We start from the raw sequence: 72,089 nt of genomic DNA, 5'->3' as shown, positions 1-72,089 counted from the left end.
CAGGCACTGAAGACGCAAGTAGAATGAATAAATCAATGCACATATACATGTATATGTAGATAAATAATATACATACATATAATTATATTACATATTATACATGTATAAAATATGTACCATAATATATATAAAAGAGCTAACATTTATATAATGCTTATTATATTCTAGGAACTATGCTAAGCACTTTATAATAATTATTTCATTTGATCCTTACAAGCCCCCTGGAAGGTAGGTGTTATTATTATCCCAATTTTATGGAGAAGGAAACTGAGACAAACAGTGACTTTGTGTGTGTGTGTGTATTTACAACATATATACATGGCTATATACATACATATATACATACACATATATGCAGTTAGATAGAATGGATGGAATGCTGGATTTGGAGTCAGGATCCAAGTTTGTGTCCTATCTCATATGTTTACTAGTTTTGTTACTCTAGACATGTCACTTTACTTCTCAGTGTCACAGTTTCCTGAAACGCAAAATAGGCACAATAATAATGTCTACCTCTCAGGGTTGTTGTTATCAAATAAGATGATGATGATAAAGACATTAGCATCTAACATTTAGGTAATGCTTACTATGTACCAGGCCTTGTGCTAAGTGCTCCACAATTTTTATTTCACTTGATCCTCACAACAACCTTGGGATCTAGGTGCTATTATTTTCCCAAATGGAGGGGGTGGCACTTGCATTTGGAAGGATTGAGAAAGGCCTCATGTACAGGGCATTTCAGCTGAGCTTTGAATGAAGCCAGAGATTCTAAGAGGCAGAAGCTATGGGTAAATTTATTCCAGGCATGACAGAGAGCCTGTACAAAGATACAGATAAAGGAGATATGTGGTTATTAAGAAGAAACAATGAATGGGCCAGTTGAATGGAATGTCAAACGCATAAAGAGGTATCGGTATGCAACGTACATAATGTTTCTTAGAAAAAAAAACACGAAAATGAATCATGGAAAGATGAGGAAAGGTAGGGGACCTCATGAACCTCATTATCATCTAGATTTGGACTAGGGAGAGTTAAGGGGGAGAGAGACTAGAGTATAGTAGAAATAGGTTAAATAGAGCAGGAACATGGTCTGGATAAGACAGAGAAGTACAATCGTGGCTTAAGAATGGGATCAATTTAAGCAAAACAAACTGCTATGATTTGTTCTCTTCTGTGACCAAAAACAGAATAAAATAAATTTTAAAAAGAGAAAATATGGACAATCTGGATGCTTTAAGATTAAGAAGCTTTTAAATAAATAAAACCAATGAAGATAGAATCAGAAAAAAATATGCATTAGGAAAAATATTTACATTAGATGCTTCTAATAAAATTCTGATATCCATTATCTATAAAGAATTGACACATATGTTTAAGGTTGATATCTGTTTTCTTATGGTCAAGTGTTCAGAGAAACTCTTGTTTGGAACACAGTGTATGAAGGTGTGATTTGCAAAATAAGATTGAGAATCGAATTGAGAACACACTTCAGTAGTAAACTAATGACTCTGCATTTTATCTTAATGACAATAGAGAGCCACTCAAGGATTATGAGCAGGAAAGGGAAATAATCAGACCTGTGCCTAAGGAAGAGTACTTTGGCAACTATGTGGGATATAAATTGGAGACTGATGCAAATGAAATCGAAGAGATGCATTAAAAGACTATTAAAGTATTCCAGATCAGAGGCAATGTGATTCTAAACTAGAATTTGTGACCACTGGATGGAGAAATAGGAGATAACTATAATTAATTAGAGAATTAATTAATTATAATTAATAAGAAAGTCCAAAGATTCAAAGAATTCTTCTATAGATTCTAGGTTATTAGGGCTAATGAAGGATACCTTAAAGTTGTGGCTCCAAGAAGCAGCATGCACAGGGGACATGCACTAGTAAAACAATCTGGACAGATGGGCTAGACCAGGTTAAGTGTAATCAAAAGGCCCCAAACCTATGGGTGAGTTAGGAGGATGTCTACCCCAAGCATGTGAAGGCTTTCCCCAATGGAATGGGCAGATGAGAACAATTGTTCCATAAGCCATAAAGGCAGCTGGAGCAGGCACTGTGAAGCACTTACAGCTTGGTCAGACACCAAAAATGCTAAGGGCGTCCACTGCATCCCTGGCCATCTTGAATTTTGTCCTGCCACTAGACTTAGATAGTGACGGAGATGATTCTGTGCAACTTTACCTTACTTAAATCCAATTCACACACACGTGCAGACCTTATCCACCATCCGTTATTTTACCTCAACATCCTGATGCCAATTGGGCCTATTCAAAAGCAAAGGAAGAACAACAAGAAAGGGAAAAGAAGCAATACTCTAATGGAGGAAAAAGGTAATGGGAAAGAGTGGACACAACCCTTTTGAGGAAATTGGAGAGTAGAAGAGGAGAGAGAGAGAGAAGGAAAAGGAAGGCTATAAAATAGAAACAGATTTGAGGCTCTTTTTGAAGAGGAGAAATTTGGATGCTACAAAGAGGAAGAAGCTCTTTGTCTGACCAAGAACAGTAGAAGCACAGATCCTATCCAATGAAAGGTCATTCAGGAAGGGGGGGGGGGTTGCCATTTCCTTCTCCAGATCATTTTTCAGATGAGGAAATTAAGGCAAACAGGATGAAGTGACTTGCCCAGGGCCACACAGCTGGTAAGTGTCTGAGACCAGATTTGAACTCAGGAAGATGAATCTTCCTGACTCCAGGCCTAGCACTCTATGTACTGCCGCTTAGCTGTTCATCATATGGAACTTGACATCCACCAAAACCCTCATATTTTTTTTCTGAACAACCACTGTCTAACCATACCTTCACTACCATATACTCCAGTATCTTTGCCAAGAAAACCCCAAACGGGATCACAAAGAGTCAGACACAACTTAACAGTCACAAACTCAACAAAGCTAACATGATCTTGGGCTGTACTGAGAGCCATAACTTCTAGTTACAGGGAGGTGATAGTTCCTACCCTCAAGGAACTTTTTTTTTGGGGTGGGGGTGAGGCAACTGGGGCTTAAGTGACTTGCCTCCAATTGCACAGCTAGTAAGTATCATATGTCTGAGACTGGATTTGAACTCAGGTCCTCCTGACTCCAGGGCTGGTGCTGTACCCGCTGCGCCACCTAGCTGCCCCCAGGAAATTTTGTAAGTTCCCTGTATCATGAGTAAGTGTGTGTGTGTATGTGTATATGGGTGTGTGTGTCTGTGTGTGCTCGTGCACACATCTACATCTCACAATTTTTGCTTCTATTGTTTGAACTTAACAATCACAAAAGCAAGGACATGGACTTCATTCAAGAGATAGTTTTTTATTTTCTGCTTTACTGAAAGTGCTGTACTTTTGGGGGAAACAAAGATAAAATAAATGTTTTCCCTCTCCTCAGTGACTTTAAAATCTAGTGATGACATAGTTCTTCTCTGAAACAGTCAATCAAGCAGCATTTATTATTCTACTTGCTGACTGCTGACTGAATAACTAATGAACTTTTTACACTGATGTTTTGCCCTATAGGATTAGAAGTAGTTGGGAGGCCATCAGAGGACTGCATGATTTTTAAAACATCTGAGTTAGCATTTACTGAAACATACCTCCAGAAATATACTGGCAAATATTTTACAACTGGCTTTCTGAAAACTCAGGACACACTTCTAAGTTTAATACATATTATTAACATTTTCCTATCACTTTCCTTAGCCTAGATGATCATCAAAACAATAAACCAAGCCCCTATCTTTTTCCTTTCAAAATAGAGGTATTGGACTTCTATTGCAGAATAATGTATACATTGTCAGATGCGGTCACTATATGGAGTGTTTTTGCTTAATTGATTTTCATTGGAAAAGACCTTAACGCAAAAGCAAAAGGAATTAATTTTTAAAATTAAAATGAGATAAGATAATAATGAAAATTTAAAATGAAATTAAAAAAACATTTCAGAGTTTTAAGAGACATCAGAGCCCATCAACTGACAAAAAAATCCTATTTTAAATATCTTTGGTAAGTAGTAGTCATACTGCCTTTGCTTGAAGATGCCAAGTGAAGGGGAACATATTAGTGATAATTGTCACATATAATCCTTCCTGATTAGTAGGGTACTTTACATAGACTACCTTATTTAGTCTTCACAATAACCCTGGTGAAGTAGGTACTAGAGATAGATTATCCTCCTTTTACAGTTGAGAAAACTAAGGTTCAAAGAGGTTATAACTCGCCCATGGTTACACAGGATTGGGACCTAGATCCTTCTGACTTTTCTCACACAACCAATAACTTTTAAGGTAACTCATTCCACTTACAGATGGTTTTGATTGTTAAGATTTCCAACCCTCATATCAAGTTTATAAATTTTCATTTCTCCTACCCTTTTCTCCCAATTCTGCCCTCTGAGGATAAGGAGAACCAATCTAATCATTCTGCTCCATGACAGCTCTTCAAATACCTGAAGAGACATGTCATGTGCTCCCTACCCCGTCTTCCCTTCTCCAAATGAAACATGCCTTCTCCTTCAAGTAACCTTCAAATGGAAGGATCTTGAGGGCCTTCACTGTCCTTGTCAAAAAGTACCATCGAAGATGTGCTTCCCAGAATTATTTTAAATAGCAATAAATTAATCACTCAATCAAAAAGCTCTATCAGACGTCTAATGTGCACCAGGCACTCTGCTAAGGTGCTTGGGATATAAAAGGGAGAGGAGAGAGAGGGAGGGAAGGAGAGAGAGAAAGAAGAGAGAGAGAGAAGAGAGAGAGAGAGAGAGAGAGAGAGAGAGAGAGAGAGAGAGAGAGAGAGAGTGAGAGTTTCCACTGTCATAAAGCTTACATTCTATCAGGGAAGACATACACATTAATTAAAACATACATCCAGCACAGTTGCTAGCAAGGCACCATTAGGCTGAGGTCATTGGACTGGTGACCTTCAGTAATCCCTGTCCTTTAACTGCCATTAAGGTTTGCCCTCAGGTCATGGCTCTGGGTTTACCAGTTTCCTCAGCGAGGAATTTGGCTTCCAGTGCTATTGATTTCACCCCCAACACAGATACCTGAGGTACAATTCTATTTTTTTTCTTGTCTGTTGTTTAAGAGGTCCTCCCCTTAGGGGGACTCTAAAGGGGTAAGGAATAAAATGGTACCCATAATATAAATACAGATCATGCATGGAACAGGTAGTTTTATTCCACCACAGAAAGGGAACACTAAATATTTTCTAAAGATCCTAAAATGATTACAACCGGTTGAGAAGTTAATATCCAAATTTCCTTGGGACAATTTGAACAAGGCTACTCATTAGCTACTTTTGCATTTCACTTCCAGCTACTAATTAATCAATTGACATTAAGTGCCTACTATCTGCCAGTCACTGTGCTAAGCATTGATACAAAAAAAGGCAAAAGAAACAAGTTTGCAATTTAATGGGGAGATGACATGCAAACTAGTACATGAAAAACAAGTTATATACAGAATATAGGACATAGTTAATTGAGAAAGCACTGGAATTAAGAGGGGTTGGGAAAGGCTTCCAGTAGAAGAAGGGATTTTAGTTGAAACTTAGGGAAGCCAGGGGTGGAAGGAGGCAGAACAGAGGAGGGGGAACATTCCAGGCATGGGGGACAGCCAGGGAAAATGCCTGGAGCCCAATCAACACCCAATGAGATTTTCCCTTTTGATAGGTCTGCTGCCGCCTGTGATACTACTTCGCTTTTGCTGTTATGACTGCTCTGGTGAGTTATATCCCCACCCTTGAGAGTGCCCAGGAAGAGGGAATGAGGGCTGCTGCTTTTTGCGATCTCACAAAGTTCTGTACCAAAGGCAAGAAGACACAAATGGGAGGTAGCCCCATCCCAGCCACATACTCCCCTGTGAGGGCATACACAGATAGGTCTAGACTCAGTGAGGAGAAGGGCATCCGTCTTTTACTTCCTCAGGGGTCTGAGAGGTGTCTTTATACTTTGAGGCCAGCAGGAAGGACAGTACTGAGGAGCTGGGAGTTGTTCATCCTTCATTCTTGAAGAAGACCAACGATATCACAAGGGTCATCTCTTGACCTGTACATGAATTGGATTTAAGTGAGGCAGAGTTATCAGCCTCACTCTGGTCTTCAGTCAGACTTGCTCTAAGTCCAGTGGCAAGACAAAAGTCAAGATGACTGGAAATGGCCTGCGATGCAGTGGGTAGCCTTGGCCTTTTTAAATTACAGTTTTTCTCAAGTGTCAGTTTCTGAGGCAAGGACCATTCAATAACTAAGGGCTAAGCAAGAATTGAAACAAAACATGGCCTAGCTTACTATCACAAAAGAATCAATATGGGAGGGGAAGACCTTCAGAGTTTCTGGCCAGAACAGAAAACAATTGCTATTTATTCATTCTAAGCCCTCAGAACCCAAACAATGAGCAACAGAGGCTCAGGTTAGGGCCTATGATTGGTTGTTCAATGTAAGTCAAAGTGATTTAGGTTTAAAGTCATAGTCAAGTAGCTCCATTTGATTCACAATGGGCTTTTTTTTAAAGCTTATTTTTTTCAGAGCTATATTTCAAGAAATTGCAAATGAAAACTGCATAGGGAAAAGAGTAAATTGTCCCAGGAGCTAGGAGTACTCCTTTAGTGTATCCACTGCATTCTGGCTCAGTAGCCAAATAAAAGTGTCATCGTAACAGATTAGAGGGAGTCAGAGGATAGCGTTGCCTGATCTGAAGTGTGTGGGGGGCAAAGCAGGGGAGAGAAGGGCACATCCATCACACATCTGGGGGTAGGGGTGCATTACACTCAGAAGAAATAACAAATAGTTAAATGCCAGGCAGTTTGGGAGGAAGGGCACTAAAAGTTGGGGGTGGGGGAGGATCAGGAGAAGCTTCATATAGAAAGTGGTGCTTTAGCTTTGTATTAAAAGAAGAGAGACATAATACAAGGAGGAGTTGAAGAGAGGTGCAGTCCACTCAAAGGAGACTGCCTGAACAAAGGCACAGAAAAAGGAGAGATGGAGTGCCATTTGTGAGGAACCGAGAAAAGGGTGGATTGGAGTGTTTGTAGAATAAAGGAAGGAGAGGCTGGAATAATGAGGCTGGAAAGATAAATCATGGCCAGATTGTAAAATGTTTTAAAAGCTAAAAAAAGGGGGATTTAGATTTTATCCTAGAAGCAGTGGGGTGCTATTGTAATTTATTGAGCTGGGGAATAACAGTAATATCTGTGCTTAATTAAAATCACTTTGGCAGCTGTGTAGGTGAAAGTCTGGAAGAGTCATTGATGCTTCTTGTTTTTCAATCTTAGCCTTTTCCAGATGTATGCCTCCTCCCTCACCAAATGAGTCCTCCCTTTGTAAGAATGAAAATCAGTTAAGTAAATTCAATCAATGTAAAAATCACCATATGCAGTATTTTGAATGTGTAGCCTTCCTATCTCTCTAGTGAAGGAAGGGAAGTGATTCCTCAACTCTTCTCTAGGACCAAGATTGGTCATTATAATTACTCAGTGCTTAATTTCATTTTTGAGATCTTTTAATTTCCCTTATTATAATCACTTTGAATATTCTCTTGGGTCTACTTATTTCAGTCTGTGTTATTTCATGCTGGTCAGCTAGAGAAGTAGTCAATTATCCAGGCTCTGCATGATCATTATTCTTGTGGAGCAATAATATTCCATTACATTCTTTGTGTTTATTTATTTTTATTTTGGTTTTGGTGTGGATATATCTGGACCTATGATTTCACTGGTGTATTGGAAGGGGCTGTGACTTCTGTAGATCAATAAGTACTTCACGATTTGTAGTCCTAGGGAATTGCCTGGAGACAGTAAGATCATAAGTGACTTACTCTGGGTCACAAAACCACCATGTGACAGAAACTGGACCTGAGGCAGGTCTTCTATCCACTATACCATGCTATGTCTCACATTTATAAGCAAGAAGTTATTTAGTCATCCCCTTATCTACTTTTTTGTTGCTATTGTTGTTAATACTGGTGCATTTCAATAAAGTTTGTTTTCTAAATTTAATTGAATCTCTCTCTGTTGTCCATATTGCTGGGAGTGTGGAAAGTTATGTTGACTCAGTTGCACATAGTTCCCAGCCCTGCTTATCAACTGGTATTGGGGAAGGATCTGGTGGGGAAGGAGACACCAAGTCTATCACCTTTCTCTATCACCTGCTCTTTGTCATGTACCCCTGCCTGTAAACTGTCACACTCTTACTAGCTTGGGGAGGAACTGAGATTCAAGGGCCCCACATCTTTCGCTGAGGTGGACCTATATGGATTATTTTCAAATTAGCTATGATAGTTTTCTCCACCTGGAAGCCATTGCTGATCTCGACAAGCTTATAATAAAATCCTTTTAATTCTCTGTCCTGAGTTTTGTCTCCTTAATCAGGGTGAAAACTCAAATGAAGATTGTTCCTTTCAACCAAAGCTCTAAAACTTGATTAGAAATTTATCAAGCCACCAACAGCATTTGGTAGTAGCTTTCCCAAACTGCCATGCTACACTCAAATGGCCAAGAACCACCCATTAAAGGGGGATACTTGAAAGAGTTGATCCTTTTCAGCAATTTAAGTGTCACACAATGCAAAGACCAGTTTGAAAGAGTGTCATGGAAAAGAAAAAAAAAGTGTAATTAAGAAAGTTATTGAAGAAATGAAAATAATCTTGATAAACATGAAAGATAAAGGAAAAAAAAAGACCAGTTCTTCCCCAATGTTATTTAGGTACTTTAGGAAATAATAATGATCATAGCATGAGCCTAGTTATGCCAAGTTTCATACTCTGTGAGATGCTCCTCTCAGGCCTTCACTCAAGTTTGCCAAAAGTTTAGCAAATTGCCAAAAAAAAAAAAAGAAAAAAGAAAAAAAAACCTTAAGAGGCCCCTGGTCTAAAATGTATTTTCCTGATAATATAAATAGATGAAAGGTTTCATTGGTTTTTACCCTGATGCAGATCCTCTGAATAATTAAATTTCCTCCAAACAAAACTTACAACTTAAGAGATATTTTAAGTCAGCAAATTAAATTCAAGAAAATGTATTAAGCACTTGCTTCATAAAAGACACACTTGAATGCTGCATTGCTGTGGTTCTGTGTAGTGCAATGGAAACAATCCCTTTAATAAAAACACCCAACAACCCCAGGTAAAGAAAATCCACAAGGCTGTAAAAAAAAAAAGTCCAAGAAAGTAAAAGGTAGAGAAAACCTTCTGGCAAGGAAATTAAAAACAGTCAGCAAGGAGGTTCCCTGAAGTCTCAGCAGCTCCTCTGCCAAAGTCCTAAAACTGTTTTTATATTTTTCTTGCCCAAAGCGGCCACAGCTGGGTCTCAGATCATCTGTGGGCAAAGTTAATAGTGCAAGTTCTCTCCATAGTATTTCAGCTTATAATAGCCTTGGGTGAAGTTGTAGAGTGTTAGATTGTTAACTCAGGACTCTCTAGGTCTTCTAGTGTCCTGGACCACAACAGATGTTTCATCAGAATGTGGAGGCAATCTACCAATCGATTAATGATCATTTGTTAAGCCTCAGCAGGCACTATGCTAGGCACTGGAGATAACATTTTTTTTGATGGCATAGTTTCTGCAATCAAGGCCAACCTACCTAATTTCAGAGAGGCTCATCATCACAAAGTTGATTGCACAATGATCATTTTTTCAGGTATTTTAACTTACAAATGTCACTAACTAAAGCATAAAAGGTTTGTGATCTTTATCAGCCTAGGGAAGGAAGGATGGATATGGCAGACCATGGGTCTTCAGGATTCCAGGCTTGGAGTGCAGCTCCTGAAGGAAGAAAATAAGCATCTATTAAGCACCTCCTATGTGACAGGCACTGTCAAGGGCTTTATAAATATCTCATTTTATCTTCACAACAACCTTGAAAGGTAGGTGCTATTATTATCCCCATTATTATTCCCATTTTAAAGAGGTTAAGTGACTTTACCATGGTCATACAACTACTAAATGTCAGAGGTCAGATTTTAACTCAGATTTTCCTGACTTTTATTTTTATTTATGAATTTTATCCACTATGACACCTATCTACCTCTTGGGGAGTAGGCACACCAATAAAATCATGGGTCCTTGAAAGACAACTCAAAAGTTAAAAGAAGAAAATTAAAGTCATGTGACAATATAGCAGGTCTGAGATATTGTCAAAATGGGTCTTTCATGGAGAGTTTTGTATATAGCAAGTGCTTAATACATTTTATTTATCCTTAGATACTCTCTATGCCAAGCTTGGTACCCAGCTGCACCATGTGGTAGAGAAGAGTTGAGGTGTATCCCACTTCTGCTATTTCCTGCCTGGGCTGGGCATAGAGGTGGAAAGCTAATCTTTAAGTTAATTATAAATGCATCATATCTTCAATAGAGAGACAACCTGGAACAGTGCCAGGTTTGGATTCAGGAAAAGCAGGGCTCATATCCCACCTTTGGACGTTCACTGGGTGACTTTAAGCCCAATACTTAACTTCTATGTTGTTCAGGCAACTCCATAGGGATTGCATACCAAATCATCTATGACTGACTATGACTCAGTTGCCCCACACTGATGAAATCAAAGACTTGTTAAAATCTTCTGTCTTTTACGAATAATGGCTGACATATAGTAACTGAAAGTTTACAAAGTACTTTGTTTACACTATCGCTTCACAATGTCATGAGATAGTGCATATAATTGTTCCTATTTTTCAGATGAGGAAACTACACAAGAAAGAATTTAAGTGACATATGTAGTCAAACAATGAATATCATCATGGGGTATACACCCAACCCCAGATCTATTTTACCTCATTGCATTTCATTATAACTTTAATTATGGATTTTATAGGTGATTCAATGCATTGCCTTCAAGATAGAATAATAGTCTGAACAGGTAGGTTAGATTGCTTTACTTAGACTAGCAGGTCTAAAACTTTTTGACCTCAGGAGCCCTTTATACTCTAAACAATTATTGAAGAGCCTCCAAAGAGCTTGTGATTATGTAGGTTATATCAATCAACATTCATTATATTAGAAATGAAAATGACAGTATTATTATCCAAATAGCTTTGAGCTCATAGACTTGAGGATCCCCAGGCCACTAGGTGGCACTGTGGTAGAACACTGGGCCTGGAGTCAGGAGGACCTGAGGTCAAATCCAGCCTTAGACACTTACTCTTGGTGTCCCTGATTAGGTCACTTAACTTGTCTGAATCAGTTTCCTCAACTATAAAAAAAAGATGATAATAATAGCACCTACCTCCTACTGTTATTGTGAGGATTAAATGAAATAATATTTGTAAAGCATTCAGCACAGACTTACAGAATAGTAGGTACTTAATAAATATTTTTCTATATTTACTTTTTTTCTTTACTGCACTTTGAGAACCACTGACGTCGCCTTTAGAAAGCAACAGCATAGCAGGTAGAGTTTTGAACTGAGAGTCGTACAAACCTAGATTTAATAATACTCAGACATTTAGTAGGTGTAATATACTGGGTGTGTCATTTAACCTTACTCAGTCTCAGTTTTCTCATCTGTAAATTGGAGATAAAAAGAGCTCCTGGTTCATAAGGTTTTTATGAGGATCGAAAGAGATAAAGTACATAAATCATTTTTCAAAATTTGAAGTGCAATATAAATATGACATTATTATTTTCTCATAGGTTCCATCTTAGTCTAACAGAGTTCTGATAGAACTCATGGGATAGGTCACTATCATGTTATTATTCTTTCAGATGAGTTAATATATTGACTCCTTTTTATAACTAAATAAAAAAATGGAGTGTAAGCTCATCGCTTGTAGACTCACTGAAATCATGTTTGGGATAATTCCAAGACCGGACAGAATAATGAGACTGATATGTATTTCATCTTGTTCTCATATGGTTTTGATTTCTCCTGTTAGGTCTTTATATTTTTAAAGCTTTCCCTTCCTCATAGTTTGGAGAATGTGGATATTCAATATAGTGACATAGTAAAATGTTATGGATCACTCTAAATGTTATATCCGGGAAATTGTGGGTAATAGTTTTGGCTGTGATAGTACTCTAGTTTGTTTTTTTTTTTGTAATTGTTAAGTATATGCTATGATCATTATTGTTGACTGAGAACATTATTATTATTATCATTATTATTATTGTAGTTATTATTATTAGTACACAATACCTAAAGTATTTTCAAGATCTGATGTCCTTTTATTTTATGATATAGTATATTTACCAAAGGACATATACAAATATGTTGTCCAACGAGTAAAAATAACTGCTTGAGGCACAAGTGATTGAAGGATCAGTCTCAGAAAGGGAATATCATCAATGGTTCAGTGTCAGGGGGATACAAGTATTATTCCCTAGGGGTTGCTCCCAAGCTTAATGCTTACATTTTTATCAATAACATTCTTGGTAGTACACATATAAATCTTTCAGAGTTGATGGGGAATGAATGAATGGCAGAAGGTTGGATCAAAATTCAAAGGGATTCCAGGAAATTGGAGAAGAGGGTCATAAGTAAACTAAATGAAATTGAATTAGGACACATGTGGAGGTGGGACGCTTGGGAGGAAAGATGAGCTGTACTGATGTAGGATAGGAAATGACTGACCAAGTGTTGCTGGAGAAGATCTAAGGATAATAGATTATAAATTAACCATTAGTCAGACACGTGATATCTCTGTTTTGTTGGGATAGTTGCAAAATGCTGTTAGTTAAATTGTGGCAAACACAAATAAAATATAAAGACAAGGCCCTTGAGAAAACATCCCTATTATCCACATGACGAGATTTTTCTACATTGGACTTCACAACTCAGGAGCCACAAGTGTTTGGAGGGAAGCTCAAAAACCAATCACACACACAGACACACACACAGAGATAAGAAAAGCTGGAATCTAAAATGTTAAAGTAAAAGTGGAAGGAAGTGAGCTAAGTGAGTGATTTAATAATGGTCTTTAAAATAGGTCACAGGGCCTGGTAGAAAAAGCTGTAATAGTTTGGGAGGTGGAAGACTTCATTCTTAGCCTGCCATCAACCACCTCACTATGCAATTAGAGCCATGTTTTATTTAATTGCTTTAGGTGTTGGGCTCCACAGCTGTAAGATAAATAGGTACTTAAAATTATTCTTATTCCATTCTATGAGTGTAGGAAGCCAAAGGATTTTAACACGGTAGAAGGTAGTTATTTTCCCTCAAAATGCCTATATATTTGCATATATACATGCATATATACATATTCATGTATCACTTGGGATTTTCTGGTATGGGAAAGTCTCTCTACCTGTGCAGATTGGCACTTTCTCTGAAACTCATTATACAATGGCTAGGTCACCCCACAAATGTTTCAGAGGTGGGATTTTAATCTAGGTCTTTCTGACACTGAAGTTATCTCTCTATTTATTCATTAATCCAGGCTGCCTCTCTAGATACAAGGATAGGTACAAAGAAGAATCATTACATAGTAGAATATATTAAGAGATATTAATTTTTTTTTCATGACAGGTATTTTAAAATTGTAAGGGATGGGTTAAGGTGGAGGGTTTAAGATACAGACATGGAACAGAAAATCTCTTGAGGTCCTTTTCTGCACTAGGTTTTTATTAAACATACACACACACACAAATGCATTTTCAAGGAGCATTACTTTTAAGACAGATTAGCCTTTTAAAAAACATTTTAGTTTTACATATCTATCAGGAAGACTCTCCATGGTTTTGAATCATTTTACAACTTAATTCTGTGATCAGGTCATTGAAATAGGATTTGTGGGGATGGTTAACAAGCCACCAGGGAGTTGGTGGATGAAGAAAAGCATAACCCTAACAACAAGCCTGTGTTTTCATAAAGCATGCTTGCTGTCTGAAGGTCATAGTCTGTGAAATTGTGGTTAGCAAAAGAAATTAGTCATGAAAACAGAGCAGAGACCAGCAGGGACTTATAATGTGGGAATTAATTCCATTTTCTTTTGTTGTTTATTTAAAGAGAATTGGGTTGTGAAAGGGCAGAAGTTGCCTAGTGGCTGAGGATTTTGGGGGAGTATCCCTGACAAACATTTCCTGATAATGATGAAGTTTATTTGGAAGAGATGACAGTTTTTATTATCATTTTAATGCATGCAGATTTCAACACACTGGGCATCACAAATATGCAAACAAAAGTTGCCACACCCAGTCAACTTGTTTTCCTACAGGAGGAAAAAAGCTCCCAATATAAACCATCTAAAATTGAGGATTATGTTAGATAAGGTCCTTGTCTCTTTCTTCTTTCTGATCTCTGGTATGTGCATATCTATGATTTATTTTTTTGCGTTATGGAACTCGGTATAAAAACTTCCATCTCATACATGTGGGAACACTTGTCTATAATTTGCCATATTAAGGTTGCCTGGGGCACTGAAAGGTCAAGTGGCTTGCCACTGGTCACAGAGAAGTAAAGACTTGAACCCAGGTATGCCTTACTTCAAGTATACACTGTGCCTTTCATTCTATCTCTCTTAAATAGGAAGGAAAGGAAATGTATGTGTCAGCCTGCCAGGTTTAGAATGACAAAATTCCACATGAAGCAACTTAGCCAAGATGATGACTGTTCTTCTAGTAAATATTTCTGAAGTTCCTGTCCTTGTCACCCTATCAAATTTAGGGGAAATGCAATTAAAAGGCACAAGAATATTGAGTGACAAACTTCAAGTACTCTCTTGAAATCTGCAGTTATTTTACTTGCTCTTCTCCTTTACAAAGTATACTCAGCCTGTCTTGACAAGTGGACACTAGGTTTCCTTGCAAGATAATGCATTGAAATATTATACTATCATATGTTGTCAATATATTAATAACATATGGAAACACAGAAGCACAGAATTTTCGAAGAGTCCTCAGCTCTCATCCCCAAAAAGAATTCCCATTATGACATATCCAACAAGTAGTTGGATATACAACATCTTCTGCTCAAAGAACTTCCACTATTTCCTAAGGGAGCTTATACCACTAATGTGTATTTTTTTTTTGTTATGAAGTTTTTGTTGTTGGTAGAGGCCAAAATTTGTCTATTTGCAACCTGTGGGAAAAAATAAAAATGGGAATTGCTTCTAAGTGCCAGTTAATTCAGGAGAAATAAATTCATTTTTCTTTGCCATCCTTAGAGGATTGGTCTCTGGTCCTGTCTAGATAAACTAGCAACACTTAAAGGAGCCTGTAGACCTACACATCTGATAGCAAAGCCACATCCTACTTTCTGCTTGGCTCAGATAATTTGTTGGAGCTGGCCTGGCCACTAGAAATACTGTCATCCATAGTGGCCCAGGGAGTAGCTAGGGCACTGGATCTGGAGTCAAGAAGATTCTTTTTCCTGAGTTCAAATCTAGCCTCAGACACTTACTAGGTTTGTGACCCTGGGCAAGTCACCCTGCTTGCCTCAGTTTCCTAATCTGTAGAATGAGCTGGAGAAGGAAATGGCAAACCACTTCAGTATCTTTGCCAAGAAAACCCCAAATATGGTCATGAAGAGTTGGTAATGACTGAAACAACTGAACAATAACAAACACTGGCATAATAACTTTGAACCCTTCTCACACACGTGTCTAATTTGTCATCTTCTCTGCAAATCCAGTGCACCTTCAATCAGTACATTTTCCTTGGCTCCTCTTCAGTCACACTGACCAAGGATAAGGCACAAGCTTCTTCTCACAACCCTTCTGCCTTTCCTTCTGCAAATCACCCTATGATGGCATGGATTGGTGTTCTCTATTACAGTCTAGACTCTAGGACAGTAGACTATGTTTCTCTGTGTCACCATTCTGAACTTTTTTATGAGAAAGTGTCATGTTTCTAGGTGTGGGCCAATCAATCAATTGCCATTTATTAAGCACCTACTATGTGCTAGGCATTGTCTTCCGGTCATTGTTGTTTAGTCACTTTCTAGTCATGCTCAACTCTTCATGACTCCATGTCAGGTTTTCTTGGCAAAGATATTGGAGTGATTTGCCAGTTCCTTCTCCAGCTCATTTTACAGATGAGGAAACTGAGGCAAACAGGGTGACATGACTTGCTCAGGATCACACAGCTAAAAAGTATCTGAGGCCAGATTTGAACTCAGGAAGATGAGTCTTCTGACTCCAGGCCAGGTACTCTATCCACTATGTCACCTAGCTGCCTCCAGGCACTGTCTCAGGTGACAGCAATACAGAAAAAGAATTAAACAATGTTTTCTCTAAAGGAGCTTACATTCTAAATCCATGTGCCTCCCAAGGGAAAAGATTTGGCTCTATCCTACTTTTCTAGGCTTATTACATCTTACTCCCCTTCACTCACACTAAATCCTAGGCGGACTAGCCTGTTTGCTTCTCCCTCAATACAACACTTCACCTATTGTTTCTGTGCCTTAGCACAGGCCACTCTTTTCCCTTAAATACATCATCTCTTCAACTGTGCTTCACAGAATCCTCAATCTTTCTATGAGGTTTCACTTGTGTGTTGCCATCATCTATATAAGACATATGCTGATCCTCTAGCACTTCCCTGGAGATTATTTTGTATTTAATGTACATTCATTTTTTAATTTTAAAAATGCCATTGTATTGATGTTTTTTCTCTCCAATATAAAATGAACTCCTTGAGGGGAGAATCTGTTTTATTTTTATACTTATCAGCACCAGGGTTAATGATAGGAGCTTAATAAATACTTATTCAATGAATGAATTATGGCAAAGTAAGGCTTGTCATCATGTCTGAAACAGATAATTTCATCTTTCACCAAGAGCATCTGCTAATAAATAGGCAGGAGCTAATTGCAGAAGAAAAAAATGGCATAAACTGTTGTGGCAAGTGGCTCTCTTGTGGGAGGATGGGAAAGCTGTGCATAATCTGTTTACTCTATATTAGGGGAGAGCAGGTTTAAATAAAGAATAGGTAGGATGCATTGGTCTAGTATTTTAAAGGGCAACTGAACTGCTAAGGGGGGAAGTGTGAAACAAAAACTGACTAGAGAGAATGAGGGCATAACTTTTATAAACTCAGATTTCAAAAAAAATCAGTACTGAGAAAACAGAACTAAGGAGAATTAACCTTTTCTTTAGGCATACTCCAACTCTCCCCAACACATTATGAGTCTCCAGAAAAGTATTCCCCATTCTTTTCCACGTGGGAGATTGCACCAGCAATTCTGCACTTTGTATGTGTTCATAAGGATTGTGCTCATTGGTCAATCCCCATTTCCACTTGCCATATGCCCTTAGCTTTGTTCAGGCTCAGGCTGAAAGAAGGCTCCATCATACCTGATAACTTTTTATTTTATATGATGATATAATCAACTGTCTTCCATTTTTCTAGAACTTAAAACATCTTCTGATGAAATAATAGAATACAGATATTCTTCAATATAAATTTCCTGAAAAATTAAAACTTTTTTGAAGAAATGTTTTCCCTCTCACCCACTTTTACATCTTTATATCACTTGACACTATGGCCAACCTTTTAGCCATCTATATTGTACATTAGGGGTGTTAGCACATTTTGGGGCATATTCCCATTCCCGTCAAACTTTGATCAAAGGATTTTCAGAATTCTACAGATATGAAGGACAACATACCATGTACAATACAAATTGTCCTAGTATCACAGAATCTATGAGCTTCCATAGGCTAGATGATAGACAAGTTAGATGGATTTGTAATTAAATGAATGACAATATCCTAGTGATAAATGGGTTGGTGTAAACTTGTAGAAAGGTCTATAGTAAAGTGAGTTAATAATTTGTCCTTATCCCTGGGCACAAGAGGCTTAAAAAAGGGAAGAGCTACTATAAATGCTCCCCCAGAGTGTGCTAGCACACATTACCTATATTATATGTACACCTATCCCTAGGAATATTTCCCAGATTCCTTTTTCCTCATTGGGTTTCGTGACCTGGCTCTCTGGTTCTACTATCTTTCTAGCTTCTCTTTTTCCCTCCCTTCTTTCTCTTCAAATCTCTGTTCCTGTGTTTCTTCTTTTTCTATTTTCTCTGATTTGGAGCTCATATCTACTCCCTAGCTTTAATAATCACATCTATCTAGATAGGGCCTGAGTCTATATCTCTATCCCTGATCTCTCCATAAAATGCCATTATCATTTTTTTCAAACATTGGCTGGAAATTTACACCTGGGTCTCCTATTAGCTTCAGTAGCAACACTCTTCTCCCTGTCATTGAAGCTTGAAATCTTACTAATCTTTGACTCTTTCCTCTTTCTTATCTTTCTTCTTCAGCATTTAGCTACTGCCTATTTATTAGCAGACTCTCTTACTGAAAGATGAAATTATCTGTATATGTTTTGTGTATAAAATATACATGTTCTCTGTCACCCACTGGAATGTAAGTTTCTTAATGGTAGGCTCTGCCTTGCTTTTGTCTTTGTAATCTTGGTACTTTGCACAATGTCTGTCACATAATATTCAGTCAACCAATGATTTAGGACCGACTGATTTATAGTTAAGTTTTCTCTCTTCTCCAATCACAATATCTCTTGCATGGACACTCTCCTTTCTACTTCCACTACAACAGTCCTAACTTAGGATTTATCCTGAATACACAAAAGGAGATATATAACTGGTCTTCTCACCTCCAATCTTTACCCTCTTGACTTTGTTCTTTAATCAACCTTGACCTCAAAACTCAATGAGTTTTATTCAAAAGACCCTCAGTGGTTCTATATAACTTTTTGAATAACAAAATTTCTCCTTGCATTCAAAGCCTTTTATAATCTGACTCAACTTTCCTTTCTAGCCTTACCTCACATTGTTGTTGTTGAGTCATTTCAGTAGTGTTTGCATCTTTGTGACACCATTTGGGATATTCTTGGCAAAGATATTAGAGTTATTTTGCTGTTTCCTTCTCTACCTCATTTTACAGATGAAGAAACGGAGGCAAATAGGGTTAAGTGATTTGCCCAGGGTCACATAGCTAGTGTTTGAGGCCAGATTTGGACTCATGAGGATATGTTCCTATTTCCAAGCCCAGTATTCTATAACCACTGTGCTAACTAGTTGCCCTGCCACTTTTATTATTATTATTATGGCCTTTTAATAGATGGCATAATGGATAGAGGGATGGTGTGAGGCTTAGGAAGAACTGAATTCAAATTCTGCCTCAGATATTTATTACCTATATGATCTTAAGCAAGTCACTCTATTTCCACCTCCATTTCCTCATCTGTAAAATGGAGACAATAATAGCATCTTTCTCACAGGGTCATTGTGAGGATCAAAGGATATGATATCTATAAAGGGCTTTGTAGAACTTAAAGTATTGTTTAATTTAGTAACTAAATTAAGTTAATTTAATAATAAATTTTGTTTAATTGAACATTTCAGAACGTATAGGTCCTGGAACAAAACTAAATGAGGAGTATAGCTAGTTCTGGTCTTTCTCTTACAGCTCTACAGCATCTACTTGTTTCATTCAATTATGCATCAATTCAAGGAAAAATGAGTACTAAAGATAGTTTCATTACATTACAGAGATTAAAAAAAAAGCTGTTCTGTTGCAATTTTTACCTTTCAACCAGCTGTTATAGCATTATATAGACAGTTTGATGGTAAGTAGTTTCTTTACTTTGGTTTGCTCCGACTGTATAGTAATGCTTTACATAAAAAAATCTTCCATCATGGAAACATAGATCACTGAAAGAATTTGTTGCAGCATTTATAGTGTTGCTGCTATACTAAAGGATACAATTACTATTTATATTATTCATTCTCTGCAAATATGATATTCAAGAGGCTCAATTAAGCCATAAGAATGCATTTCTGTATGTGAAATGGGATTTGTGATTCATATAAGAAATGAAGCAGTGTACTTTACAAAAATGAAGCTTGGAGACCATACTTTGAGAGATACTGTCTGAATGTATGGCTGTTAATAATGACAAAGCCTTACTGAGCTGTCATGAATCGAATGAATAAAGGTCAACTATGACCAGGGCTGTCATCAAGAGTCAGTCTCACTGTAAGAATTTCCAGGGTAATGACACTTAAGGGAGAAAGGAAGACAATATAATGAGCTCTCCAAACAGTAATTCTTAGACAGGAAATATCATCCTTTACTGTAAGACTTATTATGAAAGATTAAGTCAGTTACTTCATCAGGGCTACTCCCTTTAAAAGAAATCCTGCCTTTTTAATTTGATTAAACATCAAGACTTTAATAATGTAGATGTCACATATGGCATATACATGGAAAGATTATAGCATAATGAAACCATAAGTTTTGTGCATGGTAAATTAGGAGTAACTATTTCAGAAAAGCAATGTGGACTCAAGAACAATGAGTAATACTACCAACTGTTCTTTCCTCCTGGGGATATTAGCTGGTGCTAAGTCTTCAGCTGTAACTTATAATTGATTTTAACACCAAGAAGCACCAGATTCAAGAGCAGTGGAGGTGATCTGATATTTTGGAGTTAGATGTTCCCTGGCTAGCTGCAATCTCATAACAGAAATCCAATGCCATTATATTGTTGAAATTTCAGGGGCATATCAGTCCCATAAAGCTACGATTCCTATAGGCCTGTGAACATGTCTGGAATCCTCACCATTGGAGCTTTGATCTTTGGATAAATAGATCATGCCTCCAGATTACCCTTACTCACTTATACTTATGATCCCTGAGAGAGGTACCACATCAGCACCCACACATCCATTCATATGGATTATTTATCAGACGTTGTCACTGGATACAGAACATAATAATCCTCACTTTTTCAAAGTATAGTAAAGTTTGCAAAGCACTTTCCCCACAACAACCCTGAAAGGTAAGTAATGCAAGCAGCACTAATAACAATTATTGGTGAGTCATTTTTCAGTCATGTCCAACTTCACAACTCCATTTGTGGTTTTCTTGGCAAAGGTACTGGAATAGTTGGCCATTTCCTTCTCCAACTCATTTTACAGATGAGGAAACTGATGCAAACAGGGTTAAGTGACTTGCCCAGGAGCTACTAAGTATCTCAAGCTAGATTTGAACTCAGGAAGATGAGTCTTTCTGACTCCAGGCCCTCTATCTGTTGTACCACCTAGCTGTGGCTCTGTTCACAATCACGATCAAAAGAGGATTCATTTCCAAAGCAGGGAGAGAAGTAGAAAACATTCTTAAAAGCTTACAATGTAGAGGTTTGTCTATATAGTAAGTGAGATGATTTCACAGGGGGCTGATTAGGGGAGACCCTGATCAATTTAGCAAGTCCCCTCCAAACGCCCACTTATAGAAATATTGGAGTTAATTGCCTGAAATATTATTAAATGGGGGGGGGGAATCTTTAAACGTCTTTGCAAAAGCATAAACCAATCCTGTCTATTCTTGGATATGTAAGTAGTATTACACTACCTAATATTTATAATGAGTTGTGGAAAGAAAATCATTTTTTTCCTACTGGAGTAAAGTAGAAAAATCCAGTGCACAAGTCTATGACTTAAGAACCAGTATCTTTTCCAAAGTGCCATATATTCATGTATACTATGATAGGAGGTATCTTAAAAAGTGAATCTGACCCCTACCTTCAAGTGGACCACATCTTTAATCATTCCACATAGATGAGTGTCTCTTCTTAATGATCTCAAGAAAAGATTTCCCATAAGTGCAAGAAAGTTCTTATAGCATGCATTTCTACTGCCATAAGAAAGATGAATTCATCATTATTCTTGCAACACTATGCGTCAAATTTATATTACTTGATGATATCCATGAAGCTGCCTCTTAATTCTCTCCTCCAGACAAAGTTCTCTATTAATTATAAGTGCTTTAATCATTTCCCAGATGTCAAATAGGTCACTTAAAAAAATACCAATCATTTTTGTAACTCTTTACTGGATCCTATCCAATTACTCTACATCTTTCATGAAATGAAGAGTCCCAGAAAAGATTCAGTATTAATATTTTGTATGGAAGGAGCTTCTGAATTTCATTACAACTGTTAATATAGTCCATAATCCTATGGTCTTTAATAATAAAATCACTAGCATATGTCTAATGAGCCATTATTTTTTTCCATTGCTATTTGCTTCCCAAGGAGTTAATTTCCTTAAGTGTTCTTGTCTTTCTCAAGCTTCCTCCTGTTTTTGAAAGAACAATTACTAATGTGGCAAGGTCACTTTGAATTCTATGCCCATATTCCTGGTCATACTAAATCCAGTTTAAAGTCATTAACAAACTTTTTATCTCATCAAAGCAATTCAGACAACAATAGTAATTAACACAAATCCAAGAACTCAATATTTAGGATTTTGGTGGCCTTCAAAAGTAACTTCATGGAACCATAGATTTAGAGCAGGAAAGGAAACTGAAGGTCATCTAGTCCAATCCCTCCATTTTGTTGATTGGGAAACTGAGACCCAGAAAATTTAAGCAATTTGCCTAAGTTCATATGGCCAATAAATGGTAGAGCTGGGATTTGAATCCAATCCTGTTTCCAAATCTGCAATCCTCTTCAAAGAATTTGATTGTTTCATAGATTGGAAGATTATAGATTTATAGCTGGAAGGGAATTCAGAGCCAATTTTCCTCCTCATTTTATACATGAGGAAACATACCCATAGAATTTCAATGACTTTCACAAGATCACACAGGTAGTAAGTAGCACCTGGGATTTAAACCCAGATGGCTCCAAATCCAGCACTGTTTCTTTTGCACCATGCTGCCTCCCATATTTTTGGGAAATATATTTCAATATTTTCAATTTTGAATGTTGTAAGTATACATTAAAATATAGGTAGATGATATAGATACATGTAATGAAAGATCTATCCATTAAATAACCAATTACTTTTTATAAGTCAACTAGAAAGTGATAGGAATAAATTTATGTTATAGTGATCAGAACAATAATACATGATGGAACAATGACTACAAGCATTTCTAGTGAATACAGAAGTATCTTTTTTTCAAAGGGGAAAAATGATAATAACACCAAAGATAAAAGTGAAATTTAACAAATACTCTTAAGAACAAAATAAAATTTTTTAAATAATGTAATTCATGGCAAAAGTGTATCTAAGCCAAAGGAATGAAAGTTAGTAATTCAGGAATGTATAAGATACGCAGGATAAGGTTACAATATGGTGTGATGGCAAAAAGCCCATGCTGATATACAATTCATAAGCATGAATTTCATTGAGTACAGCTATCAACTATACTCACAGCTAATGCTGGAATATTACAAAATGAATTCTGTTGAAATCACTGCTTGTAAGATGTATCCCAATTGAAGAGAACTGAGAAACATAATTAAGGTCAAAAAGCTAAAGAAAATATAAGAACTAGATGTAAAGATTTTGAAGCTTTTGTACTTTCTAAGTTTTTCAGAGGGTGTTAGCTGAATGCCCCAGGTGAAGCCTGGGCAGTCAAACCAGGGAGTTATAGTTCAAGCTAGACTCAGTTAGGATTAGCAACTGGCATAAATAGAAGATTACTAGTAGCTTAAAAATTATTTCATTCATTCTCAAACCAGGTCTTTCTCTGTAAATATATGGAATGACAATTCAGTGAGAAAATAGTTGCTCTTGAATTCTTGGTACATTCCCTTCACTGCATTTATCCACAGGTTGTTAAGTAAAAGAGAAAGTCAGGAGGGAAATTAACTTTTGTTGCCAGTGGAGGCAAGGACCAGGCTTAATATTTCTGCCATATTTGTATAACTCCTGTCCCACAGCCCACTGATATGGGACTCTCTCTTTATTGGCGGAGATGAAGGCCCTGAACTGCTTGAGGGGTGCCATGGAGTTGGTGAGAAGTGACTCCCTTTGGGAGAGGCATTCTTCAGGATATTCCAAGTAAGAGACTTGAGCTGGCATCCAGGTTCAAGAGAGAAGATGAAAGAGGCCAACCCCATTTCAGGTTATCAAAGGAAAAGATGCTGGGAAAACAGGAGTAGAACTGGCAGTCTCCATCATATCTCTATTCCCAGATTGCTACTTTGGAAATTTTGGAGAGTTTTCCCTTAGTTGAGATCCAGGACCCTCTATCTTTGTTGAGCCAAGTTACTTCACTCTCAATGGGAGAGCTCCTTCATTCTCTTATCGTCTGGTACATACTGTCCTGTGTATACCTTCTTTGGTTTAAATGAGCTCCTTTGCTATTCTCTATGTTTGTTCATTGTGGAATTGCCATTAGGTGAGAAAAGGGTCAAGCTTTGGGTATATATAGTTTGGAGTCTTCCTCATCCCAAAATGATAAAGTGATCAAAAGTTAACTCAAAACCTAATTATATTTCCTAGATGAATAATTAAGGAAGCAGATAAATATACTGATACCCCCTTCTCTCTGAAGAAAGCAGAGTGGTGGTTTTTGGCCTCAACTTCCTGCAGTAATGTAAATCCCTTTTGGAAAAAGGTGGAGGAAGAAGAATTAGTGGAGAGTGAACAGTAAAGGAAGACTGTGCATATTAAGTTGAACAACTGAAATCAATCAATAAGTCATGCATTTGTATCATACCTATCAAGCATGTATTTGTGCAAAAAAAACCCCAATGAAATAATTGCTACTTTCAAGGATCTTATATTCTAGTTGAAGGATGGTAGAGAGAAACAGGAAGTTGGAAAGAGGGATGTTTCTTTGGGGAGAGATAACAAATTCTGATTTGGGCATGTTTTTGAGATTCTTATGGTACACCCAAGAGGAAATGATTAAGAAGGTGGTGATGGGAACAACTGGAACTCATGAGAAAAATTATTATTGAGCCCATGGTAAGTGTTGAGCTTACCAAGAGAGAAAGTGCAGTGAGAAAAGACAAGAGGGTCCAGGTCAGAGAACTATGCATAGTGGGTAGAAGAGCATAGATGGATGATGATCAGCAAAGGAGAATAAAGGGGAGTGTTGAGACAGAAGAGAACTAAGAGAAAGTCATATTGTGAATACAGAGAGAGGAGAGACTATCCAGGAGAAAGAGTAGTTAAAGGTGTCAAATGCAGCCGAGAGGTCGAGAAGAATGAGGCTTGAGAAAACACCTTTGGATTTAGCAATTAAGAAAACATTATTTCAAGATGTTGAAAAATGAAAGAGACATGAAGAAGCAGAGACAGCCATTAAACTGGCTTTTCAAGATTTTGGCAGGGAGAGGGAGGAGTGATATGGGATAATGGCTTGAGGGGATGCCAGGGTCAAATGAAGATTATTTTTTAAAGGATAGATGTGATCTGGGATATTTGTAGTCAGTAAGGAATAAGCTTGTAGATAAAGGGAGATTATGGGAAAACTATATGATTTTACTTTTCAAATTTATTTTCCAAATTTGACCTCTGACTGAAATTTTCATATCATTTTTCTTTGTAATAGTTTCTAATGAATTTGGTACCTAAAGTTTAAAAAATTCCTATTATTCTAAAATATTCTGATGATCTAGTGATATGAATTCACTCTTACATTAGAATAGACTGTCATTACCTAGGTGAAATGGATTTCCCAAATTATTTATTTATATTTCTTAACTATCAACATCTTTTATGGATAAACAATAACTGTTGTTATGATGCTATAAAAATTTTTAAAAATTAGAATGTCACAATTATATATATATATACACATATATATGCATACACACACACACACATATATATACATATATATATACATACACACACACACATATATATACACATATATATATACACACACACACACACACACACACACACACACACACACACACACACACACACACACACATATATATATACTCATTTCATCTTTCCAACTATCCTGAGGACAGTATTCTTATTTGATTCATTGAAAACAAAAACAAACAAAAAAAACAAGAGTGAGGCAGTGAGAAGTTAAGTGATTTACCAACGGTCAAACAGCAATGAAGTTTCTGAGCCAAGAGTCAGACTCAGGTGTGTAGACTCCAAAATCCAGTGATTTTTTTTCCCATGCTGTTTTCTCAAATACATGATGCCACCACAGTTATGACCAAGGTAATTATAATTGAAAAAACAAATATTTGCAAAGTAATTCATAACAACCCTATGAGGGAGATAGTGAAAGTATAATCCACATTTCATAACTGAGGAAGCTTCACAATACTATTCTCCCCATTTTATGGTTGAGAACAATGAATTTCAGAAAGAATAAGTGATTTGGCTAGAGCCACACAGCTTGGTAAGAATGAGAACCACTAGACAAACCTTTCTGGTTTAAGACTAGACTCTTTCCTCAATACAAATCTCTCATTTCATATGATACCACCCATGGTTGAGGTTCTGAACAAAGTACTAGGCTTGCATGATAAACTTCAGAACATATTAATATTTTTTGGAAAAAAATCATTCAGTATTGACATCAGCATTCTAGTGTTGCATATCAAAGGACTGAGGCATTAACTGCCAAAGGGCAGTTAAATACCTAACCACATATCAAAAGTTATAAGATTTATCCACATGTTGCATTCCATTGACTTTTGGCTCTTCCTATTGCTGAAATGCCTTCCAGATGTCATCATTCCTGTTATATAACATACGTATATACATACATATGTGTGTGTGTGTATATATATATATGTACATATATATATATATATATATATATAGAGAGAGAGAGAGAGAGAGAGAGAGATCTATATCTATATGTATATACAATGTTTAGTGTTTAAGCTAATCCTTCAAGATGAAAGTTTAAGATTTTGCCCTACATTTATTTTGAGCTTCATACTAAGGAATATAAAAGCAAAGAATTTGCTTTCCTGAATTTTTATGATACCTTGATGTGTTTTCACTCTTTTATGATTGCAAAGGTTACATAGAAACCCAGAAATTCTATAATTCTACTTTATTTCAGCTATACCAATAGAAAGCAATAAAAAATCATGTTCATATAAAATGGGAAATAAAATAGAGAGAACATTAAAAATTGGTGTTATACAAAATAAAAAGTCAAAGCATTACTATTCATTCACCTTATGCACTATAAACCACAGCTTCGGTTTACTATCATTTAATCACAGTAATATTTTATGATCTGGTACCCAGAGCCCAGTGTTAGATAAAAAAACAAATAGGTTGCCCTGATTATATATTTACACTGCCTGTATCTACTCTTCCCAAAGGTGATGTGAGCATTTGTTATGTTTACCTCAGATATATGGGAGTAATGTTTTATTGTTATTTTTCTTATTATTCTATTTCATTAAATTACTTTGGGACTTTTAAGAGAGAAGGGAGGCAAAAATAAATAGGTCATCCTTTTAAAGACAGAGAATGACACATAGATCAAGTCTAATAGAGATAAGCTTTTCAGGGAAAGAGAATTTGAATACTTGGACAATTTCCTTCATTTCTCTTTTATCCTGCTTACATTTCTCATGTGGAAAGAATCAACAGTTGCTGTTCACACTTTAAATTTTTTTCTTTTGAAAATTGTTCAAAAATCTAAAATTTTTATCAATAAATATTTGCTCAGTCATTTTTTCAGTTGTGTTTGACTCTTTGTGACCCCATTTTGGGTTTTCATGACAAACCACTGGAGTGGATTGTCATTTTCTTCTCCAGCACATTTTACAGATGATGAACTGAGGCAAACAGGGTTAAGTGACTTGCCCAGGCTCACACAGCTAAAAAGTATCTGAGGACAGATTTGAACTCAGGAAGATGTCTTCCTGACTCCAGCCAGGCACTCTATCCACTGCACTGCCTAGCTTCCCATCAATAAATGTTATATAAAATTAATATACACCTTATTTTTTTCTAATATGGTACTTCTATAAAGCAATGACTGTGGTTAAGCAATCAATAATAATTTTTTGTAAAGTTTTATGTGCCCAAAGTAGAGATAGCATGGTATAGAGCTCAAGTCAGGAGGACTTGAAAATGGGTTCAAAGCTTATTGCTAACACTTAATAACTACATGGACACAATCAAGGCACTTAACCTCTATGGCCCCAGGGAATTCTCTAAGCCTGAATTATAGACAAGTTGCTAGAAAAGTTTTGCACAGTGGAAGTTCCTCAGTGGAATGAAACCACAAGGTCCATCTAAACAAAGGAACAAACTGTAGGTGATAGTGGATAGAGTGCTGGGCCTGGAGTCAGGAGGACCAGACTGTAAATCTAGCCTCAGAAACATTAATTATGTTACCCTCTAGGCTGGTGAGCCTCATTTACAAAATGAGGAAAATAATAGCACCTATCTCCCAGGGTTATTGTGAAGATAAAATGAAATCACATTTGTAAAAACACTTTGAAACCTTAAAGTACTAGATAAATGATAACTATTTATTATTACTACCACTGCCACCACTACCACTACCACTACCACTACCACTACCACTACCACTACTACTACTAAATTGACAGATTAATGTTTTCCCCATATGAATATGTGAGCTTCTACAGGATAAATTGTTAAATATTCTTTTTCACCAAAGTGACAACATCCTAGAAAGTCAAATCAGCAAATATTTATTTTTACAATTATTTGCCTAAGCCGAATGCATATCCATATTCATTAGAAAGAATACATATTAGGAAGAATAAAAGGAATAGCTCTTAACCTTAGCCAGCTTATAGTCTTATTAAGTTGAGAGAAGATAAACTAAATAGAATAAGACTTTTTTTTTAAACACAATCAACAAGGGTATTTGTTTCGCTTCACTATGGTTGTTTGTTACAAGGTTGGTTTTTTTTTGTTTTGGAGAGTCAGTGTGAGGAGGAAAAACATATAGCTGAATAAAAAAAATAGACACATATGTATGCATATGTGTACACATGCGCATATGTACGATGTACATACATAATTATATCTATAAATATGTATGTGTATACATATATGTATTGGTCTCTTACCAGTCATATGCACAAATTATACTAAATTACATTAAGCTCTGATCTCCAAAACAGAGAATTTACTCACTTTCTATTGAATCAAACCATCCCTATGTCATGAAAACAATCAATTAATTGAATTAAACAATAAGTCTATCCAGGAGAAAAAAAATGTCAAATCTGTTGTGATACTACAAGGATCGTGTAAATCAATCAAAACAAATAGCCCATTTGTTTAGTCCAGACAGTTCTAGTTTTGTCATGATTGCTAATTGTTATTAACAAATATCTGAAACAGAAATAACAATAATGTCTCATCCCAGTATTCAGCCTGTATGCCCTAGTATATTTTAGTAGTGTTTTTTTTCCTGAACTAGAGAAAAAACCCAAAAACTTTTCACTCTGACACTGCCTTTGCTTCTAGGAGAAGCCTTTTAATCATGTTTCCACTTTCCCCGCTCCGGGATGGTGTAAACCAAACAGTAACCCATGAGGGAAAGTACAAGAAGGGCTCAGAGTGCTCACTCATTTGAGAGATGAGATGAGGACAGGCAAGAGTTGAGTAGGAGGACACAGTAAAGAGGCTGCATTATTTAGTTTCCATTGTGATAAATTCCCAGAATGCCAGACACATCCATGATAAAATATCAATAGAAACAGGCCTCTCTGAAGCAAAATATCAATGATTAAACCCCCCACCAAAAAAAACCCCAATCATGACCCATACAACTACTCTGTTCCATTAGTAGTTATGTCAGCTGACTATGCTATTGACACTCATGAATTATAGCTTTCATAAATGTGAAAATGTCAAAGGGTAGCTTAAATATGTCTTCTTTCTAGAGTGAGTTTGTATTTAGGAGACATGGTATAGTGCCTTAGGGCTGAAAGTCCTGGATTTTAGAAGCAGTGACCTTGGCTAAGTCATATAACATCTCTGAACCTTAATTTTCTCATGTCTAAAATGGGCAATAATTCACACATATCTCAAACAGTTCTGAGTTTTAAATGAAAAATACATAAAAGCTCTATAGAAATGAGTTTTTTATTCATTTTATTTTGCTTTTTTTGAAACTGAATTCCCCCTCTCACCTAGGCTGGAAGTGCAGTGACTACTCACTTACCCAATTTCACTACTTATTGCAAAGAAGTTCTGGCCCTCTCATGGGGGTTTACCATATTGGTGTTGGAGTTACTGTGTAAATCCAGTTAGCTATTGCAGCCCAAAAATATCAAGGTACAGAGATCAAGTGATCTACCAGCCTCAGTCTTCCCAGAAGCAGATTTTAGAGGCAACATGAGTTATTATTTTGTGTGCAGTTTTAACCTGTATATTATAAATACATATACACATGTGTGTGTGTCTCTCCTGAGGACCCTTATACAGGCCATGAAGCAACAGTTAGAACAGAACATGGAACAACTGATAGGAAAAGGAGTATGAGAAGGCTGTATGTTGTCACCTTATTTATTTAACTTACATGCAGAGTATATCATGTGAAATGTCAGGCTGGATGAATCAAAATCTGGAATTAAGGCTGCCAGGAGAAATATCAACAATTTCAGATATGGAGATGACACCACTCTGATGGCAGAAAGTGAAAAGGAACTAAGAAGCCTCTTGATGACAGTGAAAGAGAAGAGTATGAAAGTTGGCTTGAAGCTTAACATAAAAAATACTAAGATCTTGGCAAGTGGTCCTATCACCTCCTGGTAAATGAGGCAAAAGAAATGGAAGCCGTGTCAGATTTTATATTCTCAGGCTCAAAGATCAACTGCAGATGATGACTGCAGCCATGAAGTTAAAAGACACTTGCTTCTTGGAAGGAAAGCTATGGCAAGTCTAGACAACATACTAAAAAGCAGAGACATCATCTTGCCCACAAAGGTACATATAGTCAAAGCTATGCTTTTCTAGTAGGAATGTATGGCTATGAGCATTGGACTATAAGGAAAGCTGAGCACCACAGAATCAATGCTTTTGAATTGTGGTGCTGGAGAAGACTTTTTTCTTGACAAGCTAAGGTCTCCTTATTAAAAAAAAATTTAGAGCTTGAAGGTAGGCACACAAGTCTATACATATTTACCCCTCACAGGTCTAAGGCTGCCAGTGGGTAGGGATACAGGGAGGTGCAGGGACACTGGTTTGAGTACCACTCTCTTCTTGGACAGCTTTACTTGATTTTGCTTGGGTGGTACCCACTTGAGGCAAACTGAATCCACTGTTATAGGTGGCTTCTTGTACTGGGCACTCTTAAGGTGCTTTTGCACTAGTTTGGGGGTGACACAGATGACATGCTGCCTCTTCCAGTACTAGACCAGGTTGAGTTACTTAGAGTGCTGATGAAGTCATTTTTTGTGATGCTGGTCATCTGGCTGATGTCTTTGATGGAAAATGCTCTGGAAATCCCTCAAGATCTCCAAACTGAGCTATCATAGTTACTGGTCCTGGGTCCTGCTGGATTCTCCAGAGAACCCACTGTACTCTCCAACTTGAACAATTCATAACTGAAGGCAATGAGGAACTTGCCATAATCTCAGTGCTGATATGGGGGGGAGGGGTCAGGATATAGGCCACATTATTCCCATCTAAGGACTCCTCCTTAGAGAAGTAATCCATGATGTGGGCCCCCTGTCCACCTCAATCAAGACATAGAAGACAAATGGTTCCACATTAAAGTACAGGTTCTTGTGGTCCAGGAAGAGCTTGGCCAATAGACATGAGTTCTGCCAATAAATCTTATAGTCTTTGCTATACCTCATACACCAAGATGTTATTCTTTCCATAGATTTCCTTGTAAGGCGGCTGTTTCCACTGGCACTGCCCCAAATGGAAACAGTAGCTCTTCTCAAATTTTGGAGAATCTAAGTTTGGGCCATTTCCCATAATCTTCAGGGAATGGGGAGAAGTGCTAGGTATCAATCTCCTAGTTCCCAATGTACATATTGTCTACATACTTCACCTTGCTAATTGCTTCAGGTTCTTTTTCTAGTGCGGCTGCTGAGGGATCCGTTTCTGCATAGGTCTTCTGCTCATGGTTGATCTCATCATGCTTGCATTTCTGGCTGCAGATGATGTTGCACTCAAGCTGCTCTGCCAACTCACTTAGGTCTTCTCAGAGTTCTTCTGAACAGCTTCTTTCACCATCTTGGTCAAAGTCAGCCAATTCTTGTCCATCTGTTCATCTAGCCACTGGTTAAAGCCCACGTAATGTATGTAGAATTCCTCTCATCCTTCTTTGTCATTCACACAAGATTGAATCACCTCCACTGAGTGCCAGGTGCCAGGTACTGTCTGAATGTCAGCAGAGGTAGGTTTCCTATGGGGGGAGGGGAGGCCTGGCCTGGGGTGAGGAGGTCTCTCTCCATCCCTGGCATCACCTTTCCCTGGACTCCAACCCTGGCCACTGTCTCTGAGCTTGAAGTTGCCATCCTGGAGAAGACTTTTGATAGTCCCTGGGATAGCAAAGCGATCAAATCAGTCAATAATTAAAGAAATTAATTCAGGGTTTTACTGGAAGATCAACTACTGAAGCTGAAGCTTAAATACTTTGGCCACATGAGAAGACAGGACTCATTGTAAAAGACTGAAAGATTGAGAGCAAAAGGGAAAGGAGAAGGCAGAGGATGAAATGGATATATTGTGTCATGGAAACAATGAACATGAACTTGTACTTTCAGAAATACTGGAGGGATGGAAGTGCTTTATTTCATGGGGTCACGAAGATTTGGACACAATTGAACAATGTGCATGCATGTGCATGTATATGTATACGTACACACACATACATACATGAATATGAGAAGTCGAATGATGTAGTTGATAGTGAGATGGCCCTGGAGTCAGGAAGACCTGAATTCAAGAGCTACTTCCTAAAAATATTGACTCTGTGACCATAAGTAAGTCACTTAACATCTCAGTGCTCTGGGCAAATCTGTAAGAATCCAAGTTATTGACAAGTTAGTTGTTGATTTGCAACTGGAAGGGAGTTTCCATGCCAGGTTTTCCAGCAATTGAACTACAGCTCCCAACAAAATAAAAACATATAAAAAGCAAGTAAAAATGTATGCTTATGCACTTGTAAGGAGATTTATTGGAGTGCTTGATCAAGCTAATCAGTTCCCCAGTTAAACTAATGAGGTGTAAGAGTATGGGGTTTGGTTGGAAGCATCTGAGCTTCCCCAAGGTGTGTAGGCTTGCCTACTGGCACCCTGTTGATTGGGTTTCAGAGATCAGGGCTGCCTCCAAGATGACTGGCTGACTGATACTCAGGAGGACATGTCGTTGTCCTACAAATTGCCCCATCTTCATGGTTGTCATCAACGTTGTTGTTGTTGAATCATGCAGTCTTTCCTAACTCTTCATGACCTGATTTGGGGTTTTCTTGATAAAGATACTGGAAGTGGTTTGTCATTTTCTTCTCCAGAACATTTTACTGATGAGGAAACTTAGGCAAACAGGGTTAAGTGACTTACCCAGGGTCATATTGACAGCAAATGCCTGAGGCTGGATTTAAACTCAGGTCCTCCTGATTTCAGGCCCAGCACTCTATCCACTGTGACACTTAGCTGTCCTACATGGTCCATAAAAGTGAACTAATAAATCAAGTCTTTCTGGCTCATTTACTTTTCAAGATTCCTTCTTTACCTCTTCTCTTGTCCCTTCTTCCAAAGAATAGAAGCAAGGGGCAGATGGATATTTCCTTCATCCTCTATCCTTAACCCAAAAGTAAGTTGATGATGACTTGGAGTGGTAACTTATGTGATCTCTGAAAGGGTAGGTCATAGGATGATGTTGTGAAGTCACAATGCATATAAAATATTTTGTGGCCCTATATAAATATAACTAGTCTATATAAATATCATGAGTCATATAATTTCCTTTATTATATTACTATTAATGATATTTTCCCCTTAGAATGTAAACCCAAAGAGTAGGACCTATGGAGGTCATGTGGTACTGTGGAATAAGTCCTGGATTTAGTCAGAAAAGCCTGATTCAAATCACTACTCTGTAAATAATGAACTGTGTGACCTTAGGAAATACACACACACACACACACACGCACACACACACACACACACACACACACACACACACATACACACATCTATGAGAAGCCAAATGGTATAGCTGATAGAGAGATAGATGGCCCTGGAATCAGGAAGAACTGGGATTCAAGACTGACTTTTTTTTTTTGCTTTTAGGCAATTTGGGTTAAGTGACTTGCCCAGGGTCACACAGCTAGTAAGTGTCAAGTGTTTGTTCTGAGGCCGGATTTGAACTCAGCTCCTCCTGACTTCAGGGCCGGTGCTCTATCCACTGTGCCACCTAGCTGCCCCTCAAGACTGACTTCTTAAAAATATTGGGTTCAATGGGTTTCAGTTTCATTTTGTATAAAATGGGAGGGATGGACAGGTGGTCCCTAAAATGCCTTTCCAAATCTATGATCCTGTGCTTAGCCTTAAGAAAATATTTTATATTGTACTGATCACAGTATTTTATATGCTTGATGTTCAAATATTAAAAACAGTTTTGATAGCGGTGACGAGGATACATTAGAATTAGGTACATAACTTGTAGTTATGGGACCTGGGTTTGAATTAATCCTGGCTCAAACACTTAATAGCTGAGTGGCCTTGGTTTGGATGATCTTGTGTTTTTTCAACTATAAAATAAGGGGATTAGGCTAGAAGTCTTTTAAAATCCGTTCCTGTTCTAAACATCTGTTGTCGTTTAGTAAACCGTTCGGAATGTGTGATGGAGGGTCCGCTGCCCCACACACTTCAGAGCAGGCACAGATATCCCAAGACTTCTTCTACTGACTGTGATGATACTTTTATTTGGCTGCTGGACCAAAGCTCCATGGATATGTTAAAAGGCAGTCCTCTCCCCTCAGGCCCCTCTTTCCTACTGGCCTTTAGGTATAAGGATGACTAATCTCTGGAGAGTCAGTGGTTGGAGGCCACACCTCTCTTTCCTCAATCAGGTCACAGTTCTCTGAATGTATAACCTAGGCAAGCCTGTGTCCAGCCTCAGAAACTTGCTAGCTATGTGACCCTGGGCAAATCACTTCTCTTTGCTTCACTTTCCTCAACTATAAAATGGGGATAATAATAAGTAGCTCCTACCTCACAAGGTGATAATAATCAATTAAGATGAGATAATATTTGTAAAAAAAAAAGTATTTGGCATAGTGTCTGGCATATAGTAGATGCCATATAAATGCTTTTCTTCTTCCTTTCCTTACCCTCTTTCCCCTTTGTTTTTCCTACCCTTCCCTTCCTTTCCCTTCCATACTCTTCCCTTCCCTTCTCTACCCTTTCATTCTCTAATCTTCTTTCCTTTTCTTTCACTATCCTTCCCTTCTCTTCTGTTCCCTTCCTTTTCTTCTCTTCCTTATCCTTTCCTACCCCTTGTCTTTGATAAGCCATCACTTGTTTGCATCTTTTTTCTTTTGGTACAGGGTCTTGTGAGATCTGGAATAGCAGCTGGCATCTTCCTTTCTTCTTAGGCAAGATATTGCCAAGCAACAAGAGATTGGTCATTGGAGAATTTTCAGTACCAACAGTAGCAGTAGGAGGTCCACCGACAAAAAAAAAATGTCCATAGGGAAAGAAACTAATGAGAAAAAAGGGCGAACTTGGTGTTGATTGGGTTGCTCTTAGTGGAGGTGAGATATAAGATAGCTAATGATATTGCAGTTACAGAAGTTTTAATGAGGGGGGAAATCTTTTTTTCACATTTGTTTCCTAGAAATGTTACATAATGAATAGGTTAGTGAAAATTTGTTAGAGTTTAACAATAAGAAATGTCTCCACAAATGTGAGAGTAATGAAGGATCTCAGAGGCCAGCCCAACCAACCTATTTTGTAGTTGTTAGCAATTTTTCTTTGATATTGAGAACTCTTAAGAAGGAGCCCCTTTCTACAAAGAAGATGGGCAACTTTTAATTTTAGGAAGTTAGGTGGAGCACTAAGAAATAAAATATCATGCTCAGTCACAAACCCAGTATGAATGAGAGGGTGGACTTGAACTCAGGTTTTCCTGACACAAAAGCTTGCCCTCCAAAAATTATGCCAACCTGCCTTTCCTAAACCCCTTTTCACATTAAAAGATACCTACAAAATGATATTCAGTAGAAACTGGGGGGTGGAGGTGGGGATGGGGAACAGCCACTGAATTCTATAGCTTGAGGGAAAAAACGAAATCAGATAAAAAGCTGGTTCAATAGGGGCACAGGCACAAATACTGCTTTGAATCACAACCTGAATGTATCACCAGCAATCACATATGCACACCACATGAATAGGTGAAAGAAATGATTGTGGAAAGGGTGCTGACAATCCTGTGTCTATAACAAAATCACTCCAACATAAATTTCTGCATCTGTTATGTATTTAATGCTTTCTTTTTTTAACTACTAGCTTTCAAGGTACTTAGGCAGATCAGCATATGTGACTAAAAGAGTTTGACCTCTATATTCAACTTCTCAATGCTCACTGGGCATCTGTATCAGGATTCTATGAGCTATGAACCACAAATGTAATTTTACTTAGTTTTCATCCCTGAAATCCAAAGTATTGGTTTTATACTGAACTAATGATGATGAAAACAAGCACATGTTTTCCAGGTGAACAGGTAGTGTAGTGCAGAGAATGTTGCATTTGAAATCAAGAAGACCGAAGTTTGAATCCTGCCGTGTGTATTTATTGACTGCATGACCCTGTACAAGCTACTTAAAGTATCTCAGCCTCAGTTTCCTCATCTATAAAATGGGATAACAGCCTATCCACCCCTGGATTTGATGGTAGAACAAAATGAGGTAATAATAACAAAATCAGCCAACATTTATGTAGTATCTGCTATAAAATTGTTATCTTATTTGATCCTCACAACAACCCTGGGAGGTTGGTACTATTATTTTCCCCATCTTACTGATGAGAAAACTGAGGCAAACTGAAGTTAAATGACTTGCCCAGGGTCATATCACTAGTAAGTGTCTGAGACTGGATTTGAACTCAAGTCTTCCTGACTCTAGGCTTGGATCTCTATCCATTTTACCACCTTCCTGCTAAAACAGGTAAAATTTGCTGCAAACTTCAAGCAAAATGCTAGCTATTGTTATTATTATTATACATTAAAAAATATGTGAGCACAGTTAAAAAACCTTTTCTGATTACCTCTGTGATTATTCTCCAATGAAATAACATTTCTTAGCTCATTTTCACACATATGTCCTTTTGTCATCTTTGTATTCCCAGTACCTAACACAATGGAAGGCAACAACGTAAAGTGGAAAGGGCATTAGGTTTGGTGTCAGAGAACATTGTTTTGAATCCCAGCTCTGTCTGTTAACTGCTACTTTGAGTAAGTCACTTGGATTCTCTAGGCCTAAGCTATAAAATCCCTTCTACCTCTGAATCTGTGATCTTAGCATTAATGCTTTACAAATAATTACTCAATTTAGTTGAATTAAGCACATGCTCATTCCATTTTTCTCCTTCAATTCAACTAATTTTGTTCTAATTGAAGTTCATCATAAAGGGAAGAAATGGCAGTCATGTCATAACCTTTATTCTGCTTTGACTATTTTTTGTTTTAAATCCATGCTACATTGACTCAGTGGTTATATGTTTAGAGCACATGGTGATATGATTCCCAAGAAAGACTTGATCCACTCTTCCATAAATATGAAACAAGTGCGATAAACCATTTAAACTCCATTTGTATTTTTTCTAACCAAGAGGTCTTCATATCGCTAACAAGGCATTTTCATTACTAATTGTTATAAACCTGAATCACTAAGCCCTCATTTTATGAGGTGATTCATACTTAAATTCTATTTTAAAAAATTGACAGGAATACAAAACATGACAAGCTGCATTTTAGTATGTAGTAGAATCATATATTAATTTTTTCTGCATTTACTGAAAAGGGAGTGCAGTGGGGGAACACCATTAATGATGTAAACTAAGATCCTTGTCCTATCAGTGAGTCAGTTTTCACGAAGTAAAAGGTGAAATGGATCAGCTGTTGTTTATACACTTGCCTGGCATGCTATAAAGGAAACAATATACATGATCCTATCTATGAAATATTCCATGACTTTTCCAAAACCAGATGTCCATTATTATTTGAAACCATAACACATAAAATACTTGCATGACTTGACTTTATTTGTTAAAAAAGATTCTAAATGATTTCCATTTCAAATAAAGTGAAAGTCTAATTGAATTATCTTAATTGAGCTATGGATATTTGAGTAAAATTGCTTTGGAAAATATATTGATTCTTTGCCAAATGATAAATTGGGCACATAGATTGCCCTATCTCTAGTATAAGAACAAAAAGGAAAGTGAGTGCTATTACATAATGAATAATATCTATGTTGCTGACACAAGAAGTACAAAAATGGAATTACATGAAGACAAAAGTTATCAAGGAGAATGAACATTTTCTCTGGGTGAAGTCATGGAAAAGAAAAGATTCCTTAGACAATTGTAAAACTGATGTTAATTTTAACTTCTAATTCTAGACTTGGGAACAGAAATTTTTTTTAACATTTAAAATTTGATTTTGTGTGTTCTATAGCTTCCAAAAATGTATTTCTTTACATTTCTAAGCCACTGGTTACACAATTATTTTATGATCCTTAACCTGTGGTATATATCATCAAAGAGATTCAGAATCAAAAAAAAAAAAGATGCCTAGAATATTGTTGGCGCTTAATAGAGACTTATTCAATTTAAAAGAATCAGACCAAATTGACCCTCATGTAGCTGAAAGTATGGGATAATAAGTAGAGAACTCATGTAATCCATTTAATAATTTCATAAGACCTAAAAGAAGGCAGCTTGACTTCTTTTAGATCAATTCTCCTTTTCCCCATGTGACAGATTTATGGAAACATATGAACAAGATATACACAAGATAAAAAGGTATGAATGTGTTAGAACTTACACTCACAGATCTAAGTAAGTCTCAAAATATTGGTGTCCTGGTATCAACCATATATAATGCAGATTCTAATTTTTGTAATACAGTCATGCTATTTCCCTCCCTACATGCTAGCAAACTTGTTTTCTGTGATAGATGGAATGTCCAAATGAAAACCATGACAAATCTTGATTTTACAGACAACTGATAGATGTGCTATTATTAAGGTTAAAGACATAGTTTAAGAAAAGAGGCATCACATGTTCAAAGTATAAAATCTTAGATTTTAATAAAGGCTAGATCTTTCAAAAAACTGAATTACAAGATTTCAACCATGTTTTTCACTCTGTCATGAGCTTACTCTACAAAATTGGTTCTCACACTCAAGCTCTCTTAGCATCCCTGATACAGAGCTATATGTCTTATGTGATATGTAGCCTGAAGTAAGCCTATCTTCTGTCTTGAGACCTCACTGACTAGGTATACTATTTGGTTGAGAATCATGGGAAGAACTATAAGGAAGTTGCAATAGATTGAGAACTACTCCTATGAGAGTGAAAAGCTGATCAAGGACAGAATCAATTCATACAACTGCATTTGCAAATAGTAATTCCAAGACTCCATTATTTCCCTAAATAAAACAAGATTAAATATGGAATTCCTGCCTCCCTCCATAGGGCAACCTTTCCCTTTTGGTTAAGAACAAAGCAAAGTCCTTTAGCTCAAATTGTTTCATGCTGAAGTAAATAGTATGCAAGAGATCTAGCTAGGATTACTTAGTTAAGGATGCATTAAGATTCTAGTCCTAGTTCTCTTGAGCAGAGAGATGATACCCACTTTATGAGACAAGCAGACCTCTTCCTAAGATATTAAAAATTTGCAAGAGGGGTGCTGATCTAGGGAACTGTTAGATTATAATTTTTGCTTATAGAGTTTGGGGAAAATATACCCATGTAGAAGTTATTATAAATGTTTTTAAACAATGCTTTAAAAATATTATCTGTATATATGACTATAGTATAATCTTATCAAGGGCAGAGATGAGTTCTTATTTTTCTATTTCATAGTAGAGTGCCCTGAAAATAGTGGGTACTCACTAAATATTTGTCATATGAATGAATGACTCAAATAAATGAACTGATCTGATTCAAATAAAGTGTAAAAATAACCAGGCAAAAAAAATCGTTGCTTGGATTTTTTTTAGGTTTCTCCTTCTTTGCCATTTTAGGGTAAATCTCAAGTTATCTCTATCTCCATGGCGAACTGAAGATGGAAGTCAAATTCAATTCAGATAGCTACAAGCAACTTACTTTAAGACTCAATTACATCACATCTATATTTTTGGGGAGTGGCTACATCTCCACCACAAGGACTAGTGTAAGAAAGCTGTGTTGATCCTATTTGACAGCATGATACAAATGACAATTTCATCCTCCAAAAAGGGAAAAATATAAGGGAATTGTTATTGTAGACCTAATTCTGGCTAAAAAGGGAAGAATTGAATATTAAAGTTGAAATGAAAGGAATATTGTAGGGGAGTGACTCAATCTTAGAATTTGTGATAGAATAAAGATGGGAATAGTCTGATATGCTCCCTGGATTTGGGACATTCAACTTTTGAAGGATTTGAAGGAAGGATAAATAGGATAGGATTCTTGTAGCCTAAAATTACAGGTAAAGTTTGCCCAGAAGTGATGGCAAGCTTTCAAAAATGCAATTCTGAAGAAATCTCTCTCTCTCTCTCTCTCTCTCTCTCTCTCTCTCTCTCTCTCTCTCTCTCTCTCTTTCTGTATACACATACAGACACACACATACACACACACACACACACACACACACAGCATAGTCCCAGTTAAGTGGTCAAAGAATATGAACAAATCATTCTCAAAGGAAGAATTACAAATGATTAATAACCATATGAAATATTGTTCCAAGTTACTAATAATGAGAGAAATACTAATCAAAACTTTGAGGTGAGCAAATTAACAGAAATGATGAAAGGAGAAAATAATTGAGGTGGGAGAGAATTTGGAAATACAAGCATACTATGAATACAACGTAGTAGAGCTATGAATTAGTTCATTCTGAAAAGCAATTGTGAATTAAATAAAAAAAAGCAAAAAGCTCATACTATTTTATCCAGAGGTCCCACTGCTATAAATATACCATAAAGGAGGTCAAAGACAAAAAAACAAAGACAAAGGGCAAAAGAACAGTTGTAATTAACAATTTTTTTGTGATTAGAACTTTGCAAAAGTAGAATTAGGTAGTAGTGAGTTCCCCTTCAGTAGAGGTGTTCAAGTAAAACTTCATTTACCAACTATTTTGTAGACTAAATTAGAGGGATTCTGTAGTTTTCTCCAACTCAGAGAATTGATGTTTTGTCTTACATCTGTTGTCCATACTCAGGAAAGCTGATCATATATACTAGTTAATTAAAGTGAGGAAAACTTAGGACATTAAAAACACAAGTTGAGCAAAGCAGATAAGTAGATCCTGGAAAGGTTTAAATTAGTTTTTTTTTTTGGTCTGGGGAAGGTGTTTCATTATTTATTTTCTTAAATCATCAACGCAAAGACTGAATTCTTTTTAAGCATTGATATTTTATTTTCTGCTTAGTGCTAGTCATGAGTGGGTTTTTTCATCTATGTAAAACTAATTCTTTTTTGCAAAATACTTTGCCATTTTCATGGATTTTGAATTGTCCTAAGTGACTGTCTGAATTTAGATTGTATATATTGATGGTCACAAATAGGTCTGTTTCTTTATATGTCCGATTCTTAAAGCATAGCGCTTTAGATGCAACTGTGTTTTAAACTTGTTCCACTGATGCACTACACTGATGTTTGAAAATTTCTCATAGTTAAGTTCATATGTGGTTCTCAAAATTGTCATTCTTTGACACTAAGAAGAATATGCAACAAATTATAAATAACTCAATGGATATTTATTTTCGTCCTATTTTTACTTTGTCAGACAACTGAAAAATAAAATATTTTTTTAAGTACAGCCTTCCCCTTTCCACATTTCCAAAATTAGAAAAAAGGATTGTTTTGGATTTTACATTATTTTTAAAATCTAATTAAAATTTCCAGATGCTGAGATTCACACCAGATGATTTTTATAGCATATATAACAACAGAAATCTCTTTCAACTTTTAATAGCACCAGTGACAAGACAATATTTCCAAATTACAGGATGGAGAATAGCATTTGATTTGGCTTATATAGAAATGTTTCCTAATTTATGTTCCAGTTCTCAAAATGTATGTTCTCTTTCAATTTGTTCAAATGTAAACATTTCAAAATAGAAAAGATGCACATGTGCTGTCACTTTGAAAAAGGAGGGCCTCTGATTACAGGGTTCAAAAAGTATAGGTTATTTCTTGTGTTGTATCTAGTTTGATTTTCATTCAAGTTCACCTAGCACTTAGTGTAATGCCTGGCACATAGTAATCACTTAATAAATGCTGTGTGGCTGACTGTCATGCTAGAATTTCTATCTCTAGGAAATATAGCCTTAGTTCCTATAAACTTTCCTCATAGGTTTTATGTCCCACTTCTTAGGTACACTTTGTTTTCCACATCTCTCTTTACATTGTGCAACTCATGTAGAAAATATGTTAGTTAAGGATTATCTAGTACTGCAAACTGCAGCGGGATAAATACTTTACAGTTTCTCTATGTAAACTGTTTAAATAATTATGAAGGGAAGACCATATATGAACAAGGTAATAATCACTAAGAACTTCCTCTCTAAATTTAAAGGCATGTGGATGCAGTCTACCGAGGGAGAAGAGTGAAAAATGACCTAAGCTGGAACCAGTAGTTAGAGTCAATGAAGTTTAGTTTAATAAGTGGTTCTTGATATAGGTTTTGGATCTAAAAGATCACAGTAACACTTTAAACATTTCTCTAATTTCTTTAATAGTTTCTTAACATTTCTTGACCACTACATTTCATTGCAAGGAAAATCCTGATTTATTGGAAATTGAAGATTATGTTTAAAGTATTGGAATAATTCCAGCATGGAAAGAGATGAAAGCCAAGTTTTCTAAATCTATTGTACACAAAACAATGTCACTGCTCCACAAGTCATCATATGGCTATTTCAATGGGTTATCTGGATTATTTTAATCATTTCAACTCAATATAATAAAAATATATTAAGTACTTACTATGCATAAGGCACCGTGTTAGGTATGTGACAGGAAAGCAAAAAATAATTATAAACAAACAACACAATATATTTGTACATACACACACACACACAAACATCTTAAACTTCTAGGGAATAGAAAACTAACAATGACAATGCTTTGGGTGGGAAAATCAAGGAGGGCTTCCCAGAGAATCAGGTACTTGAATAGAACCTTGAAGGAAAATAATTATTCTGAGAGTCAGAGATGAAGGAGAGCTTTCTAGGAATGTGTGTGTGTATGTGTAAATTCATTGAAGAAGGCGATGATGTGTTAAATTCAGGGAAAAAAACTTATAGAACAGATGAACTAGGATGAAGAATTTATAAGGGTAGTGAAACAAAATAATTCTGGAAGAGCAGATAGGAGCCAGATAGTGGAGGGAATTAAAATCAGACAGAAGTTTGTATTTTCTCTCTAGGTCAATGGAAAGGCACTGAAGGATTTTAAGAAGGGAAGTCACATATGTGTGATGAAAATTATTTTGGCAGATGTGTGGAAGAATGATTGAAGAGAGGAAAGGTTAGAATCATGGAGGCCAATTAGAATATTATTGAAATAGACTAGGATATAGATATTTAGGGTCTTAACTAATGTGGTGTCCATGTGTGGACAGAGAAGGGGGGGTGGATGTTAGACATACTATAGAGGTAGAAACAACAAGACTTGCCAGGCAGTTGAATATGAGTAGTGAGTGAGGGTCAAGGAATAGTTGAAGATGACTCAAGTTGCAAAACTGGGTGATTAGAAGGAAAAAAAGAAGGTTGGAGGAGGGGAGGGCTTAAGTGAGGGGAAATCATATGTTCCATTTTGGTCTTGTGTTTGTAGTGCAAGCAGAATATCTAAGAGGTATCTCATAGGCAGAACTGAAATTTGGAAGAAAAATTAGAGTTAGATATATAAATTTGGTATATATACATATGGAGGTAATATTGAGACCATGGGAGCTGATAAGATCACTTGTGGAAAAGAGAAGGAAAGACCTTGGGGGACATCCAATCTAAGGGAAGGAAGATGGATGATAGTTTAGGAAATAAGCTGAGTAGAGGCAGTCAGACAGGTAGGAGGAGAAATAGTAGAGAATAATATCATGGAAGCCAAAGAAAGAGAAACTATCCAAGAGTAAGGGAGGATTTACGGTGCCAAAAGCTACAGAGAGGTCAGGAAAGCTGAGGAATGAGAAAAGCTCGACAAACTGAACAGTTGGGAGATCATTGGTAACTTAGAATAATTTCAATGAATTAATTCTTCAGTCAGAAATAAGATTGCAATTTTTTGTGAAGTGGGTGGGTGGTGAGGAAATGGAGGTAATAAAATGGAAACAATTCTTTGAAGTTTGGAAGTAAAAAAGAAGAGATCTTACCATAGATTGATGGTCACATAGGCTTAAATATGTGTTTTGTCCCCCCCCCTCCTTTCTTAAAGTCTAGAATGTATCTAAGCATTTTTTTAAGCCTTAAGGAAGAAGCCAATAAGTAAGGAGAGATTGAAGAAGACAGAGGGGGGTTCGTAGATAATTGGCTGGATAACCTCCCATAAAAGACAGGAAGGAGTGGGATTATGGGCACAAGTAAAAAGAATGGCTTTGGCAAGGAGAACAATTTCTTCCTCAGACACCTGAGTAAGGGAGAAGAGGATTGGTAAAGATTGAGAGTGTTTTTGCAGTGTGGAGGAAGGAACTCAGGATGGATGGCCTTGAATTTCCCAGTAAAATTGGAGGGAAAGGACATCTGCTTTTAATTTCTAAATTGAAATGGAGAATAAGGATTAAGAAAACCCATTTGTATTCTTACTGAAAGTCAACATTTGAATTGACTCAATGTAAATGAAATCTCATTTATAGTGTTGCATAATATAATACTTAAACTAATAATAAAAAAAAATTTCCAGAGGAGAAAGATGTTATGCAAATAGATTCACATTCTAAAAGAGTAATTCCCTTACTTTGGTCATTTAAATGAGAAATTATAAAGACTCTTCACTGGTCTTTGGCCAAATATAATGTGATATGAGTCACACAACAATGATATATTGACTGAAGAAAAAATTGCATACCAATGGAGCTTTGAACTATGTTCCCCCTACTAGGAAGCCAAAGCCTTCACCTCTAAGGAGATCAGAATAAATAGTTGTGTAGCCTCAATGTAGAGTAAGGTATAACCCACTTTCAGAATATGCTAGTTGTGAATGGTCTCAGGAACTGACAGTTATACAGAAATTTAAGATTTACAAAGTACTTTACATTATCTCATACAATGCAACAACCTAGTGATATAGATAAGTAAATCCAGGTGTTATTACACCCATTTTCACCTGAGGAACCCAAGGCTCAGAGACATTAACAGTGTTGGTAATAAAGTTATCTCCTGACTCCAAGTCCAGTGCTCTGGGCACTACAAGGTATTGCCTTCCTTAATGACTCTTAACATTTGAGCAGACTCAAATTGCCCATTTTCAGAGCTTAGAATGTGCATCCCACCATACATTGACATTTTTTTCCATAGAGGATGATATAGATACATATTTAAATAAAGGAAAAGCTACATTTCAGTTAGAAATCAATGAAAATGACAATTTTTTTCCCATCCAAGTTCACAGAATCCATGAAATCTAGCCTTACGTGGACCCTCAGTTGAGAACTCTTGAATTAGTTAAAAATAGAACATCTGAAAAGCAATACAAATGAAACTCTAAATTCAATTAATTACAAAAAATAGAGAAAGACTCAATTTCAAGATCTTACAAGCCCAGGAGCTGAATTAGTTTTTCTTTAATTAAGCAGCTCTAAGCATATACTTTCTTGGATTTTATCTAAGTTTTTAATTTAATGTTATTTTAATGACTTATTTGTGAGGCCAGAGTAAGTATAATCATCAGAGTAGCCCACCTGCTGTTTCCTGCAGCCACAAAATGGTCTAAAAAGTTTTAATTTACCAGTAACCCATGAGTCAACTCAGGGTTTCTCATTTTCTCTGAAAATGCAACTTCTGTAAACATCCAAGGACTTGTTTAGTCATTTTTAATTGTGTCCAACTTATGACACTGTTTACAGTTTTGTTGGAAAAGAAACTGGAATGGTTTGCCATTTCCTTCTCAAGTTCATTTTATAGATGAGGAAACTGAGGCAATCAGGGTTAAGTGACTTGTCCAAGGTCACATAGCTAATAAATGAGAGGCCAGATTTGGACTCAGTCTCCCTGACTCCAGGCCCTGTCTTTTCTATCTACTGTGCCACCTAGTTGCCCAGACTTTGTAACTGACAAGCAGTAAAGTAAAGAAGGGTGACATTTCATGAGGCAGAAAATAAAGTAATTTATCAATATTGGTTCAGTAGATGAGACAAATGTGAACAAAAGAAAACAAAAACTACATTAAAATAATTGATTATTTTCTAAATTAGTGAAGTGGTATAGTAGAAGGAGTGAGACTAGAATCATATGACCTGTTTTGAAATCCAGCCTCAAATATTACCTCTGCTACTGTGGGCAATTCAATAAACTTACATATCATTTGCCTAGTTTGTAAAATGAGCAGGTTGGAACTGCTAGCTTTTGAATGACCTTCTAGCTCTAAAACTATTTATGATACTACCTTGAAGTAACATAGTATGACTCTCAGTAGACTAGGAGGTAGTTATCTGGGTTTCAATCTGGTTTTTCCATCTGTATGACAAGGTGCAAACTACTTCAACCTTCTTTTTTGTTCTAAGTTTTCCTATTTATATAGTAAAGAGATTGGAATAGATGATTTTTATCATCCTTTCTAGTTCTAAAAGCCTAGTGTGTATATATGCATATACATGTATATGTATGTGTATATATATATATACATATATATATACATATATATACATACATATACATGTATATATATGTATATATATACATGTATATGTATGTGTATATATATATACATATATACATATATATATACATACATATATATGTATATATATACACATACATATATAATTACATGTGTATGTTGCATTCATATGTGCCTTGTCAATCAACACTACATTCTAGTTTTCAACACTATTGTTGCATGAACCATAACAAGAAAAAATAGAATTATGAACATACAAAAGTGGCAAATTATATTCAATGTCTGGCCACAACCTGTTTTCCAGATATTTTACTTTTCCATAAAAATGTAAAGCAATGTCTGTTAATGAAATTGCCTTAGACAAATGTTTAATTCTTTTTTTTTTAGCCAAGTAACAATGCATGCAGTGGCAACTGGTAAGACAAGAATAACTAATTTGGCATCACTTTTCTGACAATAAGTTTTAGTTTTGCAATCAAATATTTGATATTATTTCAATCTATCTCTGCCCTTAGAATAACATTTTGACATTTTTGAAGGGTTATATTCATCACTATTCTTAACTTGGGCTCATTTCAATCCTTTGTCCATTTGTTTAGTCTCTGATTTATACACATATGCAATGTAATTTCATTACTAAGAAGAACCTAACCACTAATTCACTGTGTGCTTATTATAGTCTTCATCTTTTTGTTTCACTGAATTAAATGCATTTGCAGCTGGTCTCTAGGCCTAGATCACTTATGGAGATTAGAAATGCAAAAGATTCAAACCCCAGACACCTTTTGAACTATATGTGATTATTTCCTAGCAGTCAGACATGCTTCCTTTAACACTTTCTTTGCTCAATGTTTTAAAAATTAATTTTCTATGATCATGTTTTCTGTTGAATAATTTGATGACTATCACCCCCTTTGTTATTGGAAGTTACTATTCACAGAAGTTGAAGCCATAAGTGAAATTAGAGATAATATAAAGGAGTGCAAAAAGAAAGGGATATTATGCTTTTAGATTTTATTTTCAGTCTTCAGTTTTGATTAATGATCCTTTTTCCAGGTGCTAAAATCTTTATGTGCATCATTGGATCCCAAATTGATAACTGGAATTAACATTAGAAGCCAACTAGGTCCAACCACCTAATTTTACATATAATTTTAGCAGAGGCCCAAAGACGTTAAGCAAATTGGACAAGATCATGCAGGCAATAAATGATAGAAGTAGGATTTGAATTCAGGTACTTTCTCTTCAAATCTACTTTTTTTAAAAAACTGAACCACAAATAAGGAAGCTATAATTTTTTTCCATGATGATAAATAGTTAATTATTAGATGCACCCAAAATTTCTATAACCTCTTGAAAGTTTTATTTATCTTGGAATTCAAAGTTACTTCTCTTTACAATTAAAGACCACAACACCTAATTTTTTAACTGTGTTCAACGGGGGCTGATTGATATGGATTTATATTGGCATCTTCCTTCAGGAAATTCAGAATATGCAATTCAAATCAGCAATATCAGAGAAGATAAGACCTACTGAGAACATCTGCAAGTCATAATAGTATTCTCTTCTGCATATATGATGGAAAAGTAGCTGAGAAGCTTGCAAATTTATAGAGAGCAATATGACCCATTTAGAATTGAAAGAGAAGATAACCTGGTGTAAATTGGCACTTAATACTTATTGACTAATAGGACTATCAGAATGAGGAATTAACATATCTGAGAAATATTTATGTTTACTTTGATAGTAAGCAATTTGTGGTATAGAACAGCAGACTTTTTGCAGGTATTTTTCCTTCTGCACTTGTGATTTCACTGATGTAGGGGAGCTCCCTTTTTGAGGAAACTCCCTGTACCAATGTAGATAGGCAAGAATCCTGTTTATTCCTGCCTAGGGCAGAGAGGTAAGTGACTTTCCAGATTCACATAGTCAGTATGTGTCAGTGGTATCACTAGATTGATGCCATTCCCCTGAAGTCAAAGCCAGGTATCTGTCCTCTACACCATCTTGGCCCTCATTATGTCTAACTAAATATTGCTACAGCTTAATCAGGCAGCAAGATGGCTCTGTGGATACAGTGCAGGGCCTGGAGTCAGGAAGACTCATCTTCCTGAGTTCAAAAACCTCAGACACTTACTAACTGTGTGACTTTGGGCAAGTTATTTAACCTTGTTTGCCTCAGTTTCCTCATCTGGAGAAGGAAATGACAAGCCCCTACAGTTTCTTTGCCAAGAAAACCCCAAAGGAAATCGCAAAAAGTCAGATACAACTGAAATAAACCACAGACTAAGAAAACAACTAAAAAATAACTGAAAAACAACAGATTACTCAGTTCTTCCATTGTAAATGTTCAAAGGCAGCATAATGTATACATTTTTTAAAGTCCAAGTCCTCACTGAAATGTTTTATGATGTAAACTTTAATTAATTATAAAGTCTATGAAGACTGTGAAATTAAAAAGTGAAAAATTTGTGACAAAATTTGTGAAAATAATACTACTTCTGAAACTTTTTAGCAAATTTTTATAGATTTGCTAATGGGAAATAATAGGATGCTAAACCATAAGGTTTCAGCCCCAAACTGAGCACAATGTGTGGCCAAATAACTTCTTTCACTATTCTTTATCTTATATATTTAAAGTAGGTAATTCCATTAATCAGTTATAATGAGAATATAATGTGGCAGAGTAGATAGCAATCACATCTATGTACTTGAAAAAATAGATTGGCAGGGAGAGGACACAATACCTAGTGTCACAGAATCATAAGATGATAGGCTGCATATGTAAGGGATCTCAAAATTCATTTAGTCTAATTCCTTCTTTGTATAGTTAAGGAAACTGAGGTCCAGAAATCTGGCACTGACTTGCCTCAAAACACTCTAGCCCTCAAATCCAGGTCTTCTGACTGCAAATCTGGCATGTTTTCCACCACACCATGATGCCTTCTAATACACATTAAGAGAGCTGGATTCAAACCCCAACTTCCTCACTTACTTGCTATATGGTCAAGTCACTTATTCCCCCTCAACCACATATATATACTTACACACACACTTACACACACACACACACACACACACACACACACACACAGAGATTTATATTATTATTCTTAAAAATTTCCACAGATAAGGAGTTCCTCAAAAGGCAGCCCATTCTACTAATAGCTTAATAAATGCTCTGTCTCTGTAATATATCAGTCATCTATGTATTTACTATCCACAAATCTATTTTTGTATGCTAATCATTAAAAAATTGAAATAATGGATGGCAATAATGACCTTCATCCTCATCTGCTCTGCACCACCTTCTCCCCAAAAAATCCTATTTATTCTATTCCCAATAGTCTTCCTTTTTTTCCTCAGGTTGACAATTAAAATGTCTACATTTATCCATCATTGTGACTTTGTTCTAGATGTTTCAACATTCTGGCCATCCTCTTTTGAATGTGTTGTAGTTCACTGACATTCCTACTAAATTGTGGCAAACAAAACTGAACATACTACTACAGATACATAGTATGGCCCTAAGGAAAATTACTTTTCTTCTTATGGACACTATACCTATGGTAAAACAATTCAATAGTGTAATATAAGAGGCAGCATTGTATGACAGATAAAGACTTAGAATTGAAACCTAGAAGACCAGACTTCAAGTTCTCCATCTGACCCATCTGGCTGAGTGATAATGGGAAAGTCACTTAACTCTTTAAGAATACAAGTTGCATAGAAGGCTCTGAATTATATTGGGAGAGGAAGTTCCTCATGTTGCAGTTGCCTATACTAATGAAATCACAGGTCTCTATTCCTAATACTAGCTTCTGTTGCAGTGAGTCCCACAATTTGCTCATAATGATCTTGCAGTCCATTTAAACCCTTAATGTTTTGTTTTCCATGTAAAATTTTATTAAACCATTTCCCAGCTATCCTTTATTTGTTCAATAGATTTTTTAACCTAAGTGCAGGTCTTTATAATTATTTTTTCAATGAATCTTGGTTTCAGTTTGTAAATCCAGGCTGTCCAGGTCTTTTCTGAATCCTGATTCTGTTATCCAGTACATTAGCTACCCCTTCTAGCTTTGGGTCATTCACAAATTTAATTAACAAATTTTCTGTGTCTTCTTCCACGTCATTGATTTTTTAAAAAGTTCTATTTGGGTAAAGAGCTCTACATCACATACAACAACCAATGTGACATTGATCCACTAACCAACATATGGTGGTATGGAGTTGTATAATCAGAAAAAAATCTGCATATCCGTTATATTGTGAAGCCCATATTTCTTCCTGTTATCCAAAGGATATCATGAGAGACTTTGCTAAATATTCTAAGGAATAAAAAAATGTCTATAACCACTCATTTCCTAAAATAGTAACCTTATCAAATAAGGAAATTGAGTTAATTTTGCATAATATATTTTATTGAACATATGCTAGATCAATGAGTGATCATCATTTCCTTTTTCTAAGTGCCCATAAATCATCTGCACACTGGTAACCATGAAGAGGCAGTGAATTCCCTGTGCTGTAGCTGCTATGGCACCTACCATTACCATGCACCTATCCCCAATCAGATGCAGTAGGTTGATATCAAAGATGGCAAAACAGATGGCTTTGTTATGTATACATCCAGAATTTGTTCTTCACAGAACTTCTCAGCTGGCTTTCTACAATCTCAGAGTTTTGCAGAACACAATTGCAGAAACATCATTCTAATTCACTAAGCTAAATGTCCTAGTCAAAGGATTAAAACTAATAATGCAAGCAGATGAAAAGCCAAATATAAATCTTTATCCTCACATTCTTCCTTCTTGGTCAACAGATTACCCCATCTTTCTTCCAACAGTTAATTCAGTGAATACCAATTACTGATAACTTCTATGTTACTGCAAATTACTGCCAGCATTGTTATGGTTATTAACACCAAGGGAGAAGTATCCCAGATCAATTTGCCATGAAAACTAGGTAAATTTGAAAGCTTTTTCCTCTCTTCTTAAAATCAAATGAAATAACCAAAGCATCATTTCTGTTCACTATTAATTAATTTTCAAAACAATAACTGAAAGATTAAATTAGGTCATCAAGGGTGATTACTGTAACAATAAATTATACTATGATGCAACTGGAGCTGGAAGCTATTTTCTTAGGCAGATAAACAACTGATGAATGCTTGATAGATCAATTTGCTTCTAATGTTGGCAGCTGCAAACTCAAGTGGGGAAAGGATTGTATTAACCATAGGAGGGATTTATGTGCTAAAGAAGGTCTTTTTTGACTATGGATGATCTCTATTTCAGTCTCTTGATGAGGTGATTTACTGCACTGTAAGTAGTTTGGTGAAGACTGAGAAGAGAAGGTACAAAATACAAGCTTTAATTCAATCTGAACAATCAAGAGGTAATATAACTGGAGAAGATGAATGGGAGAGTTTCTAATGAGCTCTTTCTCGCTCTGAAATACAGATTAAACCCTTACACAGCAGGAATCATTGTAATGGAAGAAATTCAAGGATTTCTGAAGAGTAAAGCTTAAATTATACCAGCTCTTATGCTACAGAAAACCACCTAGTACTATGGCATCAGAAATGTAACTATTTGAAGATTTTTAGCTTTCGGTATGCTATGATTTTATTTAAAAATAATAGTATATTTTAATGGGCTTTATATGTGCTTTCTCTCATTTAGGGAAATGAAAAATTATCAATAAATATATTATAAAGTCATAAGACCTAGTCTAAAACAGTCAATATTTTGTGGATATACACATTTAAAGTATTATCACACCACTTTATCATCAGTATATTAATCAATAATTCACTAATTAACTAAGTTAAGCATATAATTTAAACATCTAAAATAATAAATAAATTAACAATATTTTTATCGTTCAGTTATTTTCAGTTGTGCCTCTTTGTAACACCATTTGAAATTTTCTGGGCAAAGATACTAGAGTGGTTTGCCATTTCTTTCTCCAGCTCATTTTACAGATGAGGGAACCAAGATAAACAGAATTAAGTGATTTTCCAAGGGTCACATAGCTATTAAGTGACTGAGGGCAAATTTGAACTCAGGTATATGAGTCTTCTTGACTCCAGGCCTGGCACTCTTTCCACTGTACCATCAAGTCACCCCTCACTTAACATACCCAGCTGTTAAATCTGAACATTTATAAATATATGGACAGAGAAACACTCATGTAGAAATTCACAGGTTATCCATTTTTCTTAGCCTGATTTATTAGATTTTTCTTCTTAGGACTATTCATAAAATACAGCTAAATACTCTAATTATTCAACAAAAACCCAAGTGATTAATAAATAACACAAATTTTCTTTTCCCAAAACACACTGAATCTTCCTTGTCTTTGAATTACAACATTAACAATGGGCAAGAAGTATATAATTATCTCCTACCAGATGGTTTTGTTTGTTAATAACCAAATTTGACCATTCCCCTGTTATTCTATTGATTATGAGATCATATGATCATACAGCTAGGTCTAGAAGGCATCTTTGAGACCATCAATTCCAGTCCCTTCATTTTACAAATAAAGAAACTGAGGCCCAGAGTTGGTAGACGATTTGCCCAATGTCACAAACATAGTGGTAAAAAAGTAATGTAGTATGAGAAGTTATGGATATGTTATGATATGATATTCCATTGGAGAGAATTGTTGCATCAAGATGTCAAGATACATAAAATTATCCACTTACACAATGAGTGGATATTTCTTTGTCTTGGAAAACAAAACACCTAATTTGTCACAGAAAATTGATTCTGATGACTAGGTAAGTCTTCCAAAATTTTTTGTGAAGAACATTTTTGTTTAGTATATATACATACACACACACACACACACACACATATACATATACATATTTAAGTGTAGAGAGTGGAAGGTAAATACTGTTTTCTATATCCACCCATATGCATATATTACTTACTATCTTTATCTTGATGTTAAAAGATTGGAATCCACCAAATATGTGTGTGTGTGTGTGTACACATATATGTATACATATATACATATATATGTGTGTGTATATATATATATATATATATACACACACATATATATGTGTATATATATATATATATATATATATATATATATATATATAGACAGGACATATCTTTATAAATAAAGTATTTGTTATACTATGCAAGATACTACACATTTTGAAAAGAACTCAGGAAAATGGTCACAATTTTGAAACAAATTAAGCAACCCAATAATTTTTAAATGTTTTATTTACTAATCTCCCCAAATCAACAATGCTATCTCTGTTTAGGAAGTTTGAGATATAATTTAAGTGAAGCTGACCACCTTTGTATCTTTCCAACTGCCGATTCTCTTCAACATACTTGTTCACTTTTTATTAAAAATTAAAGTCAGATGCAGTCTCCTATTATTGCCACCATTCTAAATGCCAAAATCCCACTTAATCTCTGCTATACATTACAACTGATGGTTCCAATTAATAGGATATAGGACTGATCCATAATGTAAAGTGTTTGAATTTTTATGCAATAATATAATGCAGATTTCAAAGTTCATTTACATTGTTTCATAAGCACACATGCTCAGTCATGATAAGAAAATACTTTAAGAGATCAGTCATCTATACCTAACACAGATTTCTAAAAGTTGCCGCATTTCTTTACATACTTCTATCATTTCACCTTACTTTTAAAAGGGAATCAAAAATCTAGATATATGTAGTTACTATGCCATCATCTTCTATATATTTATTTATCTACATGGTCATGATACAACTTAGAAATGCACCCCCCTTAAAAAATACTGCATATAGTTAAAATAACTACACTCATAGAATCTAAGAGTGGAAAGGGATTATGAAGCCCCTTCTAGTTCATCCCATCATTTTAAAGATAAGCACACTGAGATCCAGAAGGGTGAAGCAATTTGCTCAAAGAAGGCCACTTGGGTAGTTGATGGCAGAGTCTGGAGGAGAACCCAGGTGCCTGATGGCCACTCTCTTGCTGTTTCCACTCTCATGACTTTCTGTTCTCTTTCACTATTTGTTTTAGAATTTATTTCTTCACCCAGATCACCAGTTTATGTTATGTACCAGTTGGATTTAAATGACAATCATATCCCATTTATGATTTTTAAAGAATCTCCTAATTTTGAATTAGATAGGTCCTTGAAGATAATTTTATAGAAAGAAAACTAAAGATTAGACACAAAATGATCAATCACATTGCTGGTTAGTGGTAGAACCTGGGGTAGTACTCAAATTCCCTAATTTCTTCCAGTATATCATTTCTTAGAATCAAATTTTGCAAGGGATCTTAGAAATAGTTTATTTATCAATTCATTGAATGCTAATTATGCTGCTGTATTACAAAAGACATTGGACTTAAGGTAAATAGATCTAGTTTGTTGTTCAGGCATTTCAATTATTTCTGACTCTTCATGACCCCATTTGGGGTTTTCTTTGCAAAAATACTAGAGTGGTTTGTCATTTCCTTCTCCAGTTCACTTTACAGAAGAGAAACTGAGGCAGACAGGGTTAAGTGACCTGCCCAGGGTCACATAGCCAGTTAGTGTTTGAGGTCACATTTGAACTCAGGTGTTCCTGACTTCAGGCCTGGCACTCTATCTACTTCATTACCCAGCTGTGCAGTAAATAGATCTAGACTGAAGGCTTTTCTATAGTATTAATTAGCTGTGTGATCTTCAGAAAGTCACTTTAGCAATATAAATTGGAAATGTAATAGCAGGATGAATTTGATGAAAATTTGCCTTTAATGGGTAGATAATCAGCTCTGAATGATTTAACTACATTTTCCAGAGCCAGTATCATTGGTTGTGGCCAAAATAACCCTAAACCACTTACTGTTTGACATCTCCAGTCAGGCATCATTTACTAATTCATGTGACTTTTTCTCCAAATTCTTATCAATAATCTGAAAAAAATTCTTCAATAAGATGCCCATATCATCAGACAGAAACATACCAAACTACTTGTGTGTTATACTCATGACCTTAAAATAGCCTAAGGAACAAAAATCACAACTGCCTATATGTCTTTGTGGAAATGGAAATAATCTGCTAATTGAAAATTGTCTGTTGTTCTTCTGAATACCCTAAATATTTTCTATTGCTACCCTCATTTTGGCATAAAAATTCTAATACCTACTTTGAAATTTTCTTCATGACCTGAGGACTATGTATTTCTAGTCAGGTACTTTGTTACAAAGCCTAACTACCTATGTGTATTTTGCTGTTTTTTCTTCTTAGGCATCTTAGAAAAATCCTCAGTATTTATTCTACCAAAATACTCTTTTCATTTATAAATAAGAACCTATATTGCTTGCCATTGATGTACACATTCCCCTTTATCTTCATGTTGGGTTACTTCATTCTTTTCCTTTATCAGGCAGTACAGCTGTTCTAAATTTGACTTAATCTTATTATTTACCTTTCTCCTAAACTCTGTCTCCAAATCTGAATATCATACATTAAAATTTGGATAAAGTTCCATTTGACCCGGGGCTGGGGGAATAGAAGAATATGAGTGACAGGATATGGAGCTGGAAAGGATCCCGCAAGCCACCTAGATACAAATTATAGGAGCATCAGTTTAGAGTTGGAAGTGACCTCAGAAAACACAATACAATTCCCTCATTTTGCAGATGAGAAGTATGAAGCTTCAATGGGTTAAGTTACTTGACCAAGACTGAACAAGTAGTAAGGGGCAGACTTGGGATTGAAACCCAAATTTTCTGACCCCAAATTTGCCATTTATATCTTGGGTAGAATTAAATTGGAATACAACAGGAAAAAAAACAGAGGAATGGGATGTAATGGGATGAGATGAGATGGTTAAGGCATAGGGGTCAGTTAATGCAAAAATTCGAAGACTGGAGGTTGAGTCCTACCTGAGAATCAAAATGAAGTCCAGTTTGGTTAGACAGTAGAATAAGGGAGGAGAAGTAATATCCAATGGTTGAAAAGATAGGTGGAGTCCAACTGTAAAGAGCTTTAAAAGCCAAATTGAAGAGTTTATATTTTATCCTTAAGATAGCCTCTTGATATTGGTTAATTGATGTGGTTAGAGTCCTCTCTGCTTAAGGAAAATCACTTTGTCAGATATGTGGAGGAAACACTGGGATGGAGAGAGACTGAAGGCCAAAAGATCAATTAGTAGGCTGTTGCTTCATTCAGGAAACCTTGAACTAAGGGAAACATCCCAGTGTTAAGAACATCCATTTTACTTTACATCAGTAGTATCATTTTAATATCACACAGGTTATATATCCTTCCTTGTGTTAAATAACTTTGAGTATTGCAAATTGTAAAATAGACTTTTAAATGCCCCTATACTTCTACAATAGAATACTTACTGCAACATGCCCCCCCTACACCACTTTGACTAAGCAATGTCTTGTGTCAGTGAATATATATCAAAGTTGGCACAAGGGAGCAAAGAGTATCTCTACCTTTCCAATGTGACTACTTTGTGATGTGCACAAGTGAAAAGCTACAGCCCCAGAATAAATATGAAATAAGAATGAATGAAAGAAAATAACCTAGAGTTTCCTCAATATCCTGAATTTTCAAACCTCTAGCTATACTCCTGCTACTAGGCTACCACCATTAATCCTCCACTACATGTGTTGTGCTGATGTTGCCTTCAACATTCTGCCAAAGTCAAAGTGATGGGAAGAGACACTTGGAAATGAGGCTGCACAGCAGGTGTGTTCTGCTTGGTTGCTGTGGGAACATTCATCAGGAGATGAGTGATTAATGAGTAGGGCTTCCAAAACAACTTTAAATATGTATTTAAAAAAAATAAATCAGTAGCTCACCATTCACCCCTGACATCTCCTTGGGATTATTCACTGTTTGATAAACATGCATCAAAAGAATTCTGTATTCTCATATTATCTCTGGAGTTCTATTGCTTTGGGCAGCCACAGCATACCTTTCTGCTTGACATTTGAAGTACGTGAAATACATAGAGGACCTTTACACACATGAGTTACATCTTTATTATAGGGACCAGGTTTTGTAAATCTAAGCTATAATTGGGAAAGCCTGCTTAGAAGAGCATACTTCCCTATTCTGTTAATTCATTCAAAGGTAGAAGAGCCATGCAACTCAAACTTCAAGCTTTTTGAAAACTTTAGCTGGAGTATCTCCACTGATATCTGTGCAGCAATTACTTTCCCCTAACTTCAACAGTCAACCAAGTTCCAATTTTTTTTAAATAAACATAGCATCTCTAGCCATCTCAAGAGAGATCAAAAAATTCTTCCTCAAATTTTTAAAAAACAGATTTCAATTCACTTTTATTTCAAAAAGGAACTTAGGATTTCCAGAACTTTTATGAATTGAGGGGGAGAATAATGGCTCAATACAAACAACAGGCTATCAAAACTAAAAAAAAAAAAGCCAATGACTAGACTTCATAATGTGAATTTTCTACTCTTCCCATACTTTGTTATCGTGCTGCTACTACTAGTATTGCTGGTGCTACTGCTTCTATTTTAACTACTGCTCTTTCCACTACAATTGATGGTAAAACTGCTATCCCTGCTGCTGCTGCTACAACTACTGGTACTGCTTCTGTTGCTACTATTACTATCGCTACTGCTCTTGCTGCTACTGTTGCTAACCCTACTACTACTGCTGCTGCTGTTAAAACTGCTACTCCAGCTATGGCTGATGTTACACTGGCTGCCTCTTCCAACACTATTAAATCAGAAGTTCTCTATTTTCCATAAACATGAAAAATTTCTATCCTACAGTTAGAGATCAGGACTCAATCATTAATTACATTGACATAAAGAACATCTGGATGAGGTAATGCTCTCTCTCTCATTGCAACTCAGTACCTTTTCTGCAACTTACAATCTTTGCCTAGTGTATTAGGAGGTACTTACTATCTACTTCCCCAGTTACACAGCCCTATACAACAAATTTGTATTAAAAATGCAGGCCCTGAAATGTCCTTGAGAACTCAACAAATAAAGTGTACTAAAAAAAGCCATCATTCCAAATATGACTGATGCCCATAATAGACTGACCATAACAATGACCTATTTTCAAAAATTAAGAAAAATGTTTTAAATAAATGTCCATATACAAAATGCTAATAATCCCCAAGCTACATGGAACAAAAAATCTCTCAAAATATAGCCACCTAGCAAAAGAAATTAAATTCATGTGGGAACTGAGTAACTTATCAATACCATCATGCTGCCAGCTGTTAGAATTTTCCTAAATACACATTCATTAAACCTACAGAAGATAAGCTTATATCCCAATATATTTATTAATTTAAAAAGTCAATTATTTTATCCATTTTTGATAGTCAGCAGAATATTAGATGTAAGAAAATAATAGGTGGAAAGTGATTTATCCCAGGAAAAATTCTATCTGAACTCCGTTAAAAAGGATCAAATCACAAAAACAACAATAGTTGACATGTATATATATATGGTGCTTTAAGGATTATAAAATGCTTTATTTTCCATTGTGTTATTTGGAACTTCCACTGTCCCCTCAATCTATCATCACAGCTACCAAAGATACAATAGATATAGGAGTGACAGGGTATTCTGTTCAAGTTTGACAATTTCAGCACAAATCGAAGTGATTTTTAAAGTTCAATTTTACAAACCACTTGAATTCTTCTTGGAGACCCTTGGTAATGTTGGTAACCAATCACTTGGTTTTGTATGTTCATTCCCAGCTGTTCTCTAAGTTGCATATGTTTGGAAAATCTCATAACTTACCAGAAATTATAAAGAATGATTAAGAATAATTGGCTAGTTGTTTTAACGAATAACTTCCCTACATAGCAAGGCTTGCTTTGTGCAGAAGTGCTGTAATTCTAAATGAATTATCCTTTGCACACAGCATTGGTCTGTTGGTAGCTGTCTGAAACCACTTTGTAGTGGAAACATGTAACTGAAAAGCACGCAAATGAGTTCAGGTACAAAATAATTGACTTAAGAGTATATACATTTCTATAATTCCCAGCTCTTTAGTGAAGAAAAAAGAGGGGGAAAAGGAAAATTGTTCCTACTGTTTTCATGAAACCTGCTTTTCTCTATTTCTTACCCATCTTTGTATGGACTCAAATACAACTCTCTAAATGGAAAGCCCATAGTTATTTTAACAAGAATATTTCATCATGAAAATCTCCTTTCTCTCAACTGAATAACGCTTAAATGAAATTTTTTTTAATTCTTCCCCCCCTCAATGTGTTCTTTATATCTAATGAAGGTCTCAGGCCATGTGACTGATCACATGACTTCTGAGGACTTACGGGTGACCTCATACTAACTACAGCTTTCCCTTTGACAGATTGCTAATCTAGTTATTTACTCTCCTCTGAGACTATTGAAAGTACAATAAACGATCATTTATTAAAAACTTAATTTTTAAAGGAAAATTGCTAAATGAGTGCTTATTTAGATATGAAGGATCCACAGTTATAGTGTACAATAACACAACTTTGAGAGTGAGAGTTGAAAGCACAAAGTGAAGAATGACAGGCTGACAAAGTCTCCACAACACATGCCCTGCTGTTCAGTAAGTTTGTTTACATTCTTCCTCCCACCCCCTCAACCTGCACAATATAGATTAATGATTCTCACAGCTGAAAAAGCTTTGAAACTCTGAATACTGCATGAGGAGAATGCACAGAATTTGAAGTCCTCAAAGCAATGAAAGTTCATTGTTTCTCTCCCTTATTCCATTGGAAGATACTATTAAATGCTCTTTATTTCTTTCTTAGTGAAAAGAGCATGTGTCAGGAATTCACAAGACTTGGGTTCAAGTTGAGGCTATACCACTTACTGGATTATGCATTACCATGGAAGAATTCTATTAAAATTTCTCTGAGCCTCACTTTCTTCATCTGTAAAATGGGGACAATAATTCTTACACTTTCTTATGGGTATGCTGCCTAAAAAGCCCTTTGAAAACTCAAAATGTGTATCTCAAGGTCATATGTGTAGAGCTAGAAGAGACCAATATCTAAAGCTTTATGAGTTATTACCATTATTAATGATACTTGGTGTGCTGCTGGCTTTATTTATGGCATCCACTTTGAGACACAATTTATATCCTGACCTGTCTTTACTTCCTGTATTCTATATGCAACACACAACTCATAAATAGGATCATGTATTTTAGAGCTAGAAATGAGTTTAGAGGCCATAGAGTTCAACCTCTTAATTTTAAATATGAAGAAACAAGTCCAGAGAGGTTAAATAATTTGCCCAAGGTTATAAAGCTAGTAATCTACCAAGTCAGGATTAAAACTTGGGTCTTTTTAATTCAGATTTGGGTGCTCCATCCACCATGTCAAAAAGAATATTTTGCTCTTGGTTATGGCTTCATCTTTTAAAATTTTGTTTAAAATTGAATTTCTAAAGGCCTTCATCATTTTAAAAAATCAATTAAAATGTAATTATAAAAATCCAAATGATGAAAGGCAAATATTTATAGCATTGTAAAAGGTATTCTAGATAGGTAGAGAATACAAAAATTATATATACATATATATATACACATGTACATGTATGTATGTGTATATATATATAATAATGTATATATGTATATATAATGCATGCATTCTAATAATATTTTTAGAGAATATTTTACATGAATCAATTATCATTTGGTGACAAATAAGTTAAACAGAAATTAGTATAAATATGTTATGATTTTATATACTACTATAACCTAAGAAGACTATATCATCTCTTTCTATGTTCCTTCTCTCTTTTGCCGTTTTGTTATGGTTAGCATATAAAACTATTATCATCATATTGTTTGAGGAAAATAGTTTATCAAAGATTTTTCATTTTCTTCCATGACTGTTAATTTTAAAGATCACATTCTTTTGTAAGGATTTTATATTTTATTCAATTTTAAATTAATATACTTTTTTGTTTGAAATCCAGTTTAACCACTTTACAAGTCTTTATTTTCTACAAAGTAAAAATATAGCATCATTATAATGGTTTATTTTTATAATTCAATCTTAATTATAAATATTACTAAATATCCCAAATGGACTTAGAAATAAAATAAACTTTTTGAGCTTTCTACTGGTACAGTGGGAAGAGCAGTAGATTTGGAGACAAAGGAATTGGGCTTACATCCTGATTCTGACGTGGCAATGTCATTTAACCTCTCTCAGCCTCAGTTTCCTCATCTATAAAATGATAAATATTGATTAGATGGACTTCGAGATCCCAGGTAGCTCCAAATCTATTTTCTGAAGTAGAATTAGCCAATAGAGATGCTTTGCCATTCATAGCCCATAGCACAGATACAAACTGTCCTCACGTGGAAAAGACCCCCAAGTACCAAACAAATTTTCATTTGTCTCAACAAATTTTATTTAATCTCAACAAGTTTCTGTCCCCTCTTCAAATATGTTGCTATAGGGAGTTCCTGATGTTTTAACTTATATATATTCTGGTAGCTTTTAAGAAAATGGAATTACTAATGTACAAATCATTCAAATCATTCTATTGAAGTGTTTCCATCCCCCCCTCTCCCACCCCACTAAAGCTAGGCACTTGGCAATATTAGAAGACATTTTGTTTCCTTTCTTATTCTTTGTTAGTCTTTGCTAGACTTCTGATATAGATACAAACTTCATCCCTTCTACCTTGAATCAGGATAATCATGGACAATCACCTAGAGGATTCCATTCAATCCCTGAGTAATATTTGAGGGAAAATAAGATAGGACAATTTTACATAGCACTTTCCTTCTTTTCACCTTGAACTAGATTTATTCATTTTGGACACTAAAATGATAGAATCCCTCAGTTAATGGGCAAACATTAAAATAGGAAAAAGCAAGTGTGTGCCACTGAGCAATTGTTTACAGTAGTGTTTCAAATAAGACTAATTCATCTGATATAGTCTAAGCAGGTCTTGCAAGTGCAACAGACAGGTGCTGAGTAGGAGGAAAGGGGGCATTCTTTTGGCCCTTTCTGTTCCCACCCTACTCTCACCAGTTTCTGAAAGAGTTCTAGTACAAATAGTTAATGGAGTTTTCTCCTGGTGTTATCTTCTAAGAATAAATAAGCCCAGAACCTGAATTCATTAAAAAAAAATTTGTCTTCATTTTTTACTAAGTATTATATTTGGAAGAAGGAAAGTGTATGTGTGTGTGTGTGTGTGTGTGTGTGTGTGTGTGTGTGTGTACCTGTGTATATGTTGAGGATGGAGAGATGAGTTTAGAGTCATCATTTAGAATGTAATTCTAAATATATTTTAAAATATTCATGAATTATGACAATTTGGGGCTGAATTTGTTGAGCTCACATTTGCTTTCATGGTTCTCTAGTATCAATTTTGACACCATATCCTACAAAATTATAGTGATCAAGAAGCAATGATAAGAGAAAAAATAAATTGACACGTTTCTCTCTTAATTCATAAAGCTCCAGCATGAATTATGGTGGCTAATTTTTACCAATTTTCACACAGTTGTTAACAAGTGAGAAATAACCTCTTGCTAGCAAATGTGCATTCAAATCTACAGTAGTTGATGGAATTTAGTTCCTGTTATAAAAAAGGTTCTAACATTTTTCTTCATTTGCAGAGGTAGCAATTTCAACTAGTAGAGTGCACTCTAGTTAATTAGCAATGAATTCTGCTTATAAGACTGGTTTAATTCATAGGACCTTCAGCAACATAACATGGAGGGAAAGACACTTAAAGTGGAAGCTTATTAGATTCAGCTCCACAGTAGTACATGGCATATAAAAGGTGAGCTGAAATTTGTCATAAGTGAAATTACTCATTTTCATGGGCTTGTCTAAGTAGGGAACATTCTAATAGCCTGGAACTTTGTTCATTCCAGCAAATAAAATGGAAAAAAAAGTAATTCAGTTGGAAAAAATAAAATCTAGAATTTAGGATGAAAGGAGTTTCAAAATCTATACTAATGCAAATGTGTCCTTCACAGGTGATATTCACTTCTCTTCTACCTCCCTGGATGGGTTTGGTCCAATTTTCAGGTTTCCCCCTTAGCACTGCAAGCCTGCATTTTGAAGCAGCAATTACTTAAATTTCTCAATCAGGATATTATCTTTACTAGCTCAGGTTTTGTAATGAGAGTTTCAAAAATAATATTTCTGTTTCTATTATTCAGTAACCAGGCAAAACATATTGATACATTTGATTCTTTGATTGCATCAAGCAGACCCAACAAAGGGATGCCGAAATAACAGAAAAAGTTAAAGCCTAGTCTTGGTGTTGTCTGAAGTTTTCTTCTCAGATGTATGAATTTCCTCTTCTTTTTCTTCCTCCTCCTCTTTTTCTTCTTTCAATTACTGTTCCTGCTACAACTACATCAGAAGCTATTTTTTCTTAAATGAACAGATAACAATTCCCCACCCTAGAATAAGAGGGAGAGATGGGGGTTAGTCCTATGGCTTCGTTGCTATAGGGAGCTCCTTTTGGAATCCCCTTGTGGCTTTGAGAGCATTAGTGGTGTATGATTCTCAGCTATCCTCCCCAAATTTCAACAGAATCCTGGGAAGATATAATCCTCTTCTAATTACTATGCAGATACTACTTTTTGTTAATTTTAGAATTTTTTAAAATCTAAATTCCCCAAGCAAAGAAACTATATAGTACAATTAGATACTTGAAAAAAAATGTTATCTGTTTTGACCTAAAACTTCCCCCCAAATAATCAATATATTTTTTAACCCTGGTGTTCAACAAATATACACTTGTTTTCTAGAAGGGTGTGTGTGTGTGTGTGTGTGTGTGTGTGTGTGTGTGTGTGTGTGTGTATGTGTGTACTTTTTTCCCTTTTTGGTTTTTAGTGTCTTCTTGAAATTATGAGATTATGTTTTCATTAGAGATTTGAGATTTTCCAGAACTATTTGGAATAGAAAGAGAACTGTCAGAACATCAAAAGTCAGAGATCTAATAACACACATATGGCTATGTCCCTACCAATATGAGAATGGGGGAGAAGGTGAAAGAATGAAGTTAGTAACAGCTTTCATATATACATACTAATTGTGTGTGTGTATAAATCTAGACATTTGATTACTTCAGTGCATAGAATTACTGCTCTCCTGGTATGAAAATTCCTCCACTGATGCAGATCAACCATTATCTCTCCTTTTTCCCCCACTTCTCAATTCACCTGGCATGTATCTATCTTGATACATGTGTATGGGCTATTTTGTGAGCTCTTTGAGATCTGGGGCACCCCTTTTTTGTCATTCTATCCTAAGTACCTGACATGGAACCTCGCACATAGTAGCCATATGATAAAAACTTCCTTACTGATTGACAGTCTTAGAGAAGTTGCCAGGGACACTGAAACATTAAGTGTGTTACTCAAAATATATTGAACCCTCATCTCTGTGATCTAAGGCCAAACATTTATCAACTAGTCCATTCTCATTCTTAATTTCTGTTATATTTTACTATTTTATAAAGCCCTTTTCTAGTAACCACCCTGAGATGTAATTAGTAAGAGTATTTATTACTGCTTACATTTTATTGAAAGGGAAATAAGATCAGAGCAGTGAAGTGACTTGTTGAAGGTTACAAGACTAGTAAATGGTGAAGGCTGGATCTTGAACCCAGCTAAGTTGAAGCCTCTTTCCACTATATGACACTGCTTTTTATTATTGAGAGAAGAGTTTAAAGAGAAAGAAAGGCACTAAGGTAAACAAAAGGAAAAAAGTGGACCTTCTGACCTGCAACTAATGAAATGAATCTATGTTCTAGATGATAAAACTCCACACAAGTGTGACAATGAGGATTTGTAGCATCACTGCGATGAAGGCAGCTGGAAACAGATTCTTGCAGTGAAGCATTTGGAGATCGCTTGTGAAACTGAATTGAATGACAGCTTCATCCCTGACATATTTACATTATCTGCCCTGTTAAGTAAAAGGTGAAAAATGCTCTGCTCCCACTGATTGGAAGCACGTTCAACAGTTTCAGGATCATTGCATTTTCTGACTCAAGTCATTTGGTGCTAGGTTTGCTGTCAACAAAGGGAATGAATTGACATCTTGGAGTTCATGGCATGTCTGTAATTTTAAGGTCTTTTTCCTCTTTGCTGTGAATACCGTACTATGAGACTATCTTTTGGCACAGTTAGGGGCTTTTAATTCTTCTTCCAGCAGGATAGAATTAAACTTTCCTTGAACTTTCCACCTCTCAGAGGCATTCAGGACTAGGATGTCTGAAGAGTATTTGTCAAAGCCTTTTTCCAATATTTCTAGGTATTGAGTTTCCAGGAGTAAGTAACAATTTAGGCAAATAAGTGAAAAATGAAATAAGAGGAAAAGGACACTACTTGAGAGGATTTGGTAGCAAATGGCTTATTCATTCACATTTTTTAAAAATAGTGGATTGGCCACTTTTTTTTAAGGCCTTAAAATTACTTAAGATCTTTACAGATTTTCTCCCCACCCTTTATAGTCTAGACCTATCTCATCAGTGTGGGGAGCTCCTGATGTGACAACCTTTTCTACCACTGCAAAGTAATAACTCATCTGTAACTTAGAGTCTTAGAGGGTTTTGTGAGGGAATTGAATGGAAAAGTGACTTGCCCATCATCACAAAGCTACTATGTGTCTGAAGCAGGACTTGAACCTAGATTCTTCTTCTTGGAGAAAAAGAAGATGACTAAAAATCAGTCTTCCTGACCTCTTAGACATCTCTCTTTCTCTCTTAATCTCTCTCTCTCTCTCTCTCTCTCTCTCTCTCTCTCTCTCTCTCTCTCTCTCTCTCTCATACACACACACACACACACACACACTCACACACACACACATTCTTCTTCAAATTTATGAAATAAAACAAGCATTTCCATAATGTAGTAGAATAAAAAAAGATGATGCAAATGAAACTGCAAATCTATTTTGTACAACTTGCTATTCCTTTTAAATATATAATAAATTTATCATGTAAATTTCATTTTTCCCTTTTGTTCTTCCCTCTCCCACCCTAGAGATGGCTACCTTTAGACATTAATAAGTGTGTATATATATATATGCATATATGTAAAATCATTCTATATGTACTTCTATTTATCACTTCTTTCTCTGGATGCAGATAGTGTCTTACTACATATGTCCTTTGCAGTACTTATAGCAGTCAAAGTGACTTAGCCACTCAAAGTTGTTCTTAGAATAATATCACTGTTACTGTATACAGTGTTCTCTTGGTTCTGCTCATTTCACTCTTCATTATTTCAGGCACGTATATCCATGTTTTTCTAAAATCAATAAGCTCATCATTTCTTATGGTACAATAGTATTCCATCACTATCACATACCACAACTTGTTTAGCCATTTCTCAATTGATGGACATCCCTTCAATTTCCAGTTCTTTGCCACCACAAAGAATGCTGCTATAAGTATTTTTGAACATGTAAATTCTTTTCCTTTCCTCTGATTATCTCAGGCAATAGACCTAATAGTGGTATTGCTGGGTCAAAGGGTATAGACAATTTATTAACTCTTTGGGCATAATTCCAGATTGCTCTCCAAAATGGTTGGATCGGTTCACACTTCCACCAATAGTGAATTAGTGCCCAATTTTTCCATACCCCTTCCAACATTTGTTATTTTCCCCTTCAATAATTTTAGCCAATCTTGATAGGTGTAAAATATCTCAAGGTTGTTTTAATTTGCATTTCTATCTCTCTTAAAGAATGGTGTTTTATAGATTCCCTTTAATGCCATTTATATGGAACAATCATGTGTCCCTACAAGCAGAGCACCACACTTGACCATTCCATATAAAAGTTATATGGGGTCTGGGTAGGGTGGAACAACTGAAACAAATCCTATCGGGGAATACCTGACACAGATTATAACATGAGGGATAGAGCTGGTTGAAATTAGAATAGACCAAGTTACCTTATTTTCATTGTAACAGTGATGATCATTGCCTAAAAGCCAGATATGATACATTTCACACTCCCTCCCCAAGGTTCCTCAATACCCTTAAAGAAATTGGGGTGGGGCATGTCCAGTCTTTACCATTAGCTCAAGGCCCTACTATTTGTATTCCCCCAATTTTTAAGATCTAAGCTCCTCAGTTCCATCGAGCTACTTAAATTTTTACAGAAGAATGCTTACTTGGAATGTATAACTAGAACAAAAATGCAAACATCTTCCTCAACACCTAGGGGAGCATAATTCCCCTTCCATCACCTAAGTTTGTGGAAAGGAGAGGGGGATGAGCTTCACAGTTTAGTTCATTTTCTATGTAGCTTATTTTTGCTAGATTCCAAGTCACACCCCTCCCCTGCCCCTTGTGTACCAGCAATAACTTTTTTCCTTGATGGGCTGGCAGCAACATACAGTGTGTAATTCTGCCTCCAATGTTTGAACACAGGATTTGAGCATTGTACCATCTATGCCTAGGATAGCAAAGGACAAATAAAAAAGACCAAAACCTCAAGCAGAGTTTTTGGGGCCACGAACCTAAAGGGAAAGGAGAGGTGGACCTTAACCCTATACCCAAATTATTGCAAGGGGCCCATACTTCAAGTGAACATGACCTTCACTTTTGGACACTACCAAAAAGAGAAAGTGAGATTATACTAATCTAGTATTTTTAAAATGTAGCTTATTTGCATTATGTAGCCAATGGAAAGGGCCTGCTCCTGTGTGGTAGGGAAAACCAGGATATCTTCTCCCAGAAACAAGTCCTACTGTCTCCCACGAGTGCCTCAATCTTAGATGATCCAAATAAATGCAACCCTCCCTCCAAAAAAAGACACATCATCTTTTGGCCAATCCATTTTTAATAACCGTGGAATAAGGAACAAAGAAATAAAGGCCAGCTGAATCTCTTGAGGCATCTACTGTATTATTCATGACCTTGATCCTTTTCCACTAACCTCCACTAAAACCATGACATCAGAGACACCAGAAAATATCTGGTTCTCGTATTTCTATCACTATTCTTTTTGCCCCTATCCTTTACCTTAAGATGACTTTCCCCAAGGGGTCTGCCCTCATCCCTTTTTTCTCTACACCAGGGCTATTTCACCTGGGTTTTGTGTGCTTAAATTTTTTTTGATAATTATTTCAATATTATTTCTTTCCTTTTTAACCCTGTGTATTTTATTTTTTTTTAATTTAAAAGCTTTATTCTGAGAAAGGGTACATAAACTACACTAGATTGCCCAAAGTGTACATGACACACAAACAAGGTTAAGAAACCTTGCTCTATACATACTCTTTCTATCTTCAGAAATTTAATTCTTGTCCATGGCTTGAACTATACTCTGTATGTGGACAACTCCCAAATCCAAATTCCAGCGCTGACTTCTCTTGAGCTCCACAGCTGCATCTCTAACTGCCTCATAGGAAAGTTCTACTTTCATGTTCCATGAACACTTCAAATTCAACAGGTCCAAAACTGAGCTTATCTTTCCATAAAAACTTGCTCCTTCCTGAGACTTCACTACAATAGTGACTTGGGTAAAGGTATACATGACACACCTGTCAGATTTGTAGATGACAGAAATGAGGAAAGATAAAGTGGTCAATACATTGGATGACAGTCTAGACCCAAAGTAAGGTCTTGATGGTTTGTGAAAATTTGGCCCAGTCCAATAAAATATAATTTAGTAGCAATAAATCCAAAGTTCCACAACTGCATTCAAAAACAAAAACAAAAAACTTCACAAATATAGAATGTAGGGAAAATAGTGGTATCTAGACAACAATTCGTTTGAAAAGGATATGAGCTAGATATAAGTCAACAATGCAATATGGTACAAGAGAAGAAAGGGTAATTCCATCTTTAGCTAAATCAAAAGAGGGACAGTATTCACAACTAAAAAGCTTGTAATTCTAGGATACGTTGACTGATTAACAATGATCTGAAACACTGCCTTCACTCTAGGCACCACATTTTAGAAAATAGACAATCTGGAGTGTTTTGAGAAAAGGACTAGAAAACATGCCATAAATGGATTGGTTAAAGGAAATGGTAATGTTCAGCCTTTAGAAGAGAAGACATGTACTGTCTCCCCCAATAGGAATGTGAGCACCTTAAAAGCAGACACTGCTTTCCTTTCCATTGTATTCCTAGCACTCTGTATGTAGAAAAATCTTAATAAATGTATGTTTGTTCTTCTTATTATAGATGTTATTGCTAATTCTGTCTGGAGACAGGAAGACCTGAGTTCAAATTTGGACTCATATATATACTAACTATGTGACCCTGGGAAAGTCACTTAACATATGTTTACTTCAACTGTAAAATAGGCATAATAATAGCACTTACCTCCCAAGGTTATTTTGAGTATCAAACATAAGACTTATAAAGCAATTAGTGTTAGTGCTTGGCACATGGTATCTGCTTAATAAACACTTGTTCCAACCCTCCCTCAGAAAGGATACATGATTTCTTTCAAGACTCAGCTCAAATTGTACCAAAAGGCCTTTCCCAGTTCTTAGCACCTTCCTCCTGTTAACCTTCACCCCAGTTATATATTGCTAATGCCTTGATTTGGAGATTAAAACCCAATTCACTCTGGCTCTCATTGATTGGCCAGCAATAGGTGCCCAAGCACAACTTAATGGTTATTTTTTTGGGCCCAGATGTTTCAGAGTGAATGTAAGTAGCAATTGTTTCTCTTTCGGCCAGCAACCCTGAGGGTCTTCACCTCCCAGTTTAATTTTATTATTATTATTATTATTAAATGGGGCCATCTCTTGACTCACTTCTTAAACAGGCCTAGTCACTGAATGGGCCTTGCCTCACTCGAACTGAGAACTCTGAAAGACCTTAGCTTAAAAAGGCCAAGGTCTCCCACTGCATCCTGGGCTACCTACAGTCATCCTGATCTGTATCTGGCCACCGGACCCAGATGGCTCTGGAAGAAAAAGTGAAGCTGGTGACTTTGCACAGCTCTCCTTCACTCAAATCCGATCCAGTTGCAAGTCATGTCATCATTTTTCTGATGTCTTGGTCCTCTTCAAGAACGAAGCTTAAACCACAACCTTCCATTCACACTTTTTATATCTTGAATGTACATGATTATTTGTATTGTGCCTCCCCAACTAGAATGGAGGTTCCTTGAGGCCAGGGACCAAATATGTGCCCCTATTTGTGTACCCAGCACATAAGACAATGCCCAGGACATAAGTGTTTAATAAATGCATGTTTACTGACTGATCATCATACCTTATTTTCTCTCTATTTTCAAATTATTTATATATATCATTTATGTACTTGTTTTGTATGTAATATCTACCTTCCTTCTCCCATCTCCCTAGACACACACACACACACACACACACACACACACACATACACACATAAAGAAAATTATGAGGAACTATAGGGAAATTGAAAATATAATGACATTTCATCATTCTTACATACAGATGCAAACAACTCTTGTCTCATATTTTGGAAGTAATGTTAAGTATAATGCTGTGTGCTTGCTCCCATGCTTTTCAGCATGATGTTTTCAGCCATGTTGTGAAGTGCTTTCAATGAGGATGAACATGGCATCAAGGTCAGCTACCACACTGATGGTAAATTCTTCCACTTGAAAAGACTACAAGCCAAGACCAAAGTGGAGGGAGTGTTGGTGCATGATTTCTATTGGCAGATGATTGTACGCTCCATGCAGACTCTGAAGCTGATATGCAACAAAGTGTGGATCCATCCTCTGCTGTTTGTGCTAATTTTGGCCTAACAATTAACACCAAGGAAATACAGGTGCTCCCACCACACCATCCATGTGTAGAGCCATTGGTTACAGCAAATGGAGAAGTTTTGAATGCTGTGGATAAGTTCATTTACCTTGGTGGTGTACTTTACAGGGATGGACACATTGATAATGAAGTTGATGCCCTCATTGCCAGAGCTAGTTCAGTGTTTAGGAGGCTCCAAAGGAAAGTATGAGAGAGAAGAAGTATTAGACTGACTACCAAACTGAAGGTCTACAGAGCCTTTGTGCTGACCTCATTGTTGTATGCCTGTGAAACCTAGACAATATACCAGTGCCATACCAGGAAACTGATTTGCTTCCGTTTGAATTGTCTTAGGAAGATTCTGAAGATCGCTTGGCAGGATAAGATACGAGACCCTGAGGTCCTTTCTAGAACTAAACTGCCAAGCATTCAAACTCTGCTTCAGAGAGTGTAACTCTGATGGGCTGCTTCATTGTTTGATCACAAAACACACGCTTGCCAAAAAAATTATTTTATGCAAAACTCACACAGGACAAGCATTCACATGGTACTCAGAAGAAGTGATACAAGGACACTCTCAAGTCTCTCTTAAAAACTTTGGAATAGGAGACACTGGCACAGGACCACTCAGCATGGCATGCCCACATCAGAAAAGGTTCTGTGATCTATGAGCAAAGCAGAATTGAAA

At 36.0% G+C, this 72,089-nt stretch overlaps 1 pseudogene; it reads right to left on the bottom strand.

The window, feature by feature from the left end:
• Positions 1–30,787: 30,787 nt before the first annotated feature.
• On the bottom strand, positions 30,788–32,146 carry LOC110206925 (histone acetyltransferase KAT8 pseudogene; annotated as a pseudogene).
• Between the last annotated feature and the right edge of the window lie 39,943 nt (positions 32,147–72,089).

The sequence above is a fragment of the Phascolarctos cinereus genome, unplaced genomic scaffold, assembly GCF_003287225.1.
Source record: "Phascolarctos cinereus isolate Bilbo 61053 unplaced genomic scaffold, phaCin_HiC Scaffold_1;HRSCAF=81, whole genome shotgun sequence".
Lineage (NCBI taxonomy): Eukaryota > Metazoa > Chordata > Mammalia > Diprotodontia > Phascolarctidae > Phascolarctos > Phascolarctos cinereus.
Note: the sequence above shows the minus strand (reverse complement) of the source record. Positions and strands in the feature narration are given on the sequence as shown.